Genomic DNA, 71,871 nt, shown 5'->3' with positions numbered 1-71,871 from the left:
CTCCCCTTGTTGCCGGTGCCAACTCCGCCTAAAAAAAAAAAGAATACCGGCCTCCGTCCTCCCCTTGTTGCCGGTGCCAACTCCGCCTGAAAAAAAGAATACCGGCCTCCGTCCTCCCCTTGTTGCCGGTGCCAACTCCGCCTAAAAAAAAAAAAAAGAATACCGGCCTCTGTCCTCCCCTTGTTGCCGGTGCCAACTCCGCCTGAAAAAAAGAATACCGGCCTCCGTCCTCCCCGTGTTGCCGGTGCCAACTCCGCCTGAAAAAAAGAATACCGGCCTCCGTCCTCCCCTTGTTGCCGGTGCCAACTCCGCCTGAAAAAAAGAATACCGGCCTCCGTCCTCCCCTTGTTGCCGGTGCCAACTCCGCCTAAAAAAAAAAGAATACCGGCCTCCGTCCTCCCCTTGTTGCCGGTGCCAACTCCGCCTAAAAAAAAGAATACCGGCCTCCGTCCTCCCCTTGTTGCCGGTGCCAACTCCGCCTGAAAAAAAGAATACCGGCCTCCGTCCTCCCCTTGTTGCCGGTGCCAACTCCGCCTGAAAAAAAGAATACCGGCCTCCGTCCTCCCCTTGTTGCCGGTGCCAACTCCGCCTAAAAAAAAAGAATACCGGCCTCCGTCCTCCCCTTGTTGCCGGTGCCAACTCCGCCTAAAAAAAAGAATACCGGCCTCCGTCCTCCCCTTGTTGCCGGTGCCAACTCCGCCTGAAAAAAAGAATACCGGCCTCCGTCCTCCCCTTGTTGCCGGTGCCAACTCCGCCTGAAAAAAAGAATACCGGCCTCCGTCCTCCCCTTGTTGCCGGTGCCAACTCCGCCTAAAAAAAAAAAGAATACCGGCCTCCGTCCTCCCCTTGTTGCCGGTGCCAACTCCGCCTGAAAAAAAGAATACCGGCCTCCGTCCTCCCCTTGTTGCCGGTGCCAACTCCGCCTGAAAAAAAGAATACCGGCCTCCGTCCTCCCCTTGTTGCCGGTGCCAACTCCGCCTGAAAAAAACAATACCGGCCTCCGTCCTCCCCTTGTTGCCGGTGCCAACTCCGCCTAAAAAAAAAGAATACCGGCCTCCGTCCTCCCCTTGTTGCCGGTGCCAACTCCGCCTAAAAAAAAAAAGAATACCGGCCTCCGTCCTCCCCTTGTTGCCGGTGCCAACTCCGCCTGAAAAAAAGAATACCGGCCTCCGTCCTCCCCTTGTTGCCGGTGCCAACTCCGCCTAAAAAAAAAGAATACCGGCCTCCGTCCTCCCCTTGTTGCCGGTGCCAACTCCGCCTAAAAAAAAAAAAGAATACCGGCCTCCGTCCTCCCCTTGTTGCCGGTGCCAACTCCGCCTGAAAAAAAGAATACCGGCCTCCGTCCTCCCCTTGTTGCCGGTGCCAACTCCGCCTGAAAAAAAGAATACCGGCCTCCGTCCTCCCCTTGTTGCCGGTGCCAACTCCGCCTAAAAAAAAAAAAAAAATACCGGCCTCCGTCCTCCCCTTGTTGCCGGTGCCAACTCCGCCTAAAAAAAAAGAATACCGGCCTCCGTCCTCCCCTTGTTGCCGGTGCCAACTCCGCCTGAAAAAAAGAATACCGGCCTCCGTCCTCCCCTTGTTGCCGGTGCCAACTCCGCCTGAAAAAAAGAATACCGGCCTCCGTCCTCCCCTTGTTGCCGGTGCCAACTCCTCCTAAAAAAAAAAAAAGAATACCGGCCTCCGTCCTCCCCTTGTTGCCGGTGCCAACTCCGCCTGAAAAAAAGAATACCGGCCTCCGTCCTCCCCTTGTTGCCGGTGCCAACTCCGCCTGAAAAAAAGAATACCGGCCTCCGTCCTCCCCTTGTTGCCGGTGCCAACTCCGCCTAAAAAAAGAATACCGGCCTCCGTCCTCCCCTTGTTGCCGGTGCCAACTCCGCCTGAAAAAAAGAATACCGGCCTCCGTCCTCCCCTTGTTGCCGGTGCCAACTCCGCCTAAAAAAAAAAAGAATACCGGCCTCCGTCCTCCCCTTGTTGCCGGTGCCAACTCCGCCAAAAAAAAAAAAGAATACCGGCCTCCGTCCTCCCCTTGTTGCCGGTGCCAACTCCGCCTGAAAATAGGAATACCGGCCTCCGTCCTCCCCTTGTTGCCGGTGCCAACTCCGCCTGAAAAAAAGAATACCGGCCTCCGTCCTCCCCTTGTTGCCGGTGCCAACTCCGCCTGAAAAAAAGAATACCGGCCTCCGTCCTCCCCTTGTTGCCGGTGCCAACTCCGCCTAAAAAAAAAAAGAATACCGGCCTCCGTCCTCCCCTTGTTGCCGGTGCCAACTCCGCCTGAAAAAAAGAATACCGGCCTCCGTCCCCCCCTTGTTGCCGGTGCCAACTCCGCCTAAAAAAAAAAAGAATACCGGCCTCCGTCCTCCCCTTGTTGCCGGTGCCAACTCCGCCTAAAAAAAAAAAGAATACCGGCCTCCGTCCTCCCCTTGTTGCCGGTGCCAACTCCGCCTGAAAATAGGAATACCGGCCTCCGTCCTCCCCTTGTTGCCGGTGCCAACTCCGCCTGAAAAAAAGAATACCGGCCTCCGTCATCCCCTTGTTGCCGGTGCCAACTCCGCCTGAAAAAAAGAATACCGGCCTCCGTCCTCCCCTTGTTGCCGGTGCCAACTCCGCCTAAAAAAAAAGAATACCGGCCTCCGTCCTCCCCTTGTTGCCGGTGCCAACTCCGCCTGAAAAAAAGAATACCGGCCTCCGTCCTCCCCTTGTTGCCGGTGCCAACTCCGCCTGAAAAAAAGAATACCGGCCTCCGTCCTCCCCTTGTTGCCGGTGCCAACTCCGCCTGAAAAAAAGAATACCGGCCTCCGTCCTCCCCTTGTTGCCGGTGCCAACTCCGCCTGAAAAAAAGAATACCGGCCTCCGTCCTCCCCTTGTTGCCGGTGCCAACTCCGCCTAAAAAAAAAAAAAGAATACCGGCCTCCGTCCTCCCCTTGTTGCCGGTGCCAACTCCGCCTAAAAAAAAAGAATACCGGCCTCCGTCCTCCCCTTGTTGCCGGTGCCAACTCCGCCTGAAAAAAAGAATACCGGCCTCCGTCCTCCCCTTGTTGCCGGTGCCAACTCCGCCTGAAAAAAAGAATACCGGCCTCCGTCCTCCCCTTGTTGCCGGTGCCAACTCCGCCTGAAAAAAAGAATACCGGCCTCCGTCCTCCCCTTGTTGCCGGTGCCAACTCCGCCTAAAAAAAAAAAAGAATACCGGCCTCCGTCCTCCCCTTGTTGCCGGTGCCAACTCCGCCTGAAAAAAAGAATACCGGCCTCCGTCCTCCCCTTGTTGCCGGTGCCAACTCCGCCTAAAAAAAAAAAAGAATACCGGCCTCCGTCCTCCCCTTGTTGCCGGTGCCAACTCCGCCTAAAAAAAAAAAAAATACCGGCCTCCGTCCTCCCCTTGTTGCCGGTGCCAACTCCGCCTGAAAAAAAGAATACCGGCCTCCGTCCTCCCCTTGTTGCCGGTGCCAACTCCGCCTGAAAAAAAGAATACCGGCCTCCGTCCTCCCCTTGTTGCCGGTGCCAACTCCGCCTGAAAAAAAGAATACCGGCCTCCGTCCTCCCCTTGTTGCCGGTGCCAACTCCGCCTAAAAAAAAAGAATACCGGCCTCCGTCCTCCCCTTGTTGCCGGTGCCAACTCCGCCTGAAAAAAAGAATACTGGCCTCCGTCCTCCCCTTGTTGCCGGTGCCAACTCCGCCTGAAAAAAAGAATACCGGCCTCCGTCCTCCCCTTGTTGCCGGTGCCAACTCCGCCTGAAAAAAAGAATACCGGCCTCCGTCCTCCCCTTGTTGCCGGTGCCAACTCCGCCTGAAAAAAAGAATACCGGCCTCCGTCCTCCCCTTGTTGCCGGTGCCAACTCCGCCTGAAAAAAAGAATACCGGCCTCCGTCCTCCCCTTGTTGCCGGTGCCAACTACGCCTAAAAAAAAAAAAAAGAATACCGGCCTCCGTCCTCCCCTTGTTGCCGGTGCCAACTCCGCCTAAAAAAAAAAGAATACCGGCCTCCGTCCTCCCCTTGTTGCCGGTGCCAACTCCGCCTGAAAAAAAGAATACCGGCCTCCGTCCTCCCCTTGTTGCCGGTGCCAACTCCGCCTGAAAAAAAGAATACCGGCCTCCGTCCTCCCCTTGTTGCCGGTGCCAACTCCGCCTAAAAAAAAAAAGAATACCGGCCTCCGTCCTCCCCTTGTTGCCGGTGCCAACTCCGCCTAAAAAAAAAAGAATACCGGCCTCCGTCCTCCCCTTGTTGCCGGTGCCAACTCCGCCTGAAAAAAAGAATACCGGCCTCCGTCCTCCCCTTGTTGCCGGTGCCAACTCCGCCTGAAAAAAAGAATACCGGCCTCCGTCCTCCCCTTGTTGCCGGTGCCAACTCCGCCTAAAAAAAAGAATACCGGCCTCCGTCCTCCCCTTGTTGCCGGTGCCAACTCCGCCTGAAAAAAAGAATACCGGCCTCCGTCCTCCCCTTGTTGCCGGTGCCAACTCCGCCTAAAAAAAAAAAAGAATACCAGCCTCCGTCCTCCCCTTGTTGCCGGTGCCAACTCCGCCTAAAAAAAAAAAGAATACCGGCCTCCGTCCTCCCCTTGTTGCCGGTGCACACTCCGCCTGAAAAAAAGAATACCGGCCTCCGTCCTCCCCTTGTTGCCGGTGCCAACTCCGCCTGAAAAAAAGAATACCGGCCTCCGTCCTCCCCTTGTTGCCAGTGCCAACTCCGCCTGAAAAAAAGAATACCGGCCTCCGTCCTCCCCTTGTTGCCGGTGCCAACTCCGCCTGAAAAAAAGAATACCGGCCTCCGTCCTCCCCTTGTTGCCGGTGCCAACTCCGCCTAAAAAAAAAAAAAAAGAATACCGGCCTCCGTCCTCCCCTTGTTGCCGGTGCCAACTCCGCCTGAAAAAAAGAATACCGGCCTCCGTCCTCCCCTTGTTGCCGGTGCCAACTCCGCCTGAAAAAAAAAGAATACCGGCCTCCGTCCTCCCCTTGTTGCCGGTGCCAACTCCGCCTGAAAAAAAGAATACCGGCCTCCGTCCTCCCCGTGTTGCCGGTGCCAACTCCGCCTGAAAAAAAGAATACCGGCCTCCGTCCTCCCCTTGTTGCCGGTGCCAACTCCGCCTGAAAAAAGAATACCGGCCTCCGTCCTCCCCTTGTTGCCGGTGCCAACTCCGCCTAAAAAAAAAAAAAAAGAATACCGGCCTCCGTCCTCCCCTTGTTGCCGGTGCCAACTCCGCCTAAAAAAAAGAATACCGGCCTCCGTCCTCCCCTTGTTGCCGGTGCCAACTCCGCCTGAAAAAAAGAATACCGGCCTCCGTCCTCCCCTTGTTGCCGGTGCCAACTCCGCCTGAAAAAAAGAATACCGGCCTCCGTCCTCCCCTTGTTGCCGGTGCCAACTCCGCCTAAAAAAAAAAAAGAATACCGGCCTCCGTCCTCCCCTTGTTGCCGGTGCCAACTCCGCCTAAAAAAAAAAAGAATACCGGCCTCCGTCCTCCCCTTGTTGCCGGTGCCAACTCCGCCTGAAAAAAAGAATACCGGCCTCCGTCCTCCCCTTGTTGCCGGTGCCAACTCCGCCTGAAAAAAAGAATACCGGCCTCCGTCCTCCCCTTGTTGCCGGTGCCAACTCCGCCTGAAAAAAAGAATACCGGCCTCTGTCCTCCCCTTGTTGCCGGTGCCAACTCCACCTAAAAAAAAAAGAATACCGGCCTCCGTCCTCCCCTTGTTGCCGGTGCCAACTCCGCCTGAAAAAAAGAATACCGGCCTCCGTCCTCCCCTTGTTGCCGGTGCCAACTCCGCCTAAAAAAAAAAGAATACCGGCCTCCGTCCTCCCCTTGTTGCCGGTGCCAACTCCGCCTGAAAAAAAGAATACCGGCCTCCGTCCTCCCCTTGTTGCCGGTGCCAACTCCGCCTGAAAAAAAGAATACCGGCCTCCGTCCTCCCCTTGTTGCCGGTGCCAACTCCGCCTAAAAAAAAAAAAAAAGAATACCGGCCTCCGTCCTCCCCTTGTTGCCGGTGCCAACTCCGCCTAAAAAAAAAAGAATACCGGCCTCCGTCCTCCCCTTGTTGCCGGTGCCAACTCCGCCTAAAAAAAAAAGAATACCGGCCTCCGTCCTCCCCTTGTTGCCGGTGCAACCTCCGCCTGAAAAAAATTATACTGGCCTCCGTCCTCCCCTTGTTGCCGGTGCCAACTCCGCCTGAAAAAAAAGAATACCGGCCTCCGTCCTCCCCTTGTTGCCGGTGCCAACTCCGCCTGAAAAAAGAATACCGGCCTCCGTCCTCCCCTTGTTGCCGGTGCCAACTCCGCCTAAAAAAATACCGGCCTCCGTCCTCCCCTTGTTGCCGGTGCCAACTCCGCCTAAAAAAAAGAATACCGGCCTCCGTCCTCCCCTTGTTGCCGGTGCCAACTCTGCCTAAAAAAAAAAAGAATAACGGCCTCCGTCCTCCCCTTGTTGCCAGTGCCAACTCCGCCTGAAAAAAAGAATACCAGCCTCCGTCCTCCCCTTGTTGCCGGTGCCAACTCCGCCTGAAAAAAGAATACCGGCCTCCGTCCTCCCCTTCTTGCCGGTGCCAACTCCGCCTAAAAAAATACCGGCCTCCGTCCTCCCCTTGTTGCCGGTGCCAACTCCGCCTAAAATAAAGAATACCGGCCTCCGTCCTCCCCTGTCACACGGGGGGTTGCAAGTCTGCATGTCACACGGGGGGTTGCAAGTCTGCATGTCACACCGGGGGGTTGCAAGTCTGCATGTCACACTGGGGGGTTGCAAGTCTGCATGTCACATGTGGGGGGGTTGCAAGTCTGCATGTGACACGGGGTTGCAAGTCTACATGTCACATAGTGAAGGGTTGCAAGTCTGCATGTCACACAGGGAAGGGTTGCCAGTCTGCATGTCACAAAGGGGAGGGGGGCCAGTCTGCATGTCACACGGGGGGGGCAAGTCTGCATGTCACATATGGGTGGGGTGCAAGTCTGGATGTCACAGGGGGGGCAAGTCTGGATGTCACAGGGGGGGGCAAGTCTGGATGTCACAGGGGGGGGCAAGTCTGGATGTCACAGGGGGGGCAAGTCTGGATGTCACAGGGGGGGCAAGTCTGGATGTCACATATGGGTGGGGTGCAAGTCTGCTAATACTGACAGAAATCTATACAGATAGTGAGGTTCAGATATACAGATAAAAGCTGAATTAAATCCAGTGATCATTTACCAATTCAATATATGTCAATTACAAGAGACCCAATTCTTTCAATAAGTGAATATACATTTACACACAACAATGCATTCATAAACCTCTAAGTATTAAAAACTTTTCCATAATTCTTCAAAATACAAATAAACATATAATAATATCACTGTCTCCTGTCTTTGCCTTGAGGAACACCTCCTATTCTAAAAGAATATCTTCAGTGTGCTATGGTTTCTCTCCACTAGGGGCACTGCAATGATCCGTGGCGCTCCTCCCACTGCCCAGACTGTGCAGACTGAAGTTTCCTCAGCGTAACACGCTTCATTACCTCTAGCTGTGCGGTCAGCCAATCAGGTGCGAGCCCAAAGGTAGCCAAAGTATTGTTGGGCTCGCACCTGATTGGCTGACCGCAGACTATTGGTGACTGCTGGTCACTGTATGTACGCCGCCCACCTCTCCAGCTGAAGTGTGTATGTTAGCGTAGCAGGGTGCGATCGCTCAAACCCGACTAGTCCCCTAAACACACCAATCTAGGGATGAGCTTCGAGTTTGAGTCGAACTCATGTTCTACTCGAACATTGCCTGTTCGCCTGTTCAGCGAACAGTGAACAATTTGGGCTGTTCGCAGCAAATTCGAAAAGCCGGAACACCCTATACAAGTCTATGGGAGAAATCTAAAGTGCTCATTTTAAAGGGTAATATGCAGATTACTGTCCTAAAAAGTGTTTGGGGATCCGGGTCCTGCCCCAGGGGACATGGATCAATGCAAAAAAAAGTTTTAAAAACGGACGTTTTTTCAGGAGCAGTGATTTTAATAATGATTAAAGTGAAACAATAAAAGTGTAATATTCCTTTAAATTTCATAGCTGGGGGGTATCTATAGTATGCCTGTGAAAGGGCGCATGTTTCTGGTGCTTAGAACTGTCGCTGCACAAAGTGTCATTTGTGCAGGAAAAAAAGTCCTTTAAAATCACTTGCGGCTAAATTGTCGGGTCCGTAATACAGAGAACACTCAATGAGTGTTCTCTGTATTAGCCGACAATTCATTCATTCATTGATTAAAAAAAAAAAAAAAAAAAAAGCGTGGGGGTTCCCGTAAATTCAATTACCAGGCCCTTCAGGTCTGACATGGATATTAAGGGGAACCCCGTGTCAAATTTAAAAAAAAATTGACGTGGGGGTCCCCCTAAAAATCCATATCAGACCCTTTATCCGAGCACGCAACCTGGCAGGCCGCAGGAAAAGAGGGGGGGACGAGAGAGCGGCCCCCCCTCCCTCCTGAACCGTACCAGGCCACATACCCTCAACATTGGGATTACGCTTTGGGGGTCTGTGACCCCTCAAAGCACCTTGTCCCCATGTTGATAAGGACAAGGGCCTCATCCTCACAACCCTGGCCGTTGGTTGTGAGGGTCTGCGGGCGGGGGGCTTATCAGAATCTGGAAGCCCCCTTTAACAAGGGGACCCCCAGATCCCGGCCCCCCCCCTGTTTGAAATGGTAAGGGGGTACAAAAGTACCCCTACCATTTCACAAAGAAAGTGTCAAAATGGTTAAATAAGACAAACACACTTTTGAAAAATTCCTTTATTAAAAATGAAAAAAATAAAAAATAAAAAAGATTCCAGCGGTGCTAATCCACTCTTGCTATCCAGCGACGGATCTCCGGGGTCCAGCGATGGATGATCATATCCAGCGACGGGGGAATCTCTCAGTCCAGCGCTGTCCATACATCCTTCTTCTGTCTCCTCTCCGGAGACACTGCAGAGAGCACAGCGCTGACGTTTCTTATATTGGGAGGGCGGGGCCACCCGTCACCTGACCCCGCCCCTCTGACACTGGAGAGGGATGCCAGGGGTTCCCCAGTGACGTGTGGGTGACCCCGCCCCCTCTGATGTAACGGAAACCTTCGTTACATCAGAGGGGGCGGGGTCACCCACACGTCACTGGGGAACCCCTGGCTTCCCTCTGCAGCGCCAGAGGGGCGGGTCAGGTGACGGGTGGCCCCGCCCTCCCAATATAAGAAACGTCAGCGCTGTGCTCTCTGCAGTGTCTCCGGAGAGGAGACAGAAGAAGGATGTATGGACAGCGCTGGACTGAGAGATCCCCGGTCGCTGGATATGATCATCCATCGCTGGACCCCGGAGATCCGTCGCTGGATAGCAAGAGTGGATTAGCACCGCTGGAATCTTTTTTTTTTTTTTTCATTTTTAATAAAGGAATTTTTCAAAAGTGTGTTTGTCTTATTTAACCATTTTGACACTTTCTTTGTGAAATGGTAGGGGTACTTTTGTACCCCCTTACCATTTCAAACAGGGGGGGGCCGGGATCTGGGGGTCCCCTTGTTAAAGGGGGCTTCCAGATTCTGATAAGCCCCCCGCCCGCAGACCCTCACAACCAACGGCCAGGGTTGTGAGGATGAGGCCCTTGTCCTTATCAACATGGGGACAAGGTGCTTTGAGGGGTCACAGACCCCCAAAGCATCCTCCCAATGTTGAGGGTATGTGGCCTGGTACGGTTCAGGAGGGAGGGGGGGCGCTCTCTCGTCCCCCCCTCTTTTCCTGCGGCCTGCCAGGTTGCGTGCTCGGATAAAGGGTCTGATATGGATTTTTAGGGGGACCCCCACGTCAATTCTTTTTTAAAATTTGATGCGGGGTTCCCCTTAATATCCATATCAGACCTGAAGGGTCTGGTATGGATATTTGGGGGGACCCCCACGTCAATTCTTTTTTAAAATTTGACACGGGGTTCCCCTTAATATCCATGTCAGACCTGAAGGGCCTGGTAATTGAATTTAGGGGAACCCCCACGCTTTTTTTTTTTTTTTTTTTAATCAATGAATGAATGAATTGTCGGCTAATACAGAGAACACTCATTGAGTGTTCTCTGTATTACGGAGACCCGACAATTTAGCCGCAAGTGATTTTAAAAGACTTTTTTTCCTGCACAAATGATACTTTGTGCAGGGACAGTTCTAAGCACCAGAAACATGCGCCCCTTCACAGGCATACTATAGATACCCCCCAGCTACGAAATTTAAAGGAATATTACACTTTTATTGTTTCACTTTAATCATTATTAAAATCACTGCTCCTGAAAAAACGGCCGTTTTTAAAACTTTTTTTGCATTGATCCATGTCCCCTGGGGCAGGACTCGGGTCCCCAAACACTTTTTAGGACAGTAACTTGCATATTACCCTTTAAAATGAGCACTTTAGATTGTGAACGTTCGAGTCCCATAGACTTTAATAGGGTTCTAAAGTTCACACGAAGTTTAGGTCTGTTCGCAGGTTCTGGTGCGAACCGAACAGGGGGGTGTTCGGCTCATCCCTAGACCAATCGTGATTTAATATCTATCGGGTAGGCGGAGCAGGCACGCCTCTAGCTGGAACCGGCCCCGTCCGTGTAATCCTATCTCCTACCTTTTGCTGTAGAGAATTGAAGAGCATTGTAATTATCACCTGATAATAGGATGATATGGGGTGTTGGGTGTCCTATCCCTTACTAAAGATGTCCGATGTCACCTATTGAGTTGTTATACACATGCCTTTGTGCTCACAACGTTACATTTCACAGAGCGGAGACACAGAACCGCTCTTGTTGGCGGCTCTCCGCTGAATGATCGCTCTCTGTGCACAGCGCGCTTATAACGGCTTTTTTTATAACAGCTTTTTTTTTTTTAACGGCTCTTGTTTATCACATAACTGCTCGAAGCTCCGCCCTCTGTGACGTCATCGCCTTCCAGTTCGATGCCCCGCCCCTCGCTGGTCTCGCCACCAATCCTATCCTTCACTTTTGTGTAGCCAATAGCCAGCCGCCAAAAAAAAGTGTGTGCGCCTATTACGATGAGTATGGTGTAGTAGTAACATCGGTATTCCATGAAATGTGGTATCCTCTGCTACTAATGCGCATGTGTCAATTTCAGAGAAACCGAGCGCAGAGATGTTAGGGGGGGCAAGTTTGCATGTCACATGTGGGTGGGGTTCAAATCTAGATGTCACATGTGGATGGGGTGCAAGTCTGTATGTCGCAGGGGATGGGGCAAGTATGGATGTCACATGGGGTCGGGCAAGACACGGTGTGGGGCAAGTCTGGATGTCACAAAGGGGTCACATGTGGGGGGGGTGCAAGTCTGGATGTCACATGGGGTGGGCAAGTCTGGATGTCACACGGGGTGGGCAAGTCTTGATATCACATATGGGTGGGGTGCAAGTCTGGATGTTACAGGGGGGCAAGTCTGGTGGATATCACACAGGGTGGGTCAAATCTGGATGTCACATGTGGGGGGGGTGGGGGTTGCAAGTCTGCATGTCACATGTGGGGGGGTTGCAAGTCTGGATATCACACGGGGTGGGGCAAGTCTGCATGTCACATGTGGGGGGGTTGCAAGTCTGGATGTCACATGTGGGGGGGTTGCAAGTCTGCATGTCACATGTGGGGGGTTGCAAGTCTGCATGTCACATGTGGGGGGTTGCAAGTCTGCATGTCACATGTGGGGGGGTTGCAAGTCTGCATGTCACATGTGGGGGGGTTGCAGGTCTGCATGTCACATGTGGGGGGGTTGCAAGTCTGCATGTCACATGTGGGGGGGTTGCAAGTCTGCATGTCACATGTGGGGGGGTTGCAAGTCTGGATGTCACACGGGGTGGGGCAAGTCTGCATGTCACATGTGGGGGGGTTGCAAGTCTGGATGTCACATGTGGGGGGGTTGCAAGTCTGCATGTCACATGTGGGGGGTTGCAAGTCTGCATGTCACATGTGGGGGGGTTGCAGGTCTGCATGTCACATGTGGGGGGGTTGCAAGTCTGCATGTCACATGTGGGGGGGTTGCAAGTCTGCATGTCACATGTGGGGGGGTTGCAAGTCTGCATGTCACATGTGGGGGGGTTGCAAGTCTGGATGTCACACGGGGTGGGGCAAGTCTGCATGTCACATGTGGGGGGGTTGCAAGTCTGCATGTCACATGTGGGGGGGTTGCAAGTCTGCATGTCACATGTGGGGGGGTTGCAAGTCTGCATGTCACATGTGGGGGGGTTGCAAGTCTGCATGTCACATGTGGGGGGGTTGCAAGTCTGCATGTCACATGTGGGGGGGTTGCAAGTCTGCATGTCACACGGGGGGTTGCAAGTCTGCATGTCACACGGGGGGGTTGCAAGTCTGCATGTCACACGGGGGGGTTGCAAGTCTGCATGTCACATGTGGGGGGGTTGCAAGTCTGCATGTCACACGGGGGGTTGCAAGTCTGCATGTCACACGGGGGGTTGCAAGTCTGCATGTCACACGGGGGGTTGCAAGTCTGCATGTCACACGGGGGGGTTGCAAGTCTGCATGTCACACGGGGGGTTGCAAGTCTGCATGTCACACGGGGGGTTGCAAGTCTGCATGTCACATGTGGGGGGGTTGCAAGTCTGCATGTCACATGTGGGGGGGTTGCAAGTCTGCATGCATGTGGGGGGGTTGCAAGTCTGCATGTCACACAGTGAAGGGTTGCAAGTCTGCATGTCACACAGGGAAGGGTTGCAAGTCTGCATGTCACAAAGGGGAGGGGGTCCAGTCTGGATGTCACATATGGGTGGGGTGCAAGTCTGGATGTTACAGGAGGGGCAAGTCTGTAAGTCACATGTGGGGGGGTGCAAGTCTGGATGTTAGGGGGGCAAGTCTGCATGTCACATGTGGGTGGGGTTCAAATCTAGATGTCACATGTGGGTGGGGTGCAAGTCTGTATGTCGCAGGGGATGGGGCAAGTATGGATGTCACAGGGGGGGTGCAAGTCTGGATGTCACACGGGGTGGGCAAGTCTGGATGTCACACGGGGTGGGCAAGTCTGGATGTCACACGGGGTGGGCAAGTCTGGATGTCACACGGGGTGGGCAAGTCTGGATGTCACATATGGGTGGGGTGCAAGTCTGGATGTTACAGGGGGGCAAGTCTGGTGGATATAACACAGGGTGGGTCAAGTCTGGATGTCACATGTGGGGGGGGGGCGGGGGGTTGCAAGTCTGCATGTCACATGTGGGGGGGTTGCAAGTCTGGATGTCACACGGGGGGGTTGCAAGTCTGGATGTCACACGGGGGGGTTGCAAGTCTGGATGTCACACGGGGGGGTTGCAAGTCTGGATGTCACACGGGGGGTTGCAAGTCTGGATGTCACATGTGGGGGGGGGTTGCAATTCTGCATGTCACACAGTGTAGGGTTGCAAGTCTGCATGTCACACAGGGAAGGGTTGCAAGTCTGCATGTCACAAAGGGGAGGGGGTCCAGTCTGGATGTCACATATGGGTGGGGTGCAAGTCTGGATGTTACAGGAGGGGCAAGTCTGTAAGTCACATGTGGGGGGGGTGCAAGTCTGGATGTTAGGGGGGGGCAAGTCTGCATGTCACATGTGGGTGGGGTTCAAATCTAGATGTCACATGTGGGTGGGGTGCAAGTTTGTATGTCGCAGGGGATGGGGCAAGTATGGATGTCACAGGGGGTGGGGCAAGTATGGATGTCACAGGGGGTGGGGCAAGTATGGATGTCACAGGGGGTTGGGGAAGACACGGTGTGGGGCAAGACTGGATGTCACACGGGGTGGGCAAGTCTTGATATCACATATGGGTGGGGTGCAAGTCTGGATGTTACAAGGGGGCAAGTCTGGTGGATATCACACAGGGTGGGTCAAGTCTGGATGTCACATGTGGGGGGGCGGGGGGTTGCAAGTCTGCATGTCACACGGGGGGGTTGCAAGTCTGCATGTCACACGGGGGGGTTGCAAGTCTGCATGTCACACGGGGGGTTGCAAGTCTGCATGTCACAAGGGGGGGTTGCAAGTCTGCATGTCACACCGGGGGGTTGCAAGTCTGCATGCATGTGGGGGGGTTGCAAGTCTGCATGTCACACAGTGAAGGGTTGCAAGTCTGCATGTCACACAGGGAAGGGTTGCAAGTCTGCATGTCACAAAGGGGAGGGGGGCCAGTCTGGATGTCACACGGGGGGGGGGGGGGCAAGTCTGCATGTCACATATGGGTGGGGTGCAAGTCTGGATGTCACAGGGGGGGCAAGTCTGGATGTCACGGAGGGGGCAAGTCTGGATGTCACGGGGGGGGGGCAAGTCTGGATGTCACGGGGGGGGGGCAAGTCTGGATGTCACGGGGGGGGGGCAAGTCTGGATGTCACGGGGGGGGGGGGCAAGTCTGGATGTCACGGGGGGGCAAGTCTGGATATCACGGGGGGGGCAAGTCTGGATGTCACGGGGGGGCAAGTCTGGATGTCACGGGGGGGCAAGTCTGGATGTCACGGGGGGGCAAGTCTGGATGTCACGGGGGGGCAAGTCTGGATGTCACGGGGGGCAAGTCTGGATGTCACGGGGGGGGGGGGGGCAAGTCTGGATGTCACAGGGGGGGCAAGTCTGCATGTCACATATGGGTGGGGTGCAAGTCTGCTAATACTGACAGAAATCTATACAGATAGTGAGGTTCAGATATACAGATAAAAGCTGAATTAAATCCAGTGATCATTTACCAATTCAATATATGTCAATTGCAAGAGACCCAATTCTTTCAATAAGTGAATATATATTTACACACAACAATGCATTCATAAACCTCTAAGTATTAAAAACTTTTCCATAATTCTTCAAAATACAAATAAACATATAATAATATCAGTCTCTTGTCTTTGCCTTGAGGAACACCTCCTATTCTAAAAGAATATCTTCAGTGTGCTATGGTTTCTCTCCACTAGGGGCACTGCAATGATCCGTGGCGCTCCTCCCACTGCCCATTTGCAGAGTGCAGACTGAAGTTTCCTCAGCGTAACACGCTTCATTACCTCTAGCTGTGCGGTCAGCCAATCAGGTGACAGCCCAAAGGTAGCCAAAGTATTGTTGGGCTCGCACCTGATTGGCTGACCGCAGACTATTGGTGACTGCTGGTCACTGTATGTACGCCGCCCACCTCTCCAGCTGAAGTGTGTATGTTAGCGTACCAGAGTGCGATCGCTCAAACCCGACTAGTCCCCTAAACACACCAATCGTGATTTAATATCTATCAGGTAGGCGGAGCAGGCACGCCTCTAGCTGGAACCGACCCCGTCCGTGTAATCCTATCTCCTACCTTTTGCTGTAGAGAATTGAAGAGCATTGTAATTGTCACCTGATAATAGGATGATGTTGGGTGTCCTATCCCTTACTAAAGATGTCCGCTGTCACCTATTGAGTTGTTATACACATGCCTTTGTGCTCACAACGTTACATTTCAGAGAGCGGAGACACACAACCGCTCTTGTTGGCAGCTCTCTGCTGAATGATCGCTCTCTGTGCACAGCGCGCTTATAAAGGCTTTTTTTTATAACGGCTTTTTTTTTAACGGCTCTTGTTTATCACATAACTGCTCGAAGCTCCGCCCTCCGTGACGTCATCGCCTTCTTGTTCGATGCCCCGCCCCTCGCTGGTCTCGCCACCAATCCTATCCTTCACTTTTGTGTAGCCAATAGCCAGCCGCCAAAAAAAAAGTGTGTGCGCCTATTACGATGAGTATGGTGTAGTAGTAACATCGGTATTCCATGAAATGTGGTATCCTCTGCTACTACTGCGCATGTGCCGATTTCAGAGAAACCGAGCGCAGAGCTACTGCCTATGAACACAGCTGAGTTATATTAACTCCTCACAGGCCGCGCATCATGAAGACGCATGACAGAGCGGGGGACACAGGCTAGTTCCATGTCACACGGGGGGGGGGGGGCAAGTCTGCATTTCACATGTGGGTGGGGTGCAAGTCTGTAAGTCACATGTGGGGGGGGTGCAAGTCTGGATGTTAGGGGGGGAGCAAGTTTGCATGTCACACGTGGGTGGGGTTCAAATCTAGATGTCACATGTGGATGGGGTGCAAGTCTTTATGTCACAGGGGATGGGGCAAGTATGGATGTCACATGGGGTCGGGCAAGACACGGTGTGGGGCAAGTCTGGATGTCACAAAGGGGTCACATGTGGGGGGGGGGGGTGCAAGTCTGGATGTCACACGGGGTGGGCAAGTCTGGATGTCACACGGGGTGGGCAAGTCTTGATATCACATATGGGTGGGGTGCAAGTCTGGATGTTACAGGGGGGCAAGTCTGGTGGATATCACACAGGGTGGGTCAAGTCTGGATGTCACATGTGGGGGGGGGGGCGGGGGTTGCAAGTCTGCATGTCACATGTGGGGGGGTTGCAAGTCTGCATGTCACACGGGGGGTTGCAAGTCTGCATGTCACACGGGGGGGTTGCAAGTCTGCATGTCACATGTGGGGGGGGTTGCAAGTCTGCATGCATGTGGGGGGTTGCAAGTCTGCATGTCACACAGTGAAGGGTTGCAAGTCTGCATGTCACAAAGGAGAGGGGGTCCAGTCTGGATGTCACACGGGGTGGGCAAGTCTTGATATCACATATGGGTGGGGTGCAAGTCTGGATGTTACAGGGGGGCAAGTCTGGTGGATATCACACAGGGTGGGTCAAGTCTGGATGTCACATGTGGGGGGGGGGCGGGGGTTGCAAGTCTGCATGTCACATGTGGGGGGGTTGCAAGTCTGGATGTCACACGGGGTGGGGCAAGTCTGGATGTCACACGGGGGGGTTGCAAGTCTGCATGTCACACGGGGGGGTTGCAAGTCTGCATGTCACACGGGGGGGTTGCAAGTCTGCATGTCACATGTGGGGGGGTTGCAAGTCTGCATGTCACACGGGGGGTTGCAAGTCTGCATGTCACACGGGGGGGTTGCAAGTCTGCATGTCACATGTGGGGGGGGTTGCAAGTCTGCATGCATGTGGGGGTTGCAAGTCTGCATGTCACACAGTGAAGGGTTGCAAGTCTGCATGTCACAAAGGAGAGGGGGTCCAGTCTGGATGTCACACGGGGTGGGCAAGTCTTGATATCACATATGGGTGGGGTGCAAGTCTGGATGTTACAGGGGGGCAAGTCTGGTGGATATCACACAGGGTGGGTCAAGTCTGGATGTCACATGTGGGGGGGGGGCGGGGGTTGCAAGTCTGCATGTCACATGTGGGGGGGTTGCAAGTCTGGATGTCACACGGGGTGGGGCAAGTCTGGATGTCACACGGGGGGGTTGCAAGTCTGCATGTCACACGGGGGGGTTGCAAGTCTGCATGTCACACGGGGGGGTTGCAAGTCTGCATGTCACACGGGGGGGTTTGCAAGTCTGCATGTCACACGGGGGGGTTTGCAAGTCTGCATGTCACACGGGGGGGTTGCAAGTCTGCATGTCACACGGGGGGGTTGCAAGTCTGCATGTCACACGGGGGGGTTGCAAGTCTGCATGTCACATATGGTTGGGGTGCAAGTCTGGATGTTACAGGAGGGGCAAGTCTGTAAGTCACATGTGGGGGGGTGCAAGTCTGGATGTTAGGGGGGGCAAGTCTGCATGTCACATGTGGGTGGGGTTCAAATCTAGATGTCACATGTGGGTGGGGTGCAAGTTTGTATGTCGCAGGGGATGGGGCAAGTATGGATGTCACAGGGGGTGGGGCAAGTATGGATGTCACATGGGGTCGGGCAAGACACGGTGTGGGGCAAGACTGGATGTCACAAAGGGGTGACATGTGGGGGGGTGCAAGTCTGGATGTCACACGGGGGGGTTGCAAGTCTGCATGTCACACGGGTGGGTTGCAAGTCTGCATGTCACACGGGTGGGTTGCAAGTCTGCATGTCACACGGGGGGTTGCATATCTGCATGTCACACGGGGGGGTTGCAAGTCTGCATGTCATGTGGGGGGGTTGCAAGTCTGCATGCATGTGGGGGGGTTGCAAGTCTGCATGTCACAAAGGGGAGGGGGTCCAGTCTGGATGTCACACGGGGTGGGCAAGTCTTGATATCACATATGGGTGGGGTGCAAGTCTGGATGTTACAGGGGGGCAAGTCTGGTGGATATCACACAGGGTGGGTCAAGTCTGGATGTCACATGTGGGGGGGGGGGGGCGGGGGTTGCAAGTCTGCATGTCACGTGGGGGGGGGGGTTGCAAGTCTGCATGTCACGTGGGGGGGGGGGTTGCAAGTCTGCATGTCACGTGGGGGGGGGGTTGCAAGTCTGCATGTCACATGGGGGGGTTGCAAGTCTGCATGTCAAGTGGGGGGAGGGGTTGCAAGTCTGCATGTCACATGTGGGGGGGGTTGCAAGTCTGCATGTCACATGTGGGGGGGTGTTGCATGTCACATGTGGGGGGGGTTGCAAGTCTGCATGTCACATGTGGGGGGGGGGGTTGCAAGTCTGCATGTCCCACGGGGGGGGTGCAAGTCTGCATGTCCCACGGGGGGGCCACAGGCTACACTGGCTGGGTGTCATGGGAGCCACAGGCTGCATGGCACAGGTGGCACATAGTGGTTGGCACAGGCACCCTGCATTATAAGGGGTCATACCTATTTTCATCGCCTGCATTACTAGAGTGGGATACCTATTTTCACAGCCTGCACTATGAGGGGAGGGGGATACCTATTTTCAAGGCCTGCATTATTGGAGGGGGGAGGGGATACCTATTTTCACAGCCTGTGTTACTAGAGGGGATACCTATTTTCATGGCTGCATTATTAGAAGAGGGTATACACAATTTCACAGTCTGCATTATTACTATTGTGGGAGGTCACAATTTTAACCCACTAATTGCCATAGAGGTGGAAAAGCAAGCTTCTAGCAAGCCGTTATCATTGTCTTTATTTTGGGGGGTTGCGTGTATTAGTGGCGGGGGGGTCAGTCTGGTCTTTCAGTTGGACGGGGTTCAATCTGAGGTGTCAGTATTTTGTTTTGGAAGTTGTCAGTCTGGGGGGTGTAGCCAGCGGTGGGGGGGGATTCCTAATTATTTTTTGGTTTGGTTTCCTCACTTCTTGGTGTACTTATAATATTAATAAATAAAACTGAATTAATAAATTAAACTATTTAAAAAAAAAAAAATTCTTTGTCTTATTTGTTTATCTCTGTGATCATTTCCCTTTCATTGTTGTGTACAGTACTAAATGGACCCTTATTCAGCGTACATCAATGTACAAAATAGAATATTGCCTCAATTAGTTACGTCTTTGTATTAGGATATTGGAAAGAGGCTGCTCTGAACTTGCCCCATGGCACTGTAAAAGTTGAGGACTATCTTGATACCCAAGGCAAGAATAAAATGTCAATTTATTAAGAAAGTAAACATAATTAAAAACATTTTGTACAGCAGTACATAAACAGTTATTGTAAAATTGATATAAATGGTTCACAAAGAATAGGTAAACCTCACAGGTATTGTGAGTAAATGAGATGTATGTCCTGACTTAGTCCTCTGTATCCTTTGTGGCTTTGGCCGGTTCTTCAGGAGGCGTCAACCATAAACATCTACAAAAGTAAATACAATCTCATAGTTCCATGGTCAAAAATGTGTTTGAACGTTAGAAAAACAGATTTTATGCAATAACCTTAATAGTGTTAGAGATTTATATAGTCATGCATGACTTACAAATAAAGGCCCAATGGAGCATCAGATAACACAAAAGAGAGGCACCCAATACAGGCAAATACCCCCACACTGGACACTTGATGGTGCAGTAACTAAAATAAATAAAAAAATACAATGTTCTAGCAGTGGGTATAACTGGTGGTCTGTGGCCAAGAACAAACATCAAGAAACAACAAAAGAGGAAAAGGAGGTGGAAGGCAAAAAATGGAAGAAGAGGGGGGAGGGGAATACAGAGCGGGAGGGAAGGTGAAAAAGGGAAAATAAATGAAGAAAAAATGGGGGGTGGACGTGGGGAGGAAAGGAAAATGGGGCGGGGGGGAAGGAGGGAGGAAAAAAGAAAGGGGGGGAGGAGAGAAGAAGAGATTAACATAAAAGAAACACAAAGGTAAATATATAAATACACATTTACAAGAAAAAGACATACATCTGTCCACTCAGATAACCAAACCCCCCCCCCCCCCCCCTAATTAATTACATTCGTGAGCGTGGAACACCCGGGGCATCAGAGGCAAAGAACCAGTAGCAATGGTGTCCAAGAACACAGGGTAAGCTTGATTACATATGGAGATAATGTTCAAGGGTCAGTAACAACCAGTGACAGATCCCCTGCAACCAGAGGATGAAAAAGTTGTGCATTGAGAATATATACATATATGGACCGAATATATGAATACAATTCCTGTGTCCCACGTGGTTGGGCAAATTCTACCCCAATGCAGGTCCCCCTGAAAATTAAAGTGGTTGTATAGTCCTTTTTGGGACTTTTACCTACAGGAAAGCCTATAATAAAACTTACCTGTAGGTAAAAAAAAATATCTCCTAAACCTGTACGGTTTAGGAGATATTCCCCTCGCAATGCGCCGCTGACTGCAGCGCCGCATGCGCACAGGGGATTCCCGGCTGAAAGCCTGACAGACGCTGCCGGGAAGAAATCTCCCACGCGCATGCGCGGGAGTGACGATATCGCGGCTCCGGCCACTCACAGCGCCGGAGCCGCGATACCCGGAAGAAACGCCGAGGGAACATGTCAGCTCCCTCGGCGTGGATTCTAAGGTAAGTATTTCATAATGAGCTAGTATGCCTTTTCCTTTGCAGGTAGGAAAAAAAAAACTCAGCGGGTATACAACCGCTTTAAGCATTGGCCCCAAAAAAATGTGTGTGGCCCCTGAGGGTCCTCCAGTTTCCCTGTACCAAGTTTGGTGCCCCTGGGCAACGCTGTTTGGCTACCAAGGGGGCCCTAAATTTAGTGTAGCTTGGCTATGTTAATCTATGGCGCAGTTGGGAACTTTGAGGGGCCACAGCTTGGACCCCAAACGTGTCCAGGGGCTCGAGCTCTTGCCACTCAAAGTTTCCAACTGTTACTGTGCCATAGATTAACATAGTGGGCCAAGGTAGCCCGAATTTAGGGCCCTGTGGTAGCCGAACCATGGTGCCCAGGGGCCACACCCATTTTATGGGGACCTGTACGTGGGTAGAATTTGCCTGACCACTGCGGGACACAGGCATTGAGGAGCCCCATACTGTTAAATGTCCAGAGATTCATGCAGTACTCAGCACACACTCCCAAGTGGCCCCTGAAAAGGTTGACCAGAACAATTCAGGCTAGTGACCCCAAAATTTTAGGGGTGGTAAAGGAAGACCTCCCCTGATGTGCCAAATTTGGACCCCTGGAAAGGTTCAGGGCCCAAGCTGTGCCCACTCCAAGCTTCCCATACTGCACCAAGCTGACCAAAAACTCAGAAGGGCTAGGAGCACCAAACTTGTTACAGGGATACTAGAGGCCCCCAGAGATAAACCTCCCTTATCTCTGTGCCAAATTTGGGGCACTGGACATTTGGGTAAAGTATTGCATGATCGAGGAATTGCCAATTAAGGCTGGGTTCACACTAGTGCAGATTGAATGAGGGTTTCTCAGCATCCAATTCACATGTCAGGAGATTGTGACCAGCTCTTTATGTGGGTCTTTTGTTCAGTTTCAGCCCAAAATTCACGCTGAAATTTGCACCTGAAAATGGTGAACGGGACTCATTGGACCCCTGCTGTGTGCAGCGTGAACCCAGCCTAAGACGACTTTCACACTGAGGCGCTAAAAATAGCACCTGCAAAGCTCCTTGAAAGAGCCTCTTCTTTCACTCCAAGGCCTGAAAGCCTGAGGGCTTTCACACTGGAGCGGTGTACTGGCAGAACGGTAAAAAAAAAAAAAAAAGTCCTGCTAGCCGCATCTTTGAGGCGCTGTAGGAGCAGTGTATAAACTGCTCCTACAGCACCCCTGGCCATTGAAATCAATGGGCAGGGCCTCCGAACCGCTGACAAAGTGCTTTTTTAGCTGCTGGCGGGGGTTAAAAGCGCCCCGCTAGTGGCCGAATAGCCCTGCAAAAACAACGCTAAAGTGGCACTTTACCGCCGACGCCCCCAGTGTAAAAAGTAGCACAGTGCTGGATAGCAAACAATATTATGGTCATAAAAGGGGTAAAACCTTCCGAAGGTCAAAAACAACAAACTGAAAGACAAAAAGTTAAGGAAATAAGCAACAAGACAAGGAGTATGAGCAAAAAAAAGGCACTGACCATTTTATTGATGTTAAAAGCATATTATTTTTAAACTTTTAAAAACAGTGAATTTTATTTAAAAAATGTGGCATAAAAATAAAAGTAAATAAATACCCGACAAGCTCACACAGCAAGACTCAAACTATACAACAATAGTCCATTTAAGTATTTAACCACAATTACCAAAAAAAAAAAGTGGGCACCAATATCCCTAACAAAGAATAACTATAAGTGCTCATGCACACGGACGTTTTAAAAAACTGGCTGCAAAGCTAGCTCCGACGCCTGGAAAAAATCGGCGTTAAAAAAACGCGATTTTTACCGCGTTTTGCATTGGCGTTTTTGCGCATTTTTTAGCGTTAAGTAGCATTTTTAAAGAAACACATCTCTTGGCTATAGCACTCAGAAAACAAAGAAAATATGTTGCGCGTTTTCCCGCGATTCGCGTTTTTACAGCTCTAGCTCCACGCCAGGGAACGCACTGGTCCTGGGTTTTTTTTACAGCTTAAAAACGCCTATGCCATTTGCAGCTCAAAAACGCCTAGGTGGGCATGAAGCCATAGACTAACGTGGACAGGCCTTTTTAAGCTGCAAAAAACGCTCAAAAAAGCGGCTGTAAAAACGTCCGTGTGCATGAGGCCTTATTAGGAAAGGAAGGGTGGACCAGGTCAGCTTGATTGTAGAAACCATTTATGCTGACGGACGATACAAGATAGGAAAAATGAAAAGGTGAGCTGCATAAAGAATTGGTATATACGTTTCCACTCCATAAGTACACGGCCAATTACAGGCGGATGAGAAAATTGCAGATCTGCATGGTGACAGTCAAAACAGATGGGGGAAGCTGAAAAAGAAAAACATTGAACAGTCAGAAACTGACACATTTACAAATACATGGTAACATACCTCTAACTTTGGTTAACTAAAAAAATGGGTGGGCCAGGGATTTAAAATTTCCATTTAGAACTGGCTGGGCTCACATGTCCCCCTTTATATGTCCTGTGTGGTATAAATAAAGAATTATTAAGAACTGGCTGGGCTCACATGGAGAATGCAGCGGCTCACAGCAGGAGTCCGGTGCGTCTCCATTCATCGTTTCAGGTCCAATTCAGACCTGAACAAATCAAAAGATGCACAGGACTCCTGTGCGAGTCACACTGGAGCCGCTGCAAAGATATGTGAACTGGCTCCATAGAGAGTCGGTCACAATCTCCTGCTATGCCCATTGGATGCAGTGGAAACCCTCATCCAATTCGCAATAGTGTGAATCCGGTCACAAAGTTTGTAAAGAATAGTTCAATTGAAATATAATAAGTACACTGAGGAGTGAGGAAACCTACCTACTCCAAACCACAAAAAAATAGGAATGACCCTAACTGCTGGCTACAAAGACAGATAGATCACCACCCCCTAGACACCCCCCATAACAAACTACTGACACCTCAGACTGACCCCCGTCCAACTGAAACACCAGACTGAGCCCCTGCCACTAATACACATTACCCCCAACTAATGACAATAATAACTGCTGAAGGTTTCTTTTTTTCTCCCTCTATGGCAGTTGGGGGGTTAAGTTTGGGTCCTCCCACAATAGTACTAATGCAGGTTGTGAAATTCTGTATTAGGGATGAGCTCAGGCGTGTTCGGATGGAACATGTGCTGAGCCCACCAGAAAGTCGGTGCAGCGCTGCACTAATCACAGGCAGTGAGACATTTCCCGATCTCTGCAGCTGCACATCGGGCAATGTCTCACTGCCTGTGATTAGCGCAGCGCTGCGCCGACTTCCTGGCGGGCTCAGCACGTGTTCAATGCGAACACGCCTGAGCTCATCCCTATTCTGTATCCCCTCTTATAATATCGCAGGCCATGAAAATAGGCATCCCTCTTGTTGTAATGAAAGTGTTGAAAATAAGTATCCCCTTCTAGTACTGCGGGCCCTGGAAAAAGGTATCGCCTCTAGTAACGTGGGCCGTGACAAAAGGTATCGCCTCTAGTAACGCGGGCCGTGACAAAAAGGTATCGCCTCTAGTAACGCGGGCCGTGACAAAAAGGTATCGCCTCTAGTAACGCGGGCCGTGACAAAAGGTATCGCCTCTAGTAACGCGGGCTGTGACAAAAAGGTATCGCCTCTAGTAACGCGGGCCGTGACAAAAGGTATCGCCTCTAGTAACGCGGGCCGTGACAAAAGGTATCGCCTCTAGTAACGCGGGCCGTGACAAAAGGTATCGCCTCTAGTAACGCGGGCCGCGACAAAAGGTATCGCCTCTAGTAACGCGGGCCGCGACAAAAGGTATCGCCTCTAGTAACGCGGGCCGCGACAAAAGGTATCGCCTCTAGTAACGCGGGCCGCGACAAAAGGTATCGCCTCTAGTAACGCGGGCCGCGACAAAAGGTATCGCCTCTAGTAACGCGGGCCGTGACAAAAGGTATCGCCTCTAGTAACGCGGGCCGTGACAAAAGGTATCGCCTCTAGTAACGCGGGCCGTGACAAAAGGTATCGCCTCTAGTAACGCGGGCCGTGACAAAAGGTATCGCCTCTAGTAACGCGGGCCCTGAAAGAAGGTATCGCCTCTAGTACTGCGGGCCGTGACAAAAGGTATCCCCTCTAGTAATGCGGGCCGTTAAAATAGGTATCCCCTCTAGTAATGCGGGCCGTGAAAATAGGTATCCCCTCTAGTAATGCGGGCCGTGAAAATAGGTATCCCCTCTAGTAATGCGGGCCGTGAAAATAGGTATCCCCTCTAGTAATGCAGGCCGTGAAAATAGGTATCCCCTCTAGTAATGCGGGCGATGAAGCTATCCCCTCTAGTAATACAAGCCATGAAAACAGTTATCCCATCTAGTAAAGCAGGCCGTGAAAATAGGTATCACCCCTTATAATGCAGGGCGCCTGTGACATCCAGGCAGCCTGTGCCAACCATCGTGTGCCTCCTGTGCCATGCAGCCTCCCCCCATGACACCCAGCCAGTGTAGCCTGTGGACCTCCATGACATCCAGACTTGCCCACCCCCCGTACCAGTCTGTGTCCCCCGTTGTCATACAGATGGAGTCAGGTGTCTCGCTGTGTCTTCATGGTGCACGCCCTGTGAGGAATTAATATAACTCAGCTGTGTTTGTCTGCAGTAGCTCTGCGCTCGGTTTCTCTTGTCTGAAATCGGCACATGCGCAGTAGTAGCAGAGGATACCACTTTTCATGGGATACCGATATTACCGGCCCGCCCCCTACTTAGTACACCTCTGCATCCTTCATACTACTGAACAGCACAGGCCTGGTACACAGTGTAACTTTCTGAGCAGAGAGCGGGCGGAGCCAATCGTGTGATGCACAGCTGCGCTTTACGGCCCCCAGCGCCGCACGTCACCGGAAGTGAGTGTGCAGGTTGCTGAGGACGTTTCCGGTGGTGGCAGGCCGGTGTTTCTTTCACATTTTCTGGGAAGCAGGTTTGGACTCTGTCGGCAAGCATGAGGGACGTGACCACATTTCTACAGCAGCAGCAAAGCCAGAGCTCGTCACCCGAGGTGGCCGGAGTGTGGCATCGACTGGAGCAACTCTACAACAAGAAGTGAGACAGGACACCGCAATACATTGTGTATCATAGACACTGCCATACATAGACTGCATAATACATAGACACTCCCATATACATACTGCACATAAAATACACATTGATATACACTGCCACACAATACATACACTAAACATTCATATACTGCCCATATATATATATATATATACACACACACACACACACACTGCACACGCATAGAAACTACCACACATTGCACATACTGATACACACACACACACACACACACGCTACATTGCCAAAAGTATTGTGACACCTGCCTTTACCCTCACATGAACTTTATTGGCATCTTAGTCCTGTAGGGCTCAATATTGAGTTGGCCCACCCTTTGCAGCTATAACAACTTCAACTCTTCTTGGAAGGCTGTCCACAAGGTTTAAGAGTGTGTCTATTGGAGTGTTTTTTTTATCATTCTTGCAGAAACGCATGTGTGAGGTCAGACACTGATGTGGACAAGAAGGCTTGTCTCGCAGTCTGCGCTCTAATTCATCCCAAAGGTGTTCTATTGGGTTGAGGTCAGAACTCTGTCCAGGCCAGTCAAGTTCCTCCACCCCAAACTCGCTCATCCATGTATTTATTGACCTTGCTTTGTTATTGGTGTGCAGTCATGTTGGAAGGGACCATCCACAAAGTTGAGAGCAGGAAATTGTCCAAAATGTCTTGGTAGGCTGACTCCTTAAGGGTTCCCTTCACTGGAACTAAGGGGCCAAGCCCAACCCCTGATAAACAACCCCACGCCATAATCCCCCCTTCTACCAAATAATTTGGACCACTGCACAAAGCAAGGTCCATAAAGTCATGGATGAGCGAGTTTGGGGTGGAGAACACCTTTGGAACATGAAGACTGCAAGCCAGGCCTTCTCGTCCACATCAGTGCCTGACCTCACAAATGCGCTTCTGGAAGAATGGTCAAACCTTCCCATAGACACACTCCTAAACCTTGTGGACAGACTTCCCAGAAGAGTTGAAGCTGTTATCGCTGCAAGGGGTGGGCCAACTCAATATTCAACCCTACGGACTAAAACTGGGGTGCCGTTAAATTTCACGTGCGTGTAAAGACGGGCACCCCAATACTTGTGGCAATATAGTATGTATAATATTTTATATAATATTCTCTCTATATCCACATATCGATTGATATGCACCGTCCCTATACTATTGCCATATAAACCCCATTTTCAGTGGGAGGAATGGTGTCAGTTGGGGAAGTGCTATACCTTGCCATGATGCTGGAATAATGCCCCTACACCGGTGTCAGTGGGAGGATTAGTGACACCGGTGTTAGGGGCTGTAGATTGCAGACCGCCGCTCTAAAGCATTTGTTTTAATTTTTCTTGCTTTTTTGCCTTTATTTTTAACCTGGTAGTCCTCCTTTAATTTCGCTATTGTATCTATGGAGGTAAACATAGTTATTGCAAACTCTGGACTTCAAACATGTCTACCTTTTGTTCATCAAGATTGCACCATTGTTGGGGTCGTTGGGAGAAATGGTGTTCCGAGGGCTGGATAAAATTGGGCAGTGGTTTGGAGTAGAGGAATGAGCGCTACTTGCCTTCTGGTCCCCTGAAGCAGCTCCCGTGCATTGATCACAGCTTCCCAGTTATACTTGCAAAAGATGAGACCTTTTGCACTGCTGGTGCTGCCACGACAGTGCTTCAGTTTCTTTTTCTGTCTAGAGCTGCCACAACGAGTCGATGTAATCGATTACGTCGACTACAAAAATACGTCGACTTGCGTGCAGGGCGTTGATGCGTCACACTGCTCCGTATCTCACGCTCTCCTCCGCGCTGCTGTCCCCCTCTCTTCTCGCCCTTCCTGCATCTGTCCCCTTCTCTTCTCCCCCTCTGTGCATCTGTCCCCCTCTGTGCTTCCGTGCCGCCGCCCCCCTCTCTTCTCCCACCACTAACTCTGTCCATTCACATAACTCATGGGTTTTCAAACTATGGCCCTCCAGTTGTTCAGGAACTACAATTCCCATCATGCCTAGTCATGTCTGTGAATGTCAGAGTTTTACAATGCCTCATGGGATGTGTAGTTTCGCAACAGCTGGAGGGCCGTAGTTTGAGGATCCCTGACATAACTGAAACATTGTAGCTGCCTGTGATTATGATGTCTCAGTTAATGAATGGATAGAAGCCGATGTCTTCTCTCCATTCATTATCAGTGCAGGAGAGGCTGCAGAGAAAGGGACTGGGGAATCTCTGTCCCCTGTCCCTTTACCTGTTTAGTTGCAGCTCTCTTCCTGTCCTTTGGGAATTAAATTGACAGAATATTGCATGTAGTTCCAGTTCTGATTTGTGACAGCAGCAAACATATTTTATTTTCAGGTTATGGCATCAACTGACTCTGCAACTGCTGGACTTTGTGCAAGATCCTGAGTGCGTTAAAGGAGATGGACTTATCAAGGTAAGGATGTTATCTTGTACAAGACCGGTTAATCTTGGAGTAAAGCAAGCAATACACAGATTTTCTGATTTTTCCACTTTCGCCCCAAACAGCATGGATGGAGAAATCTCCACTGCTGGATATTGTATGCAAGCAGCCACAGCAGCGGACTGTGTCTGAGTACCTGAACGTTCACTATAACAGGGTGCAGTCAATGTTCAGCTGAGAATTTTTCACCCTACTCCTTCAGTTTTTACATTTGACTTTTGTGGTGCCAACCTGCAGCTCAAATTTATCTGATTCAGCAAGAACCGGCTGGAATTTGTGCTGTGTGTCTATCCTTAACATCGGTATTTTGCAAATTTAATCCCTGTTATGAGAAAACAAAATTGGCAATAGCTCTGTACTGTGGCAAATGAGTGACACTTAACCTTGGGTGTAGAAACAAAGGGCATTTATTTAATTAGGGATGAAGGTAAAAATTATGGCATACAGCAGTTATGGAACGGCCAACCAGTGAGATGTGAGTACCTGGAGGCTGAAGGCCACATGGATAACAGGGCAGCTCCTGTGTGTGGAGGCCAAATGTGCTTGGGGGCAAGGTGAAAAAGATGACCGCAATCAGAAGGTCCCAGACTGAGTTGGTAATGTAGCCCAGACCATCGGGGGGGGGGGGGGGAGAAATATATCAGCCAGTGTGGGTGACAGGTTGAAAACACAAGAATGGATGAACAGTGCCCTGGGGCGCCATGAAGTGATGGTCTGCTGGGATCTGCGTTTGTCGATCGAATATTATGTCATGGGCTTGGCCGGAATAGATATTACCAGAGTTGTCATGGAAGCTAGACTGGCCGTGAGTTATAAACTGGCTTGTTGGGCAGCCCCGTTTCCTACACTGAAAGATGCCAACCCAGTTGTCAAAATAACTTCTAATGTCTGCCGTTCTATCGTACTTTGTCTTTTTTAGGTATGCTAGGGGCGATCCGATTTCTGTGGGTCCGTGCTCTAAAAACAACCTCTGGAACTGGCGGTAGGTGGGGGCACAATGTGGGGTCAGAACAAAGGATGGACCAATGTCTTTTGGTAATGTTAGTGATGGCCTTTAAAATTGTTGTTAAAACCTTTGATAAATCTAGCGTTTGGTCCAGAGGGAACAATTGTGGTCTTAGTGTTTGGATGCCCTGTTTGACAAGATTGGGAAGACTCCTGGAGAAGTGTGTCGGACTAGCCCATGCCAATGCATGTTCTTTGAGCATTTGTGATCAATGGGGTTTTAAATGGTTACATTTGTGGAGGATGGAGCATCATGGATGACATAGGTGCCCGGTCTCTTTATTACCGGAAGAAGGGGCTATGCCCCAAAGCATGTAGTCACTGTTGTCTGCATCCCGTTCCCCCTTGCCTATCAGGCTTCAGCACTCCTGGGCTGGCTCCCATGCCTGACTTTGTCTATGGTTGTTTGGATCTTTTCGGCTGTCTCCCATCAGCCCGTGATGTTTTTTCCAGACGACGAATGCAGATCCCAGCAGACTGTCACTTTCTGGTGCCCCCGGCTACTGTTCATCCATCCTGGTATCTCTGGCCTGTCGCTCACAGGCTGAGATATTGCTGCTTCCCCCGAAGGTCTGGGTTACATTACCACCTCAGCCTGGGACCTTCTGATTGTGGTCATCTTTTTCACCTTACCCCCAGCGTGGTTTTCTGCCTCCACATACTGGAATCCCCTGTCGTCCATGTTGATTCAGCCTCCAGGTACTCACATTTAATGTTGTGGTTCTCTATGTCCACTGGTTGGCTGTTCCCCAACTGCTGTATGCCTCAATTTTTACCTTCATCCCCAGTGGAATAAATGCTTTTTGTTTCTATACCCAAGGTCGAGTGTCACTCATTTGCCACGGTACAGCGCTATTCTAAATTTTGGGTTCTCATGTGTCTCATTGGTCTTTTAGTTTGGGACAGCTGTGGCCCCAGTTTGGCAGCCCTTATCCACTTGGGCAGTTGCCCATGCCCTGGGTCATTGTTTGTTTACATCCCTCTAATGCCTGTTCAGATCTAAAATTTGTTTTTATAACCAGCTGCAATGTATATAATTCTATTCTATTGTCTTTCCACAGCTTTATGAAAACTTTATCAGTGATTTTGAGCACAGGTAAGAGCACATCCTTTTTCTAGGCATCGTCCTACAATCTTGCTGCTGCTTATCTCACCTGCACAGTAGTCTCTTTGATGTAAAAGCATCTGCTGGAAAAGCTAGCTAAGCTCAGGCTAAGTTACATAGGAGAATTTCAGTTTTATAGAAACTTGAGCCATTTTAAGAATGCTTCTTTTGCTATAAATATCAGTTCTATTAAGTGAAGGCGTTCGTGTTTTAGTTTGGCCATTATTACAGTTTAAAACACTCATTATGCACCTACCTACTTGGAGAATAGAGCAGTTAGTACACAACTTACAGCCAATGTATGAATACCATGTACAAATTTCTTTTCTCAGTGGCCATTTTGAGGTACACCTGTCTGGTATAATGTTGGACCCCCTTTAACCTTCAAATGGCTTACATTTTTGTAGCATAAATTCAAGAAGGTGCTACAAATTATCTTTATGGATTTTAGTCAATGCTCAAGTGATAATGTAACACATGTTCTACCTTGTCACACAATATTCATGCTGTGTAAGCCAAAATGTGTATACTTGCATATTTTCAGCCCCCTCCAGTCCAGTCATGTTATCCCCTGTGTTAGTCAGTAGGGGCTACAGGGGAGGGGGAGAGAGCACTCAACTGCTGGGAACTCTAGGAATGGTGAAGTCATCCGTAGACTTCAATGTCCCAACTGTTGTCAGCGCTCCCTCCTTTCCTGCAGCCCCCACTGACTGACACAAATCACATGACTGGAGTAGGCTGAAGACCGGTAAATATACTCTTTAACATGGGTTAGTCGGCATAGGTAGCAGGATGGGGAGGGGGCATTTTTAGGGCTAGTTAGTGTTGGGCAGGAATGCTGCTTTTAACCCCTTGCTTACCATATAACATAGATATACGGCGGCAAGGTGGCTCTGCTTTGCAAGATCACGTACCTAATTGGTGATGTGGCACTTCCAGGTAGTGAACTGGACACTGTTGTGGCTTTCCACAGCAGATGCGGATCAGTGGGTGCCGGCCAATAGATTACCACCAGCACCTGCCCATCATCTGGAGCACACAAGTAATGGATTTAATTTCCCCGCAAAGCAGGGATTGAAATCGAAAACTTTCCCTAGTAAAAGCACCACACACTGTTCACATAAATACTGGCTAGGCACACATTTAACCCTTTGATCACCCTAGATGTTTAACCCTTTCCAAGCCAGTGTCATTATAAAGTGACTGCATATTTTTAGCACTGATCACTGTATTGGTGTCACTGGTTCCCAAAAAGTGTGAGAATTGTCACAGCAATATCACAGTTCTGCTATAAGTCGCTGATCACCACCATTACTAGTAAAAAATATATTTTAAAAATCCCATAGTTTCTAAACACTAAGTTTTGCATAAACCAATCAATCAATGTACACTTATTAAAAAAAAAAAAACGAATATGTTTTATAGCAGAAAGTAAGTTATTTTTCAAAATTGTTGGTACCTTTATATATATATATATATATATATATATATATATATATATATATATATTGTGCAAAAAAATTGTAGAGGTGATCAAATACTACAAAAAAAAGCTGTATATGTGGGGAAGTAAGGACAAAAATTTAATTTGGGTACAGTGTCGTACAACTGCGCAATTGTCAGTTAAAGTAACGCAGTGCTGTATCCCAAAAAAGACCTGGTCATGAAGGGGGGGGTAAATCTTCCAGAGGTCAAGTGGTTAAAGAGATATTAACCCCTTGAGATCCGCGCTATAGTCAAATGACGGCTACAGCGCGGATCTCCTTTTCCGGGACTACGTCTATTGACGTCGTCCCGTGCACGAGCGGCCTGCGCGCCCCGCTCTGTGATCAGCGAGTCTACGAGACTCGCCTGATTACCGATCCGTGCAAGGGGTCGATCCCGACCCCTTATCACGTGATCAGCTGTCAGCCAATGACAACTGATCATGTGATATAACGGAGCCGGTAATCGGCTATTATTCCTCCTCGCGCTGATAGCGCGAGGAGAAAAAAAAAGCCGATCACGGCCAGCCCTGCTAGTGCCCACCTGCCCCCTGCCAGTGCCCACCTGCCCCCTGCAAGTGCCACATTAAAAAAAGTAAGTGCCCACCAGTGCAGCCTATCGGTGCCGCCTCATCAGCGCACTTCAATGAAGGAGAAAAATGACCCGTTTGCAAAATTTTATAACAAACTATTAAACATGATTTTTTTTTTTACATTTTTTTTGTTTGTTTAGCAAAAAATAAAACTCCGAGCTGTAATTAAATACCACCAAAAGAAAGCTCTATTTGTGGGGAAAAAAATGATAAAAATTTCATTTGGGTACAGTGTTGTATGCCTGCGCAATTGTCATTCAAAGTGCATCAGCGCTGAAAATTGGTCTGGGACTGAGGGGGGTTTAAGTGCCCAGTAAGCAAGTGGTTAAAGGCTGGGTTATTTTTTGACTTTAGTAAAGGGACAAAACAATTATTTACCTGCTGTATGCAACGATATTGCACAGAGTGACCCCTACCTCCACTTCTCTGGTTTATAAAGGTTTATAATGCATCACGTTTCATTGACTGATGACCAATCCTATACTTCAATCTATACATCAATGCACTTCGCACAATATTAAGCCTGTTGGTGTTTATTTAAATCAGTTATGTTTAAAAGTATAATTTTGCATCATTCACATTAAGCTCTAAATCCTTATACATTTTCCAAGACCCACCACCTTCCTATTTTCATGTAATCGTTTATGTTCTCATTCATGTGGGGTTTTTTTTTTTCTTTTTTTTTTCTTTTCAGAATTAACCCATTGTCTCTGGTTGAAATAGTTCTTCATGTAGTGAGACAAATGACAGGTGAGAAGTTTTACACTAATATTGTAAATAACCTGGGTAAGAGTGTTTTTAACCACTGGCTGGAAGACCAGGATTTTAACACCTTCCCACCCACCCTGGCATGTTTTTAAAAGACCACTGGGGGGAAGGAGAGATTAGCTAATTGCCTGATCACTGTGATAGGCTCTCGCAGTGGTCACGTGATTGAGAGTTGGTCCCTGCCAGATGGCGGTCAATAGTGGTGACCAAGAGCTGTGCTCTCAGTACAGACACATTGGCCACCCAGCGACTGATATGTGCGGCATGTGAGTGGTAAAGCCCACCCTATTGCCATTGCATGTATGCCTTAGGCAGTCGTAAAGGGATTAAGAGCCAAAAATGAGCTCAGGCGTGTTCGCAAACGGCACGTGCAGAACCATGCCAGGAAGTTGGCACTGCGGAGCGCTAATCACAAGCAGTGAGACATTATCCTGATGCACGGCTGCAGAGATTGGGAAATGTCTCACTGCTTGTGATTAGCTCAGCGCATTGCCGACTTCCTGGTCGGACTCTGCACGTGCTGTTTGCGAACACGCCTGAGATCATCCTTATTAAGCATGTTGCCGAATGCTATAGCTTTAAAGCAGTCACCCAGTCACTTCCACAACATGCCAAAAAACACGTTCAGTGTCTGTCTACTCATTGTAGTCTCATTTTGTATATTTTACCAAAAATTGGAAATTTGTTTTTCACTGAAAAAACGTGCACTAATATCAAGTGACATTAAAAATTGAGTCAGGCCTAAAATGTGCATGTTAACGTGTGCAAAAAAAAAAGCCTTTGGTAGTAAAACAATTAGGGACTTGTCAGGTGTATGACATTTTATAGACAATCATAACTATATAAACTTTTTTATTTTTTATCCCTAGATCCCACAGTAGCACTTAGCTTTCTAGAAAAGACTCGAGAGAAGGTAAGCAGCTTTTTGCAGTTTGTTTACTAAATATTTACTAAATGATAGGGGTGCAACGGATCAAAAAACTCACAGATCGGATTGTTCCTCGGATCAGAGTCACGGATCGGATCATTTTTCGGATCAGCAAATAATAATTTATTTTGAAAAAACCTGTGAAAATTCCACCACCATATAGTCCCCACTGTAATATTGGCTGGGCACGGCTGGGCACTGCAGAGTGTTGCTGGGCACTGCAGGGTATGGAGGGATGGCTGCTTCCATCTCAGGATCCCTCCCCTCCACTGTACAGGTTAGTACAGAGGGAAGAGAGGAACTGGCGTCATGACATGACACCGGTTTGTTTACAAGTGATCGCTCCGTCGGAGCGTTCAGTGTAAACAGCCTGGGTGTAGAAAGATGGCCACCGCTTCGGAGCTAGGCCAAAGCCGCGGCCTTTCCTAAGGCCGAGACCGCGGATCGCGGCATGTGCCGATCCGAGCGGGCGACCCGTTCGGATCACGGATCGGTGACGATCCGTTGCACCCCTACTAAATGATGCCTAAGTGGAAGTGCAGGCTAATCCTGTCTAACTGAAATCTGCTCCCACCCCAGTTCTGAAGTTGGATACACACTATGCAAGTTTTGTTTGATTTCCTTAAGATTTTACCTTCAACTAAATGTAGTGCAAGGGCCTGCCTGATTGCATACAAATTGGTCCAGTCATATGATCAGCTCCCGGGAGAGGAGAGCAATGCAAATGGCTGCAATGTCTGGGTGGTGATAACACCCATAGGCTACGTGGGGTTTTTTTTTTTTTTTTGTCCCTCCTCCCTTCTGAAGCCTCCGCTGGGAGCTGATTACATGATGGGACCAGAGTGCCATTAGAATAGGTAAATGTAGACCTCTTTCCTCTACAGGCTAGTTAGTATAGGACCTAGAATGGGGGTGTGAGCAGGTTTTAAGATTAGATTGGATTAGCCCAGACTTCCACTTTAATAATGCAGTATTGTTCTGCATGATCTAGTTGAGTAAATACAGTCGAGCTGTAGGGGCAGCGATAAGGCTATATGCATTTTGCTTCAGGTAAATTGATAAAATACAAAGTTTTAAATGCGTGCATGTGGTCTGTTTTACATGTCGCAAGAATCTGTAATTCTGTTCAACCAGTCTTGTAAACCACAAAACTATGCCTCACTGGACAGCTAAGCAGCTTACCCTCACAGCTCTTTGATTCATAGGCTTCTGTCTAGACCGTGTTTCTCAATTTCAATCCTCAATGCGCACCAACAGGTCATGTTTTCAGGCTCTCCATTATTTTGCACAGGTGATTTGATCAGTTTAACTGCCTTAGTAATTATCACAGCCATTTGATCTGAGGGAAAAATATGACCTGTTGGTGTGCCTTGAAGACTGGAGTTGAGAAACGCTGGTCTAGACAATGGGATTCATTTAATAAAACTGAATGAGTGAAGAGACTCTGGTGCTGCTGTGTATTGAAGCCAATGAGCTTCTAACTTCAGCTTGCTTAATTAAGCTTTGACAAAAAAAACAACCTGGAAGCTGATTGGTTTCTATGCAGAGCTGCACCATATTTTTCACTCTTTTATTTATTTTATTTATTTTTTTATTTTTTGGTTTTTACTAAAAAAAATCCACCCCAAATGCATTGGCATCCTCACAGTGATGGCTCCGTTTTACAAAAGGGCAGAAGGGTATCAAGGAAAGCTGTAATGCTGAACCCACAAATATTAAGTCCTCTTACTGACTGTATTTTGTGTCATAAATATGAGTACCAACGCTTTTGACATGTAAAACGGCTTACATGTGTGTGTAACTGTGGGCAAAATCAAAAGTGGCATATGTGATGCAATCTGTAACATTAACACTGAGGTTGAGTTCCCTCTGTACATAGTGTTTTTTTTTTTTTTTATTTTTTTTTTTTTTTTTTTTTTTCTCTTCCGGTAATAGAATGACAGTGCTGTTACGGCTGAAATTAAAGGCAAAAAATAAAACCATATGCAGTACAGGCAGATTTCTCCTTAATTTATCCCTTTGGAACCTGTTGCCACTGACATAAAGCAGCCGGAGTATTTACACATACCTTACATTCATATACACCTGTAGAGCCGTCCAAACACTACCACAACCACCAGAAAGCCATCATTTATGGTTGACATTAAACTGATGTCCTGTAAAGGCTTTTAACCACTTTCAGACCGGACCATTTTGCTGGTAAATGACCAGAGGTCTTTTTACACTTTGGCACTGCGCTGCTTTAACTGGTAATTGCGCGGTCATGCAATGTTGTACCCAAACAAAATTTGCGTCCTTTTCTTCCCACAAATAGAGCTTTCTTTTGATGGTATTTGATTGCCTCTGCGATTTTTATTTTTTGCGATATAAACGTAAAAAGACCGCAAATTTTGAAAAAAAATGATATTTTCTACTTTTTGTTATTAGAAAAATCCAATAAACTCAATTTTAGTCATACATTTAGGCCAAAATGTATTCAGCCACATGTCTTTGGTAAAAAAAAAGTCAATAATTGTATATTTATTGGTTTGCGCAAAAGTTGTCACATCTACAAACTAAGGTACGTTTTCTGGAATTTACGCAGCTTTTAGTTTACGACTGCCTATCTCATTTCTTGAGGTGCTAAAATGGCAGGGCAGTACAAAACCCCCCCAAATGACCCCATTTTGGAAAGTAGACCCCCTAAGGAAATTGATAAGAGGCATGTTGAGCCCATTGAATATTTTTTTTTTTTGCCTCAAGCGATTGAATAATGACAAAAAAAAAATTTTTTTTTTTTTTTTACACAAAGTTGTCACTAAATGATATATTGCTCACACATGCTATGGGCGTATGTGAAATGACACCCCAAAATAAATTCTGCTGCTTCTCCTGAGTACGGGGATACCACATATGTGGGACTTTTTGGGAGCCTAGCCGCGTACGGGGCCCCGAAAACCAAGCACCGCCTTCAGGCTTTCTAAGGGCGTAAATTTTTGAGTTCACTTCCCACTACCTATTACAGTTTTGAAGGCCATAAAATGCCAAGATGGCACAAAACCCCCACAAATGACCCCATTTTAGAAAGTAGACACCCCAAGCTATTTGCTGAGAGGCATGTTGAGTTCATGGAATATTTTATATTTTGCCACAAGTTGCGGGAAAATTACAAACTTTTTTTTTTTTTTTTTTTTTTTTTTTTTTTTTTTTTCCACAAAGTTGTCACTAAATGATATATTGCTCACGCATGCCATGGGCATATGTGAAATGACACCCCAAAATAAATTCTGCTGCTTCTCCTGAGTACGAGGATACCACATATGTGGGACTTTTTGGGAGCCTAGCCGCGTACGGGGCCCCGAAAACCAAGCACCGCCTTCAGGCTTTCTAAGGGCGTTACAGTTTTGAAGGCCATAAAATGCCAAGATGGCACAAACCCCCCCAAATGACCCCATTTTGGAAAGTAGACACCCCTAAATTTAGGGGTACACTAGTGAGACTAGGTAATAAATGGCGGGTGCCCTGAAACTATAAAAAAATAACTAACCAACCAGCGTCACCTGTAACAGTTATATGGTGATCACTGGTGAAAGGGTTAACTAGGGGGCAATCAGGGGGCTTTATGCGGTAGTATATGGGGGTCCCTGGCGCTATAAAAAGCTGCGGCGAACCTAAATACCTACCTGCCTAACTAGCGTCACCTGTGACACTAATACAGCGATCAGAAAAACGATCGCTTATTAGGCTGGGTTCACACTGGAGCGATGCGGGAACGCCACGAATGCGCGGCGGGTTCCCGCATCGCATGCCTCCCGGCGGCAGTTCACACTGCCCTATGCGAACTGCTGGGAGTGTCAGTGAAATGTTACTGACACCCCCAGATCAGTTCGCATATCGCAGTGCGATCTGCAAACTCGGATCGCATGGTGTGAACACCCATGCGATTCGATTCTGCTGCGGGCCAAAAAAAGGGTCCCGTGCGAATTTGTGGCGGGTGCGGCGAATGGCTGAACTCGAATCGCACAGAGATCGGATGTGATTTGCACTGCAGTGCGGTGCGAATCACATCCGTTCTCAAACCGCTGCAATGTGAACCCAGCCTTAGTGACACTGGCGACGGGGGGTGATCACGGGGTTAAACCTTTATTGGGGGGGTTAGGGGGGTACCTTAGAACTAAAGGGGGCTAACCCTAACTGCCCTAACAGTTATTAGTCACAAATGACACCCGCCGGGTGATCAGGGGGTTAAACCTTTATTAGGTAATAAATGGCGGGTGCCCTGAAACTATAAAAAAATAACTAACCAACCAGCGTCACCTGTAACAGTTATATGGTGATCACAGGTGAAAGGGTTAACTAGGGGGCAATCAGGGGGCTTTATGCGGTAGTATATGGGGGTCCCTGGCGCTATAAAAAGCTGCGGCGAACCTAAATACCTACCTGCCTAACTAGCGTCACCTGTGACACTAATACGGCGATCAGAAAAATGATCGCTTATTAGGCTGGGTTCACACTGGAGCGATGCGGAAACGCCGCGAATCCGCGGCGGGTTCCCGCATCGCATGCCTCCCGGCGGCAGTTCACACTGCCCTATGCGAACTGCTGGGAGTGTCAGTGAAATGTTACTGACACCCCCAGATCAGTTCGCATATCGCAGTGCGATCTGCAAACTCGGATCGCATGGTGTGAACACCCATGCGATCCGATTCTGCTGCGGGCCAAAAAAAGGGTCCCGTGCGAATTTGCGGCGGGTGCGGCGAATGGCTGAACTCGAATCGCACAGAGATCGTATGTGATTTGCACTGCAGTGCGGTGCGAATCACATTCGTTCTCATAAACCGCTGCAATGTGAACCCAGCCTTAGTGACACTGGCGACGGGGGGTGATCACGGGGTTAAACCTTTATTGGGGGGGTTAGGGGGGTACATTAGAACTAAAGGGGGCTAACTCTAACTGCCCTAACAGTTATTACAGTCACAAATGACACCAATGCAAAAAAAAAAAAATGACATTGGTGTCACTGTGACTGGGGGGCAGGGGTAATTGGGGGGGTGATCGGGGGGTAAAGGGGGGGTGTGAGTGTGCCTGGCATGTTCTACTGTGTGTGTAGAGTGTTGGTGCAACTCACCGATCCGCTCTCCTCCGTGTCGGAACGAAAAATACCGACACGGAGGAGAGAATACATCACTTCCTCTCCTGTGTTTACATTACAGGAGAGGAAGTGATGTCACGGGGGATTTCCATTCGTCGAGAGCGATCGCGAGGGGGTGGCCATGAATGAATGGCCGCCCCCTCATCCCGGATCGCTCTCGAAGGAATGCCGACCGCCGCAGGCACCGGGGGGGGGGGGCCCGATCGGGCCCCCCACCCGCGGGCAGGCAGGGACTTATATATACGCCCATATGCCTGCCCGTGCCATTCTGCCGACGTATATCGTCGTGCGGCGGTCGGCAAGTGGTTAAAGCCTTGCCTATGCCTTTTGGGTACAAAATTTTGTCAGTTTGTCAGGTTTGACATTTTTGGGAAAAATATAAATCTATTGTATTTATGTGCAGTAAAATGTAACTTTTAACCACTTGAGGTATGCGCTATAGCCGAATGAAGGCCACAGAGCGGACCTGAATTTCCGGGAGGCCATCATAGGACGTCCTCCCTTTTGCATGCGTCCCGTGATCACTAAGTCACTTAGACTTGGGTGATCACCGATCCGAGTAAGGGGCCTGTCCCGGCCCCTTACTACGTTATCAGCTGTCAGCCAATGACAGCTGATCATGTGTATAAACAAAAGCTCGGTAATCTGCTTTTCTTTTCCTTTTTTATTTTTTTTTATTTTTATTTTTTAAGCCGATCACTGGCTTATGCTCAAGAGACATTGGTCCTGAAGAGGAAGGAGGCACATCTGCCTCCAAGTGCCACCTATCAATGCCCACCAGTGGTGCCTCATCAGTGCCACCTAGCAGTGCTGCCTTTCGGTTTAACCCATCGGTGCCCACCAGTGCCGCCCCATCGGTGCAGCCTCATCGGCATACATCAGTGAAGGAGAAAAATAACCTGTTAGCTATCATTTTTTTTAAATAAAATTTAGCTATCTATCTATCAATTTATTTATTTAGGGATGCACCAAATGGGTTTTTTGTGGTGCCGAAACCGATAATGAAAAATGCACTAGGCCGAAAACCAAAACCGCACCGATACTGAAAATTACTGTTTTTAAAAAATATATTTTTATACAGAAGGTGGTGAGAGACTGGCGACATGATAAAAGATAAACTAAATAACAACAATACTGCGCAATAGTCGATAGGAGAAATTTTTTTAAAAATAAGCTAAAGGCTGCTGACACGCTAAAATTGGGAACTTTTTAGCTGGGAAAAATGTCAAAAAATAAAGTGTAAGCGCCCAACTTATATATGTGTGACTCTTAAAGTGATACAAACGTGTATGTGTACACCTGTGTAACAAAATATATGTGGAGTAACCCCAAAAAGAAAAATGGGGATAATACTGTGTTGAAACAATTAATAAGAAAAAAGTAGTAACCTGTGAATGTGTACATAAAACTAATTAAGGACTGTATGAATACTTGTCCCGGTGAAAAGGGAAGCAAGGCAGTCAATATAAACACATACAAATATGACTAATAACAGTGATAAAGTCCATAATAAAACATGAAAAATATAAAGTCCATGAAAATGTGCAGGATATCAATCTCAACGTGTAATGATATCAACCAGGATTCTGTGGTGTTGTGACCAAGAAAAGTAATTCACCCTGTGACGATCCCACCACCTTGTAGGGTACAGGCTTACCGGATCTGTATGACCCTAGCAGACATACGCCTCAGGGGTCAATCAGAGCTTGTAATCTCGGCCAAAGTAGTCCCAAAACTGGATGTTCCAATCGTGCCACATACGGTTCGCACAAACGACTAGATGTAATCACCGTTTTTCATATACATGTAAAACTCCGGCAATGACTCAGGCATGGAAGATGAAGAGACAAGGCCAACATGGCATAATAACGTTTTTTTTAAAAAATTCCTTTAATAAAAAAATTGCTCAAACTCACATTTCCAGGATGATCAATAAAGCATATCAGAGGAAAAATTTGGCAGTAGCGGAGTCCTCCCGACGCTTTTTGACCTACAGGTCACCCCAGATGATGACCTGTAGGTCGAAACGCGTCGGGAGGACTCCGCTACTGCCAAATTTTTCCTCTGATATGCTTTATTGATCATCCTGGAAATGTGAGTTTGAGCAATTTTTTTATTAAAGGAATTTTTAAAAAAAACGATATTATGCCATGTTGGCCTTGTCTCTTCATCTTCCATGCCTGAGTCATTGCCGGAGTTTTACATGTATATGAAAAACGGTGATTACATCTAGTCGTTTGTGCGAACCGTATGTGGCACGATTGGAACATCCAGTTTTGGGACTACTTTGGCCGAGATTACAAGCTCTGATTGACCCCTGAGGCGTATGTCTGCTAGGGTCATACAGATCCGGTAAGCCTGTACCCTACAAGGTGGTGGGATCGTCACAGGGTGAATTACTTTTCTTGGTCACAACACCACAGAATCCTGGTTGATATCATTACACGTTGAGATTGATATCCTGCACATTTTCATGGACTTTATATTTTTCATGTTTTATTATGGACTTTATCACTGTTATTAGTCATATTTGTATGTGTTTTATATTGACTGCCTTGCTTCCCTTTTCACCGGGACAAGTATTCATACAGTCCTTAATTAGTTTTATGTACACATTCACAGGTTACTACTTTTTTCTTATTAATTGTTTCAACACAGTATTATCCCCATTTTTTCTTTTTGGGGTTACTCCACATATATTTTGTTACACAGGTGTACACATACACGTTTGTATCACTTTAAGAGTCACACATATATAAGTTGGGCGCTTACACTTTATTTTTTGACATGATAAAAGATGTGTGTTGCCCCCTGTGCAGCCAGTGATGCAGCGAAGAGAGAGAGGAGAGCCGCCTCTGCCGTCTGGTTCAATAGAGCGCCGGGGACATCACGGCTTTAATTTCAATAGCTGTGTGTTCACCCGTTGCGCACCATCACATACAGCCCCTCCCCCTTGTCCGGGGAACTGTGATAGACAGATCACTCGTTCCAATCTGGACGGGTGATCTGTCTATCAAAGTTCCCTGGTCAAGGGGGAGGGGCTGTATGTGACGGCGCGTAACGGGGGAACACACAGCTATTGAAATTAAAGCTGTGATGTTCCCGGCGCTCTATTGAACCAGACGGAGGCGGCTCTCCTGCGCTCTCCTGCGCTATACACCGCCCATGATGGGCGGGGGCAGCCCCATTTTCGGCTCAATTATCGGCCATTTTTTTCCTTTCGGCAAAGGGGCATTTTCGCCAGATATTTCGGTGCATCCCTAAAATATATATATTATATTATATTATATTATATTATATTATATTATATTATAATTTTATTCAGTCTTTTTTAAAATATTAACAAAAAATAAAAACCACAGAGGTGATCGAATACCACCAAAAAAAGCTCCATTTGTGGGGGGGGGAAAAAAATGATAAAAATTTCATTTGGGTACAGTGTTGTATGACATGCGCAATTCAAAGTACGACAGCACTGAAAATTGGTCTGGACAGGAGGGGGGTTTAAGTGCCCTGTAAGCAAGTGGTTAATATACTTTATATATATATATATATATATATATATATATATATATATATATATATATATATATATATATATATATATATATATATATATATATATATATATATTTATTTAATATTTTTTTTTTTTTTTTCTGAATTTGTGTTTGAACCATTGTGCTAATATCGTGTGACATAAAAAATTGGAACTACCCCCATTTTATTTTCCTGAGTCCCTGCTTTTAGAAAATGGATAATGGGGTTTTAACTAATAGAACTACCAAACCTAGAATATGCATGTTAACATGTATTTAAAATAAATAAAAAAAAAAAAAAAAAAAAAAAAAAGCATGTACAGAATATCTGAAATTCACTCAATCCTTAAGACCTGTTGTATTCTTAAAAAAAATAAAAAAAATAAAAAAAAACACCTAGGGGAATATACTAAGACTGGAGCAGCTGTGTATGGCAACCAATTAGCATCTAGCTTTATTTTTTCAATCTTAAAGCAGAGTTTCACCCTAGGAACTTCCACTCATCGGAAACCCCCCCCCCCCCTCAGGTGCCACAGTTGGGGTGCAGATACCTGTCTAAGACAGGTATTTGCACCCACTTCCGGGCATAGACTCCCGTGGGAGTCTATGCCTCTTCTTGTCCCGACACGCTATCTGCTGGGACACACATTGGTCTCAGAGACAGTGCGGACCATTCACATTGCACTGCGCGGCTCGCACATGCACAGTAGGGAACCGGAAAGTGAAGCCGCAACACTTCACTTCCTGATTCCCTCACCGAGAATGTCGCCGGCAGCAGCTGAGAGCCGAGCAGTTGCTTGACCTCGAGTGCTGACATCACTGGACTCCAGGAAAGGTAAGTGTTAATTTATTGAAAGTCAGCAGCTGTAGTATTTGTAGCTGCTGGCTTTTAATATTTTTTTTTCGGGGGGGACTCCCTCTTTAACTGAACAATTATTCTGCGTTCCAAGATGAGAACTGGGACTTCAAAAAGACAAACAAATTATTATTATTATTATTATTATTATAATACAGGATTTATATAGCGCCAACCGTTTATGCAGCACTTTACAATATAAAAGGGAGCGAAAACCGTTATAATACAAGAGGATTAAGAGGGCCCTGCTCAGAACAGCGTACAATCTAATAGGGTGAGGCAGGTGGTACAAAAGGTTGTAACTGTGGGGAATGGGCTGATGGAAGTGGTAAAAGATTAGTTGGAGACGTGATGGGTTTCCCTGAAGAGTTGAGTTTTCAGGGATCCCCTGAAGGTAGGGGATAGCCGGACAGGTTGAGGTAGCGAGTTCCAGAGGATGGTAGAGGCTCTGGAGAAATCCTGGAGATGAGAAAGCTTGAGAGCAGGAGGCTTTGAGAAGAGCAGAGAGGATGGTTTGTCTGATATTTGGAGACAAGATTGGTGAGGTAGCTTGGGGCGGAGTTGTGAATGGCTTTGGCTTTGTATTTTGAATTTAATTCGCTGGATTGGAGGAGAGGGTTGGCAGACACTGGTTGGTAAGGTGGATAATTTTGGCAGCAGCATTCATGATAGACTGAAGAGGGGATAGCCTATGGAGAGGCAGGCCAATGAGAAGGGAGTTGCAATAGTCAAGGTGAGAGATAACAAGAGAGTGAATGAGGAGCTTGGTGGTTTCATTTGTTAAAAAGGGGCAAATTTTAGAGATGTTACGGAGGTGAATTCTATAAACTTTTGACAACGATTCGACTTGAGGCTGAAATGACAAGTCAGAGTCTAGGCACTGTCTCTTGAGATTTCTAATGTCAGGTTGCCAGGGTTGTAACGGCTGGGGCCTGATTCTGCGTGTGATGTTGAGCGTGAACTGTTGTAGACAGAGGTGGCCAGGGGAGAGATTGTCATATAAGTGGTCAGTAGCAGAATATAAAAGAGAAGGGTTGAAGTGGCGAAGATTCCTACAAGTAATTGTTTGCTGCTTGGAGGGATGGGTGGTTGGAGGCAAGGATACAGTGAAACTGATGACGTTGTGATCAGAGAGAGGAAAGGGAGTGTTGGTGAGTTTACCAGGATTGCAGAGATGGTAGAATAAAAGGTCAAGGGTATAACCATTGGAGTGAGTGGAAGTATGTGTCCATTGGGTTAGGTCAAAAGATGAGGTTAAGTTGAGCTGTAACGAAAAACATAAGGGTAAAGGTGCGCTATGGACTCGTGCATGGCGGCGGTGAATTCAAATAGACTGAGATTCATATTGGATTATTTCAAATGCCGGTTTTATCCTACATTGTGTGAGTAGCTTTTTAATAATTAATTAAATAAAATTCATATACTAGATCACACTATGTTTGCCTCATCTTACTTTCTATGAGGAAATCCCTGGATACCTAAACCGGACCAGATAAGCATAGTGACACAGGGGCTCACACTGTGAAGGAGCATTAACCCCATAAGGGGATGGGGAGCTGGTGAGTGCGGATTATTGTCTTTTACATCACAATCGCACCGGTTGCTATCCAGGAATCCTGAAGCACACTGTCACTTTGGTTCAAGAAGAACTTTTGTTTAAGAAGAACTTTTTATTGGATTTTTATTGGAGTTTCATTGTTCGTGGTTTTCTGGCGCTGGACTCATTAATTTTTAGTTTTTTAAATTCTTTTTCTGCATGCCTCCACTTAGCGATTTTATAATCGCATAAAGAGTGTAATTATATTTCAAATAGCAAGCAGCACCTTTTGGCTTTCCAGCATTTTTTATGAGCACAACGCACTTTATAATGAGCACTTTATAATGAATGCTTTGCACTAAACACTTCTTTATATCATTTTTTTAGGGGCATTGTGCACTTTATCAAAAAAATATTGTGCACTAGGCACATAATAATTTCAATATTTTTGCGTATATTGTTAGTGACTTATATTTGCAGTTTATTGGTTATTAGATTATATTTCACATTTTTCACGTAAGACTTTAACACGTATATATCTTCATGTCATACAAATTTCACACATAATTGGGTACATATATAATATATTGATTAGTGAATATTTGCAATTAGTACAACTAGCAGCAGGTGTGCGCCGGGACTACCACCTTTGACACACACGTTGAGCTGTAACATTGACAAGAATGTTGAAGTCATCAAGAATGAAAGTGGATATTTCAGTCATCAAGAAAGCGCAAAACCGGTCCAGGAGGCGATTAAATTTCTGCAATCCTCAGAGAAATGGGAGAAAGCAGACGAATACAGTGCATCTGGAAAGAAGAGAGGGATAGGAAAGGCTTGGAATGTGCTTTGTGGAGAAAGAAGAAATCCAACGCCACCCACTTTCTGTCAGTTGGGTCTGGGGGAGTGAGTCCAATGGAGGCCACCATGGGAGAGGGCAGCAGGAGAAGACGAGTCAAAATTTGAAGCCAGGTTTCGGTTATGACGAGAGTGTTAAAGCCATGAAAGATGAAGAGGTCAAGTACAGATGTTGGCTTGTTACAGATGGAGCGGGCGTCCAAAAGGGTGCATGAGATTGGTGGGCTGCTTTGAGGAAGCGGAGGATAGAAATTAAACTGAGTGGATTGCGGTGGTTGTCAGGGCAGGAGGGGTATTAAATATGTGGCTTGGAGTTGGAAAATGGTGGGCCAGGATTAGGAGAAATGTCACCTGAGACTAGGAGGGAGGTTGAGGAAGGCAAGATGGGAGTGGGATGTGCATGTGTCTAGTGGCCCTGGTGTTTATGTCAGCATGTGGGTAATGCAAATGCAGGAGCTGATGGGTGCAGTAGTAGGGAGAGGCTAGGAGTGAGGGTGATATGTGCACACTGCAAGGTAGAGAGGAGGGGTAGAGTAAGGATAATTTGAGGATAAAAGACACTGATGTGAGAAGGAGCAGGTTACTGGATAGAGGTGGGAATCTGACATCATATATATAAAAAAAATGTCAAATGCTGGTTTGCTTGTCTTTCAGAGTGGAGCAGAGTTCTTGATTGTATCTTCATCTAGCTTTAGTTATCCTGCTTTTGTTAAACTACGTCAGTGAAACTGCGCATCACTCGTGACAGAGCCACTCAGGAAAGAGCCATGGTGTCTGATTTAAAGCCTAAAGTGGTTGTAAAGGCTGGACATTTTTTTTTACCTAATGCATTCCCTGCATTAACCCTTTCACTGCCAGGACCATATGGATGTACAGAAGTGCCCTCAGGTGGCCAGGTCAGTACGGTGTACGGACCTCATTTCTCCCTCCTATCACTGAAGTGACCATAAGCTTATACCAGAATTGTTCAGCAGACTCTGACCGTTTCTATAACTGTGATTAGCGGATTACAACCCGCTGATCAAAGTTATTAACCCCTAATGTGACCGTACCCCTCCCCCACCCACGATGCAGTCTTCCTGTCCCCTGCCTCTCCACCCCTGCCCGCACCTTTTCATCTAAAACTGCCCCCCCCTCTCCTCTCTTATCCCCTTCACCCCGCAGCCACCATCATTAGCCGGCATCACTCCTCTTCCATGCCTGCCGGCTTCAGGTGCTGCATGTGGCTTTGGGGGGGGGGGGGTCCAGATGTGTCGTTCTCCCCCCCCCCCCCCCGCCAGTCAGATTGCCCCCCAATCCATTGCTGCTCTGAGCGGCATCTCTCCTTCCCCCTCCTTATCTATTGCTGCTCCTTTGCCTGCATCTTCTCCCAGCAGAGATCTCCGTAATCTGTGCTGGGAGATCGGCAGGTGGAGTTGAAGTTGGGGCTTTAGTAAACGTGCAGATGAGTCTTTTTTTCAGGTGCTATTTTTAGTGCTAAAGAGCCTGAAAAACACCTCCAGTGTGAAAGGGGTCAAACATAGTAAACCCCCCACCCCCCTCCCAAGTCTGCCCACACTCACCCCTCCATGGATACCTCAGCTTCTCCTCCTAGCCAACCCGATCTGTCCTGATTTGGCCAGGAAGCAAAACTGGAAGACGGTAGCAAATATTAAGTCGCTATTGTCGCAACTCACAAGTGGGTGGGTTTGGGGTGCAATGCTATGCACCCATGCCCAACCTTTTTCAAGCCAAGTGGCTTGGGGGGGGGGGGGACTCATTAAAATGTGTGAGTCTGGCGTTTTGCAGGGGAGCAGCGCCCCTAATGGACTGGCCGTGCTTGGTAAGACCTCTGTCACATGGAGCGGACTCTGAAAAAGCAGACCCGCCTGCTCAGCGGGGGGTGGGGGTTGGAGGAGGATCTGCTGATCCCCGCTGAGCAGATGGATGACAAGTCAGTGTCCGCTCTTCTGATGCAGAGCAGACACAGCTTGCTAGTCTCTATGGGACGGTCAGATGGAAATGGACAGCCTTTGATGTGCCTAGCTGTGCAACCAGACTGGGGCTCTGTTCCTCTCCTTGGAGGACCATCACTTGGTTTCTACAGCCACTGTAATCTCATTTAAACTGTGAACTGTTCACTGCAGATCTTACAGTTGCTGGACTCCTATTTCTTAGATTCACTTCAAACTTTTTAAATCTGCCGGAAAAAAAAATACCAAGCCTTTTGAAACGTAAGTTCAAATGCAGGACAGTAACTCTTTATGATGAGACCTTAATGCAAATGTATTAGGTGTTATTTTTGCCCATCCAAGGTTGTGTGACTATGCCTTCTGATAGCCCCCTGCTCCTCCCCTACAAGATATGCTGACCCACTTGTGCTTCTTCACCACCCCTTTGCTCTGTTGGAGGCCTCCCTTAGTTGCTGTAATGGAGGAGGGCTTCTGGATATGAAGGGGCATGTGGCATCCCCCATGTTTAAATGCTCGGGTCTGAGCTTCAAATCGCCAGGTCCTAACACTGTCAAGTGAAGGTAACATTGTCAAGTGGGTGTAACCGATAAAATTGCATCTTTAATCTTTAGCTCAATGTGCACAACTTCTTATGTTTGTACCTCCCTATTTTATTCAACTTTTCAAATATGTACAAATAACTTTTTTTTTTTTTTTTTTTTCTTTACCTCTAGGTGAAAAGTAGTGATGAGGCAGTGATACTGTGTAGAACTGCCATTGGAGCTCTGAAATTGAACATTGGAGATTTGCAAGCTACCAAGGTTTGTGACAGTTATTCTCTTTTACTGGATGTTTAAAGTAAAATAAAATGTTATTTAATTTACACCCTGCCATCTGTCCACTTCCTCAGTGCAAGGGTGACATTATTGGGCCTATTTCCAGGATCCTGGGAACACTAAGGGTCCTTTTACATGGGGCGGATCAGTGCTGATCCGCCCCGTGGATATCCGCTTGCTCAGCGGGGATCGCCGGAGCAATCTCCGCTGAGCAGGAAGATGACAGGGCTGTCTCTGCACACAGCGCGGGAGATTGGGTGACGACAGACCGCACGGACATCCACTATATGACATAGCTTCCGATGTATCTTTCTTTCAATGATATTATGGTCAAGCCTCATTTTATGTATCATAAAGTTGTCATGAAAAAAAAACCTTAAAGTGGAGGTTCACACAAAAGTTGAACCTCCACTTTTCGGAAACCCCCCCCCCCCCCCCCCGGTGTCACATTTGGCATCTTTCAGGGGGGTGCAGATACCTGTCTAAGACAGGTATTTGCAGTTTTGTACCCACTTCCCGGCATAGAGTTCCACGCGAGTCTACACCACTTCCCGTCCCACCGTGCTGTTTGCTTGGACACACACTGGTTCCAGAGACAGCAGGGACCATTCGGATTGAGTAGCGCGACTCGTGCATGAGCAGTAGGGAACCGGGAAGTGAAACCGCAAGGCTTAATTTCTTGATTCCCTTACCGAAGATGGCCGCGGCAGCATCCGTGGGATGGCTCGGCCTCGGATGCTGACATCGTGGACGCCCTGGACAGGTAAGTGTCCTTATTTTAAAAGTTAGCAGATGCAGTTTCTTCCTTTCTTCTCTTTGAGAGCTGGACCCTAGGAACCAGGATGCTTTTTGGTCTTCCTACATTTCCTAAAGTTGTCCTGAGGGGTGCTATACAAGGCCCAAATGAGCGGAACCCCTTTTAAAAGGGCCCCAGTCTTTGAGCGTGTTTAAACGCAGCCCGCTGTGATGGGTGAAAATTGGATCTGTCTGTTAAATCAGCAGTATCCTGCAGCGAGGACAAGGTAAGGGAAGAACCTTTGCTTTTTCCTTCAATATGCCTTTATAAATGTCTCCTCTATAAGGAGTAACTTACACTACCTATGATATGTCTTAGTGCAGCTCTGTCTCAGAACATGTGTGGTCCCAGTGGCAGAGGGGGGATTCTTACAATAGATCTTGTGGGATTTGGTAAAAACAGCAGTTGCTAATACAAAGATGTGTATAAACTTCTATATGGGCGGTGGCTGGTTGGCGCAGCTGCTTTAGCTGCATGGTTTAATTACAACCCAGCACTTCCACCTAGTAACATTGGGAAACACCCTATGCTTCTGTGGTTTTAAAAAAACTATAAATCTGCTGACGGAACCCCCCCCTCCCCTTCCCCTCCCCCTTGTAGAGGTGTATAGTACATTCGCCTTACTTTGTGTTGGCCATTCGAGAGGCAGTCTGTCACACTAAAGGCCCATACACACCATCAGACTTTTTGACAACAAACATGCAAATTAGCTGTTTTGGAGCAACATCCGACCGTGTGTACACTCCATCGGACAAACTTTTTTTGGTTCTCTTTGGACTTTTGTTGGCTGTGCAAACGGACAAACTTTCTGCCAACAAAAGTCAGATGGAGCAAAGTCTGATCGTGTGTACAGAAAACCATAGGACTTTTGTACAAGGTACAAACACGCATGCTCAGAACCAATGCAAAAGATCAAACAATACAGAAGTTGACCAAAGGTGGCGGTAAAGAGCAGAAAAACCACATGATTTGGTGAAAGTTGGTTGAAAAAGTCCTGCTGTGTGTATGCAATACAAGTTCAGGGCCGACGCCCTTTGTACAAAAATCCAAGGGAAAGTTTGTACAAAGTTCTATCGTGTGTATGAGGCTTTAGCCGGTTCCCGACCAGCGCACGACGATGTACGTCGACAGAATGGCATGGGCAGGCATATTGGCGTACAGGTACGTCCAAGCTGCAATGCCGCCCTGCCATCGGGAGCGCGCCGCCGGCGGCGCGCTCCCGCGCTGGTTGGGACCCCCGTGATCGTCTCACGGGACGGCTGAATGGAGGAAATGCCGTGTAAAACAGCATTTCTCCATTCTGCCTAGCAACTAGTGACGCTGATCTCTGCTCCATGTGATTGGAGCAGAGATCAGTGTTCGCTAAATGAAAGCCCAACCCCCCCACAGTTAGTAACACACCCCTAGGAACACTTAACCCCTACACTGCCACCCACTGGTTAACCCCTTCACTGCCAGTGTCATTTACACAGGAATCACTGCATTTATATAGCAGTGATTACTGTATAAATGACAATGGTCCCAAAAATGTCCGATGGGTCCCCCACAATGTCGCAGTCACAATAAAAATCGCTGATCGCCGCCATTACTAGTAAAAAAATAAATAAAAAAATTAATAAAAATGCTATAAAACTATCCCTATTTTGTAAACGTTATAACTTTTGCGCAAACAATCAATAATCGCTTATTGCGTTTTTTTTTGTTTTTTTTGTTTTTTACCAAAAATATGTAAAATAATACGTATCGGCCTAAACTGAGGGAAAAAAATGTTTTTTTTATATATTTTTGGGGGATGTTTATTATAACAAAAAGTAAAAAATAATGCGTTTTTTTTTTTTTTTTTTTCAAATTTGTCGCTCTATTTTGGTTTATAGCGCAAAAAATAAAAACCGCAGGGGTGATCAAATACCACCAAAAGAAAGATCTATTTGTGGGGAAAAAAAGGACATCAATTTTGTTTGGGAGCCACGTTGCACGACCGCGCAATTGTCAGTTAAAGCGACGCAGTGCCGAATCGTAAAAAGTGGTCTGGTCTTTGACCAGCAAAATGGTCCGGTCTGTAAGTGGTTAGAGACACCAGAGCGCTGGGCACGTAAGGGTGTAAAAGGCATTTCAAGACAGAACTGTTATTTTGTGTGTAGATGAAACAAATGTACCTCTGCTTGTGCTTTGCACTATGTCTTCCAGACCTACCGTAAAGGTACCTAAGGTGTCACCCCCCCCAGGTGCTGAGAATCCCAGTTATGCCTCCATACTGTTTTACTCTTCAGGGAGATCACACATGGCAAGCCAGGGTGAGTCATTGGAAGCTAGCGGTGGTGCAACTGCTTCACACACTTCAGCCCCTGTAGAGGTGACTGAAGATGCATTTTCCTCTGCCTTACAAGGCTTAGAAGTTAGATTAGTGGCTTTAATCGCATCCTTCATCCAGTTAATAGGAAGCGTCTTAGACCCCCCCCCCTCCCCCACCTTAGACTCTTTACAGTCAGTGGAGGGTCCAAGAGAATTATGGGGACAGGATGGGGTATTGCCCTCAGATCGGGAGGAAAGACATGCAATTATTTCTCTGCGGAGGAAACAATACCTTACAGTTCCCAAGGATCCCTACTTCACAATCTGAAGTACAGAGGCTTGCAAAGATGGTTCGCTCTACTTGCATGCTACCCCTAACAGAGTTAGCTGAAGGGCCGGTCTCTTCCTTTGGTTCTTTGAAGCCTTTACAGCCTTTGCATGCGTTTCCTGTCCACGCTTTACTAAAAAAAGCTTATTTATACCGAATGGGATCATCCGGATAAGCATTTTTTCCCTTCCAAAGAGACTCAAAGCTCTATCCTATGGAAGAAAAATTCACTAAAACATGGAAAGTTCCAGCAGTTGATGCTGAGATTTCAATGTGAACCAATGTTTACCCAGTGGACAATGCGCTTATGCTTTAAGATCCAACAGATAAGAAGTTGGAAGGTCTGTTAAAATCCTTTTTTTTTTTTTCTTAGCAGGTACTGTTGCTCAGCCTGCAATTGCAGCTATAGGCATCTGTCAGTCCTTAAAGGACCAGTTCACAGATGCTCTCAGATGAGCTCCCTGCACAACAAGCACAGGAACTGGCCGAGCTACCTAAAGCATTATGCTTTGCTGTAGACGCTATGAAGGATTCAATTCACCAGGCATCACGCCTTGCGTTTTGTACTTGTACATATGCAAAGGACCCTTTGGTTAGAGGGTTGGTCAGCTGAGACGCCTTGTAAGAACCTTCTAACTAGTTTCTTCTTTAAGGGAGAACGATTATTTGACAATTGTTTGGATAAATACATTCAAACAATTTCCAGTGGAAATGGTACTTTTTTGCCAGTCAAAAGAAAATATAAGCGTCTTTCATTTAAACTGTTCGGCCTCTGCCATTAGACCAGGCATAAAGGAAGACCTGGGGCTACAAGTCTGCAAACCAGAATACAAGACCTCCTTATGAAGAGGCATCTCCCCTCACCAAGGTGGGGGAAAGATTTCTGATGTACTCAGAAGTCTGGCAAAGGGAGATTCAGGACAAATGGACTCTCTCCACAGTGTCTCTAGGATACAAGCTAGAGCTTTGAGAGTTTCCACCATCTTGTTTTCTGAGATCAAACGTTCCCAAGGATCCAGGGAAAAGGCAATCCCTGTTGCAAGCATTAGAACGATTATTGGCTCAAGGGGTGATCAGACAAATTCCCAAACAAGAGCAAGGTTTGAGGTTTTACTCTAACCTAATTACAGTGCCAAAGCCAAATGGGGATATCGGACCAAGTCTAGATCTATGTAATCTGAATCAGTTCCTGAAAATCCGCTCCATTTGCATGGAGTCAATCAAGTCAGTCGTTTCCATCCTGCAAGGAGACAAACTTCTAGCGTCCATCGACATCAGAGATGCATAGCTGCTTGTCCATATATTTCCTCTTCACCAGAGGTTTCTGCGGTTCTAAGTAGAACAGAAGCATTTTCAGTTAATAGCCTTGCCCTTCGGGCTTGCTACAGCATCTCGGGTATTCCCTAAGGTATTAGCCCCACCTCTAGTCGGGTTAAGGGCACAGGGCATAACTGTCTTGACTTACTTAGACGATCTATTGTTAATAGACCAGTCAGTGGCTTGCTTGAAGCAAGGTGTAGCCATCACAAGCAGTTACCTGGAAGGTTTGGGTTGGATTCTCAACCTAAAGAAATCCTCCTTAAAGCCACTAAGAAGGCTGGAGTATCTGGGCCTGATCATAGACACAGCCCAGAAAAGGGGAGTTCTTGCCTCCTGCAAGGATCACCTCCATACAGGAGCTGGAGAGGATGATCAGGTCGAAGAGAAGTCCTTCAATTCGCCTTTGCATGAGGTTGTTGGGGAAGATGGTAGCTTCATTCGAAGCAGTTCCCTAATGCTCAATTCCATTTGAGACTGAAAGCAGTATTCTGTCTGCTTGGAACAAAATGATTCAAGCTTGTCCCCACGAGTGTCCCAAAGCCTCAGTTGGTGGTTACTATCTTGGAACCTGCTGAAGGGAAAGTCCTTCAGATCATATATCTGGAAGGTAGTAACGACAGATGCAAGCCTTTCAGGCTGGGAAGTAGGAGCCTTGCCCATCGACATCCTAGAGATTCCGGCAATGTATCTTGCTCTAGAAACCTGGACCTCTAGGTTAAAGAATTGTCCTGCCAGGATCGAGTCTGACAATGCCACAGCTGTGGCATATATCAATCACACGGGGTCACCAAGAGTCTCTCAGCTCTGAGAGAGGTGAACCAGATTCTAACTTGGACAGAAGAAAATGTCCCATGCCTATCGGCAGTTTTCATAGAGAAATGGCAGATGGACTATCTAAGCCGCCGGCAGTTATTCCCAGGAGAATGGTCTCTTCACCCCAAGGTGTTTCAGGCTGTTTGCCAAAGATGGGGGACTCTGGACGTAGACCTTCTAGCATCCAGATTCAACACTAAGCTAGTCAACTTTGCATCCAGGACAGGGGACCCACTCGCATACAGAACAGATGAGTTGACTAACCCGTGGGATCAGGTTTTATTGATCTATGCTCTTTTCCCCGATTCAGTTGCTACCTCAAGTTCTTTGCAGGATCAAGCTGGAAAGAAAATTGGTAATACTGGTAGCACCAGCATGGCCCAGGAGGTCATGGTACACAGATCGTAAGGATGGCAGTGGAGGGTCCAGGGCTCTTCCCACTAAGGCCAGACCTGCTATCTCAGGGGCCGATATTCCATCCTACTTAACAAACGCTAAATTTAATGGCTTGGCTATTGAGACCCACATTCTGTATAAACGTGGGCTTTCCAAGTCAGTTATCTCTACTTTGATTAATGCTAGGAAGCCAGCTTCTAGAGCTATATATTATAGAGCCTGGAAAGCTTATGTTTCCTGGTGTGAGTCCAAGGGATGGTACCCTCGGAGATATATCATAGGTAGAATTCTTACCTTTCTACAATTAAGCGTAGAGATGAAGTTGGCCCTGAGTACTATTAAGGGCCAAGTCTAAGCCTTATCAATTTTTATTTCAAAGACTGCTTGCTATGCATTCTTTAGTCCAGGGTTTCATGCAAGGAGTGCTGCGGATTAATCCGTCAGTTAAATCACTCTTAAGCCCTTGGGACTTAAATTTAGTTTTGTCAGTGTTACAAAAACAGCCATTCGAACCGTTGCAGCATGTTCCCTTAGTCCATCTGACTATGAAGCTGATATTTTCGTTTGCTATATCCTCAGCAAGGAGGATTTCAGAATTGGCTGCTCTTTCTTGTAAGGAGTCCTATTTGATTATGCATAAGGATAGAGTGGTGTTACGCCCTCATCCAGGTTTTTGCCAAAAGTGGTTTCAGGCTTTGATCTGAATGAAGATATTGTTCTGCCAGGGTTTTTCCAAGACCTTGTTCCAGGGAAGAAAGGGGACTACATTGTCTTGATGTAGTGAGAGCAGTGAAAATGTATTTAAGATTTAATGATGTACTCCAAGAAAATAATTTTACAGGTAAGCTGTTTTAAAAATCCTATTTGTAGCTGCTGACTTAAAAAAACATTTGCGGTACTTCCGCTTTAACTGTATTAATAAACATAACTTACAATGGTTCTTTTGCTTGTGGGGCTCATAAGCCTGTTGATCATATGGTATACCTAAGAAGAGGTTCTGCTTTTAAATAATACTTCTATGATAAGGTGTGGGATTGGCCAAATTCTGTAGTCTTGATATGTCAACTTATTTTATTTTAGGAAACCATTGAAGGTGTAGAGGAGATGCTTGGAGGACTTGCTGGTGTAACGTCTGTGCACAGTCGGTTTTATGACCTGTCTAGCAAATATTACCAGACCATTGGAAATCATGCTTCCTATTACAAAGATGCTCTGAGATTTCTAGGCTGCACAGACCTCAAAGACCTACCAAGTAAGTTCCCACCTTTTGTGTTTCATGTATAATATTTTACCCTTACAAAAAATAAATGTACCTGATAGAAAACAAATGCGGAAATTTTCTGTTTGCTGGCAATGTATTTTCTATAAGGCCCCAATAACTCCTTTCCAGTATGGTAATCATTTGGTGTGTGTGTGTGTGTGTTAAAGTGGTTGTAAACCCTTACAAACCACTTTGACCTACAGGTAAGCCTAGATTAAGGCTTACTTGTAGGTCCAAGAAATATCTCGTAAACCTACACAGTTTAGGAGATATTTAGTAAAAGACAGTGACAGCTGTCTACAGCACATGCACCGTAGACAGCGGCGCGCACGATCACCGTTAGCAGCATGCCGCTGCTAACGGCGATATGCCGTTAGTGGCGGCTCCCATGCGCAGAAGTGACGTCATCGCTGCTCTGGAGCTGTGAGTGGCCGGAGCAGCAATACCCGAAAGATGGATGCTCCAGACTACAGGGGACAGCAGTGACATCGCTGGCTCCTGTGTCAGGTAATTGACCCATAATGGGCTACTATGCGATGCATAGTAGCCAATTATGCTTTACTTTTGCAGGGAGACAAAGAGGAAGTAAAACCATTAGGGTTTACTTCCTCTTTAACACAGTGCAAGTAGTGTTGCTGTTCAGCAATGCAGGTTTTTATTTTGAGTAGCACCCCCTTCACACTAAGGCAATGCAGTTCCAATGCATAAATGTTTCAGTAGACTACAAGGCATAGTAAAGCTTTACTGCCTGCTGTGGTGCACTGCATTGAGAAAAATGATGCATGCCCCTTTTTGGTGCATTACCCCAACTTGCAAAAAGAGAAAACCCACATTAACAGAGCTCACCAAGATGGCAGGTTCTAAATGTGCCCCAAGTTCAAGGGAAGCGTACAAATAGAATTTTACCTTGTTCTCGGCTAGTTTGGGACACTCTGTATTAGTATAATAAATAGGCTAATTACTGTCTAGCACTGACACCAGCACAACATGAATACTTGGCTAGCTGGACGTTATTTGGAGAGATTGTGTTTCCATTGGTCTAAGAAGAGAGATTTTGTTGTGTAGAAGTATCCCCCTACTTGTCCTCCCAGAACAAAATATCAATAGTTTGAGGTGCACACACAGCATACAATTAATTCAGGGCCACTGTATTTATAAGAATGGGAGGGAGAATGTCGTGGAAGCTTAGGTCTGCTCAGCCTTGCAGACTTTGTGGTATTAACCAGAACTTTTTCATTTCTGCATTGTAAATGAGGTCTCCTGCCCTGCCAAAGAGGGCTATGCCGTTGCTGTGTGTTTAGCAGTTTGCTTGTAACACAGCTTTAAAGTGGATGTAAACCCACTCTCATCAAATCTAAACTACTGCCATAGTGGTGATCTATAAGGATATACATACCTCCTGCATGTATCCTTATCTGTCAAATATCCCCCCTTTAGCTGTTTGAAACCCCAAAAAAGTCCAGATTCTGTAGCTGGGTCTGTTTGGCGCTCAGTGGGCAGAGTCATGTCAACAGACTCCCCGCCCACCTCTATACTCCCATTAGCCAGAGCGTGCAGGAGAGGCACAGCGCGTTCTGAGTAAAAGCAGAGAGCGCTCACGGCCCCCTGTCACTACTTCAGTGTCCAGTGATAATAGGGGGATGATCGGTGCGCTTGGAAATCCGTAAGCACCGATACACACACACACACCCCCCCCCTGCAAGGCTTTCCATTTTTGATTTCACTCCCTCCCGCGCCTTTCACCTGAAAAGCCATGGGGCTGGGAAGAGATCGGTTTTTACAGCTTTCCCATCGCACCGATCATCCCTCAGTGTCGTCCTCCGTGTGCCCAAAACATCACACTGTGTCTTCCTCCTCCGCCCCCCGTCCCTCTCCACCGTGTGTCCACAACACCCCCCCCCCCCCCCCCCTGCTGTGGCTTCCCTCTCCTCTCCTGTGCGCTGTGGTGGGGGGGGGTGTGCGGGGGATCTGTCAGGATGGAGAGTGGAGAAAGGGGCCAGTAAGTCCCTTCTTTTCTGAATGAGACACAGAGCATTCGTTACCAATCGCTCCTGTGTCCGGTGATAACTGAGCAGAGTAACCTGTGTGTATGAATGGAGAGGCTGATATGCCCCACTGACACCGACCACTGTCACCGACCACCCCCTTTCCCAAAAGCACTGTGAAAAAAATATATTTAAAAAATAAAACCCCACCCTCCCATCATTGTTAGAATAGTACTAAAATAAATTGTAAAAAAATGTAAATTGTAAAAAATTATAAAAATAAAAAAAATCCACTGGTCCCAAAAAACCTTTTGGGGGAAAAAAAATTAGCCTGACACTGTCCACTATCCTGACACCATCCTGCATGTACTATCCACCACTGTACACTCCACATCCCTGTGATTTGCAACGCATTGCTGTTCAGATCACATGCGATGCGATTTCAGCCATACAAACTGTGTGGATGAAATCGCACAGGAGCCTTTTTTTTGGTCCCCACCAGAATCGCATGGGTGTTCACACCTATGCGATCCGATTCATGTCCTAACTGTCAGTGCAATATGCAAGCTGAAATGGGGGTGTCGTAGGGCGGCTGCTTCCCACATTGCATCCGACTCGCATGGCAGTTCATACTGCCATATGCGAAACTGCTGGGGAGTGTCATACAATGTTAACGTCACCCCCATTTCTGCTCGCATATTGCACTGTGAACTGACAGGACATGAATCGGATCTCATAGGTGTGAACACCCATGCAATTCAGGTGCAGACCAAAAAAATTGTCCTCTGCAACTTTGGTCGGAATGCGGTGCGATATCATCCATACTATATATGTTGCACGAACATCGCATGTGATTTGCAGTGCGGTGGGAATCGCATGGGATCTTGCACAGCGCACTGGTGTGAACTGGCCCTAAGCTCATTCAGCCTTACTGGGTGTAATTATAAAAAGTGAGAAAGCCACCCCTCCCCCACATAACAAATCCTGGTGATGGAAAGGAATGTTGCAACTGTGATCAGGTGAACAGTCACACACTCACACACTCACACACTTACACTCTCTGCACTATAACAATCATCAGATCACTGGATGTTCTACTCTGCCCAGCTCTGACTACATACAGCTCCCCTAAATCACTTGTCTGTCTCTAATATTCTTTTCGCTGTTCACTGCAGCATACAGGAGGATCACATCCCATGGTGAGAAACAGCCAATCCTGGGAGAGCTGGAGGGGAGGGGGGTGTGAATTGTGAACTTTTTACACAGGATGTGCCTGTCTCCGGCTAGTGCATGAGATATGTAAAATAACCTGTCACTCACAGCAAGGGGGAGGTTTTGACAAAGTTTTCAAGACTTTGTCAAGATTTCTGTAATTGAACAATAAGACGATTGCTCAGAGCTGGATTAAATCTGTGTGGCAAGACTGGGCTCAAATGATAGGAAATCTTATTCTCTACATTATGACATCAAATTTTTTTTTTTTTTTCTGGGTTTACATCCACTTTAATATACTGTATATGTATTGAACTGCAGGTCAATTCATGTGCATTTTTTTATACTTCAGTTAGGTAACATTTACAGGTCTTGTCCCTTCCCCAGCATGGACTTTGAAAGGAGAAGCAGCACAATAATGAACCTTTCTCTCTGTCACTCTGCTCCCTCTATCAGCATGCTTCTAGACCTGCCTCTGAGTCAGATTTGCTTTATAGGGTATAGCAAATGGCCGATAAGAGGTCAGATTCATGTACTTATACTGCTTGCATTTAAGAATACATTCAACAATGTATTAGTGAATACGGAGCTACGTTAAATTGTGTCTTTTCTGCTTAGAGGTCAGCTTTAAGATTTGTTTGAAACTGAGTGCTACTACTGTAAAGGTGAGGATTTTCTCAGACTACAGGTTGATTTTGCAGCAGGATCACTTACGCCCCTGGCAAAAAAGTATGGAATCGCAACTCTTGGAAATTGATCATTCAATCGTTTTGTTTTTTATTTATTTTACACAAATCAGACAGGCCTCAAAACTATTTTAATTTAAGGCCCCTTTTATACATGCGGTCTGCTTTGTTTTTCATACATCCGTTGACAGATGAAAAACGGACATCAATGCATCTCTATGGAAAAATGGATGTAAATTGATGATCATCCATTTACATCAGCTTCCATCAACATCTATTTTTTGGAACGGAACAAAGCCCTATTTTTCTTCCATTAAAAACGCAGATTGGACAAACAGATGTTACGCCGGGGTCACGCTGGTACGATACGACGGTCGTACCACTTTGAATCCGACTTTGCCCTGCAACTTAAAGTCCGACATGCATCCGACTTCAATGAACAGGGATCCGACTTTGATCCCTGATAATACCAGGCATTGTGTCTGGTATGAATCTTTAGGGGGAACTCCACGCAAAATAAAAAAAACCCAGCATGGGGTCCCCCTCAAATGGCATACCATGCCCTTTGGTCTGGTATGTATTTGAAGGAGAACCACCACATCGAAAAATGCATAGGTGGTCCCCCCTAGATTAGTATATACCCTTATCCAAGCACACACCCTGGCAGGTCAGGAAAAGGGGTGGGGGACTGGCAAGCGTTTTGTCGTACCAGTGTGAGCCCGGCTTAAACAAACGGTCCGTTGTGTCCATGAAAAATGGCTCCGGCGCTTGAGCAGTTAAATACTCTAGCTGGAGAATGTTAAAAACAAATGGAAAAAAGGGGGTTTGTTAATTGAAAAAAAAAAAAAATGTGACTGAACTGATGGAATAAACGGTCTGCATGTGTGAAAGGGGCCTTGCATTCGAACCTTCTGGCTTTAACCACTTAACAACCACCCATAGCCGATTAACGGCTTCAGAGCGGTTGTTTAACTCTGAGAGGCCATTAATTAACGGCCTCCCAGAATTCTGCTCTTGCGCACCCCCTGGGGCGTGCACATGAGAGCATCCGTGACCCCCGGGTCCACTGGACCCGGCGCATCACGGATCACGGTAAACTGCCGCTCATCGCGGCCCTTTACCACGTGATCGCTCCGTCAAATGACGGAGTGATCACTTGTAAACCGGCGTCCTGTTATGATGCCGGTTCCTCCCTCCCCTCTCTGTACCGATCGGTGTCAGCAGCGCTGTGGGCTGCATCTGCAGTGCCCACATCGCTGCTCACTGAATTTAACCCCCCAATACCCTGCCATAAATTGCCATACCCAGCCATACTCGGAGATACCCTGCAATACCCAGCCATAGACGCGCAACCCCCCCCCCCACCGCCCTCCGGTGCTTCTACCAACTCGCCAATACGATCAAAGCCTGAATCTTTATTTTTTTTTTAAATGTACATTTTTATTTTAGGCTTCCCAGCCTAGAGGTGAGACCCCATATCTCACTGTAAAGAGGACCTGTCATCCCATATTCCTATTACAAGGGATGCTTACATTCCTTGTAATAGGAATAAAAGTGATCAAAAATGTATTTTTGGGGAAAAAAATGTCAAACTAAAATAAAGTAAAATGAACAATAAAAAAAAAAAAAAAATTTAAAGCGCCCCTGTCCCCATGTGCTCGCATGCAGAAGCGAACGCATACGTAAGTCCCGCCCACATATGAAAATTGTGTTCAAACCACACATGTGAGGTATCTCCGTGAACGTTAGAGCGAGAGCAATAATTCTAGCCCTAGACCTCCTCTGTAACTCAAAACATGTAACCAGTAAAACAATTTAAAGCGTCGCCTATGGGGATTTTTAAGTAGCAACGTTTGGCGCCATTCCACAGGCGTGTGCAATTTTGAAGAGTGACATGTTTGGTATCTATTTACTCAGCATAACTTCTTTTTTCACATTATGCAAAAATTGGGCTAACTTTACTGTTTTTTTTTGGTTGTTTTTTTTTTTTTTTTTTAGCACAAAACTTTTTTTCCCCAAAAAAAACGCGTTCGAAAAATTGCTGCGCAAATACCGTGCGAGATAAAAATTTGCAACGACCACCATTGTATTCTCTAGGGTCTTTGCTAAAAAAAAATATATAATGTTTTTTGTTTTGGGGTTCTATGTAATTTTCTAGCAAATAAATGATGATTTTTACATGTAGGAGAGAAATGGCAGAATTGTCCTGGGTGCTCCAGAACGCCTGATGGTGCTCCCTGCATGTTGGGCCTCTGTATGTGGCTACGCTGTGTAAAAGTCTCACACATGTGGTATTGCCGTACTCGAGAGTAATAGCAGAATGTGTTTTGGGGTGTAATTTGTGGTATGCATATGCTGTGTGTGAGAAATAAACTGATAATATGACAATTTTGTGAGAGGAAAAAAAGGGAAAAAAAATCTTGATTTTGCAAAGAATTGTGGGGAAAAATGACAACTTCAAAACTCATCATGCCTCTTACTAAATACCTTGGAATGTCTTCTTTCCAAAAAGGGGTCATTTGGGGGGTATTTGTACTTTTACGGCATGTTAGGGTCTCAAGAATTGAAATAGGCCGTCAGTACATCAGGTGTGATCAATTTTCAGATATTGGCACCATAGCTTGTGGACTCTAACTTTCACAAAGACCAAATAATATCCACCAATTTGTACTTATTTTTACCAAATATATGTAGTGGTATAAATTTTGGCAAAAATTTATGAAGAAAAATTACTAATCTGCTAAATTTTATAACAGAAATGAAGAAAAATTCATTTTTTTTACAGAAAAAATAAAAAAACGAGAGGTCATTAAATACCACCAAAAGAAAGCTCCATTTGTGTGAAAAAAGGACAAAAATTTCACATAGGTCCGGTGTTGCATGACTGAGTAATTGTCATTCAAAATGTGAGAGCACCAAAAGCTGAAAATTGGTCTGGTTATTAAGGGTGTTAAGAAACACTTAAAAAAAAAAAAAAAAATAGAAAAAGAAAACTGTACTCAGTTGCATCACTCAATTATGTGTAAAATATTATGCAATCACCATGTACTTTGCAGTTCTCAAACAAGCTTCTGCTTCAGATTACATCCTGGAAAATGTCATCATCACCAAACATCCTTTCAATTGATGGAATAGCAAAAGTGTCCAAAATCTCAATATAAGCATGTGCATTTAGTGAAGATTTAATGACTGTCATCTCCCCCGTACCTTTGCGTGACATGCAATCCCATATAATCAATGATTGTGGAAATTTGCATGTTTTCTTCAGGCTGTTGTCTTTGTACATTTTCATTGGAACGGCACCAAACAAAAGTTCCAGCATCATCACCCTGCCCAATGCAGATCTGTAATTCATCGCTGAATATCACTGTCGTCCAGTCCATGATTGCTTTTCTTTAGCCCACTGTAACCTTGGCTTTAAGTGTTTTTTAAAGCCAGAAGGTTGGAATGTTAAACGAAAATAGTTTTGAGGCATGTCTGTAATTCATATATATATGTTTTTTTTTTTTTTTGAGACAAACAATTGAACACTTTCCAAGAGTGGTGATTCCATAATTTTTGACAGGTGCTGCAGTTGCTACTTCATTGTCTGAGTCTGATGTAACTTGTTGCTGTATTTTGTTTGCAGTACCAGAACAGCAAGATAGAGCCTTTACACTTGGCCTAGCTGGATTACTTGGTGATTGGGTCTATAACTTTGGAGAACTGGTAAGTACCTTCTGATGTTATGTTAATTAGTACGTTTTAATGTAATAATGTGTGTAGTGCGTCCTAAACAGTTTCCTAGTAGCAGGACAGATGACTTTATTAACTGTTCCAATAAATTCACACATTAAGACACTTTGGTCTCTTGCTTCAGTTGATGCATCCAGTATTGGAGTCGCTGCGTACTTCTGATAGAAAGTGGCTGATAGACACACTCTATGCCTTCAACAGCGGTAATGTGGAGACATTCCGAGCCTTGAAAACAGCATGGGGACAGCAGGTGAGAATCGACATTGTAGAAAAAAAAAATCGTGTTTTTTTGCTTCACTATGTATGTCTTACCGTAATATTTTTTTTTTCCTGTTAGCCTGACCTTGCTGCCAATGAAACACTTTTGCTTAAGAAGATTCAGCTCCTATGTTTAATGGAGGTGAGATGTTTGTTAAATATTACTTTTGATGTGTTGTAGGAACAGTGTGTATGGTTTGGTTTGTGTTTTACAGTGGGGACGGAAAGTATTCAGACCCGCTTACATTTTTCACTCTTTGTTATAGAACAGCCATTTGCTAAATCATTTAAGTTAATTTTTTCCTCATTAATGTACACACAGCACCCCATATTGACAGAAAAACACAGAATTGTTGACATTTTTGCAGATTTATTAAAGAAAAACTGAAATATCACATGGTCCTAAGTATTCAGACCCTTTGCTGTGACAATCATATATTTAACTCGGGTGCTGTCCATTTCTTCTGATCATCATCCTTGAGATGGTTCTACACCTTCATTTGAGTCCAGCTGTGTTTGATTATACTGATTGGACTTGATTAGGAAAGCCACAAACCTGTCTATATAAGACCTTACAGCTCATAGTGCATGTCAGAGCAAATGAGAATCGTGAGGTCAAAGGAACTGTCTGAAGAGCTCAGAGACAGAATTGTGCTAAGGCACAGATCTGGCCAAGGTTACAAAAATACTTCTGCTGCACTTAAGGTTCCTAAGAGCACAGTGGCCTCCATAATGCTTTAAATGGAAGACGTTTGGGACGACCAGAACCCTTCCTAGAGCTACCGTCTGGCCAAACTGAGCAATTGAGGGGGAAGAGCCTTGGTGAGAGAGGTAAACAAGACCCCAAAGATCACTGTGGCTGAGCTCCAGAGATGCAGTCGGGATGTTGTAGAAAGTCAACCATCACTGCAGCCCTCCACCAGTCAGGGCTTTATGGCACAGTGGCCCGACGAAAGCCTCTCCTCAGTGCAAGACACATGAAAGCCGGCATGGAGTTTGCTTAAAAAAAAAAAAAAAAAACACCTGAAGCACTCCAAGATGGTGAGAATTAATATTCTCTGGTCTGATGAGACCAAGATAGAACGTTTTGGCCTTAATTCTATGTGTGGTATGTGTGGAGAAAACCAGGCACTGCTCATCACCTGTCCAATACAGTCACAGTGAAGCATGGTGTTGGCAGCATCATGCTGTGGGGTTGTTTTTCAGCTGCAGGGACAGGATGACTGGTTGCTATTGAGGGAAAGATGAATGCGGCAAGTACAAGGAGATCCTGGACAAAAACCTTCTCCAGGACCGCAGACTGGGCCGAAGGTTTACCTTCCAACAAGACAATGACCCTAAGCACACAGCTAAAATAACGAAGGAGTGGCTTCACAACAACTCTGTGACTGTTCTTGAATGGCACAGCCAGAGCCCTTACTTAAACCAAATTGAGCATCTCTGGAGAGACCTAAAAATTGCTGTCCACCAATGTTTACCATCCAACCTGACAGAGCTGGAGAGGATCTGCAAGGAGGAATGGCAGAGGATCCCCAAATGCAGGTGTGAAAAACTTGAAGCCACAGTGAGTTTATGAAGCTCTGCCTCATGATTGAGCTAGGGTGCAATAGCCCTGAAGGAATACACAACCTGCTGAACCTGTTAATATAACCATAGATTCATAAATCAGTCTGTCAAATGCAAAGCAGTGGTGGTCAATGATTGGAATAAGTGCCCTGATATACAAATGGGCTCAAAGGTCCTCTGATATCCAGCTAACTAGCACTGGTAACACAGGTAAGTAGATCAGCCATATGAATGAACAGTCCCCACTGCTGATGCCTGATATTAGCTGTCTAATCTAATCTAGTGTAGCTTTTTACGTCAAAGCTCCAGTGTGGTGATGCCAGGTGTACGCTCAGACCTCTGTTCCCCGATCCTCTGCACATTGATGAATATGTGAGCCACTCAGCCGTGTCCAGGCAAATACTGTACATCTCTTCTGCAGATAATGCCCTGCACTGAAGTGCACATAATAGGTGCTAATCAGCTGGTGCAGTCCAGTACAATTGGACACAGCTAGTCTCTCCAATTCAGATGGATAAACAAGTCAAGCTGCAGGCAAAAAGTCCAAACATGGGGTTAGAGTCCCTAAAGATCATAGTGGCTGAGCGTTTGAGAGGGGCTTGTCTCAGTGTCGGCATCTACATGTTTCTTTCCTGTATACCAGAACTTCATCAGGTTTGTGTTTATGTTGATGTTGCACTCTCTGGCATCTTTTGTTTCATCTCTAGATGACGTTTACACGACCTGCGAATCACCGCCAGCTAACCTTTGAAGAGATAGCAAAGAGTGCACAAGTCAACGTTAATGACGTGAGTTCAGACTGTTTTAATCTATGGTAGTCTATAATCTGCTGCTTTTATGGTAAAGTGATTTACACTAAAGAACATGTATAAATAAACACATTTGGAGATATACATGTACATGTGATTGGCTTCAAACGATGTCTGTGTGTAGTTTGTAAAATAATATATGTAAATGAAGGTGGCTATATTTGCTCTTCACACACTTCACTAGCTTCCTGCTCTGTTGTGCTGCACAGTGATTGTGCTTCACTGTTATCCCCTCAGTAAAAATGTGGGGTTCATCTCTGACCTGACTGGAAACTCTCAGTTAAAGGCCCTGTTCACACTTGCAAACGGGACTGTTAGCGATTTGGTAACGGGAGACCCAATGGGGGCTTCAAGCAATTTTCTGCAGGCAGAAGCCCCATTGAAAGCAACAGGATTCTGACACCTCCCTCTATTTGCAGCCATTCGCATGTAATCAGTCAAACGGCGCTTTAGCTGCGAATGATTGGCCCTGCACACAGTCTGCATCCAGGGCCAATCATTCAAAGGTAATTGATCTATGAGGAAATACATGCAAGCGAATAGTTGGGGAGCTGTAATCCTCTCATTGTTTTCAGTGGGACTCCCTCCTGCAACTAGTTGCCAGGAAGCCCCCTGGGTCTCCTGCATATAATCGCTCCATTCACAGGTCTAAACGGGTCCTTGCAGAGCTTGTATCAACAGGAAAAGATTATTATATTACTTGATATACAAATGACCGCTAGAGGGAGTATTTTCAAATCTGACATACCGTTATCAATATGGGGAACACAGCAGTCAAGTGAAAATAGCATAAAAAGTGTCTTTACAAAATCATTCTGTCTGGGTTTCATCCCTTTCCTACCTTACTACCTGTTTAAAAACTATAACTCCAGAAACAGAATACATATTGAAAGATTGAAGTGAAACAAAAGTCCTAATTCTGAAAACTAAATATTTCATGGGACCTTTCAAATTGTACTGAACTGAACACCATCCCTTTTTTTTGCTCCTTTTTAAAGGTAGAGCTGCTGGTTATGAAAGCACTGTCTGTTGGTTTGCTGCGGGGCAGCATCGATGAAGTAGACAAGCGAGTACACATCACATGGGTCCAGCCTCGGGTTCTTGATATCCAACAGGTAATGTGATAGTTTGTAAAAGTTCTACTTTCACAGTTTGCCAATGATCTACATTCACAATTAATTTTTTAGACTTCTTCTGGTAAATTACTTGTGGACTTTAGGAAAATGAAAAACTTGTATTTAAACTGTATTTGTGTACAAAGCCTGACTACTTTCACTGGCTGCTGTACGTACTAAATCTACATATTTACCATGAATATTTTCCTACAAATCTACATCTAACGCTGTTAAAATGCAGGTCAAAGGCTCTCAGGTTTTAAACCGTACCATCAGAGGTCGATTGCACACAATCAACTTCACCTAAAATGTTGGGGGATAGCTTAATGAATATGGTTATAGTTGGTAACGCTTGCAGCACTGGTAATTTGGTGGACTTGTTTTGCACAATTATTGTTCCCTTGTCAGCAGTAACAAGTCACTAATGACTAGTGTTTTTGTTAGGGGATGTGCATTCATCCCCTAAATCTTACTTATTCAGTTCTAATGACTTGTGTTTCCCTAAGCTTTTTTCCTGATATGCCCCGTTGTTTGTCTCCTAGATCAAGGGTATGAAAGACCGTCTAGAGTTTTGGTGCACAGATGTGAAGAGCATGGAGATGTTGGTAGAACACCAAGCACACGACATCCTGACTTAGAATCCTTCCTTCCAATTCAGGACCAGAGATTGCAACAGTCCTTTCTCTGCCACAGGAATCTGCTGTGTTGTCAGCACAATTTGAGAATTGGATTAGGACTCATTTGGAAGCAGTGCAGTCCAGTACTGATTATCTGAGGTGTCTGACAAGCTTCCTGACTTTATGTAGAGGATTCAGCCTCTGTTACGTTTTAGGGTTTGTGTCTGCATTGAGATGGCAAATAAATTTCTGTAAAACTCTTTACTGTTGTCATCACATAATATATCGGATCACATCATGCACTACAGTAACTTGCAAGATGAATATAAACGTATGCAGTTGTCATTTTATGCCACTAACATGTTTGTTCCTTTTTAACCACTTAAGCCCCAGACCATTTGGCTGCCTAAAGACCAGAGGACTTTTTACAATTTATCACTGCGCTGCTTTAACTGGTAATTGTGCGGTCATGCAATGCTGTACCCAAACTAAATTTGCGTCCCTTTGTTCACACAAATAGAGCTTTCTTTTGCTATGTTATTTGATTGCCTCTGTGATTTTTATTTTTTGCGATATAAAAACGGAAAAAGACCCAAAATTTTGAGAAAAATATTTTCTACTTTTTGTTTTAAGAAAAATCCAATAAACTCAATTTTAGTCATACATTTAGGCCAAAATGTATTAAGCCACATGTCTTTGGTAAAAAAAAAAAAAAATTGCATAAACCAATAAATATATGCTTATTGAAAAAGTTATATAGCATCTACAAACTAGGGTACATTTTCTGGAATTTACATAGCTTTTAGTTTGACCGCCTATCTAATTTCTGGAGGTGCTAAAATGCACCATCTTCCCCCCCCCCCCCCCCCAAAATATATTCTGCTGCTTCTCCTGAGTATGGTGATACCACATGTGTGTGTGACTTTTTGGGAGCCTAGCTACGTACGGGGCCCGAAATCCAATCACCGCTTTCAGGATTTCTAAAGGTGTAAATCTTTGATTTCACTCCTCACTACCTGTCACAGTTTTGAAGGCCATAAAATGCTAAGATAGCACAAAACCCCCTTCAAATAACCCCATTTTGGAAAGTAAACACCCCAAACAATTTTCTGAGGCATGGTGAGTATTTTTGCAGCTCTCATTTGTTTTTGAAAATGAAGAAAGAAAAAAATATTTTTTTACGTTTTAAAGACCTCTCAGCAAATATCTTGGTGTCCCCTTATAAAATGGGATCATTTGGGGGGTGGGGTTTGTGCCATCTGGTCATTCCATGGCCTCCAAAACCGTGATAGGCAGTGAGGAGTGAAATTAAAAATTTTACATCCTCAGCCTGAAAGCAGTGCTTGGTTTTCGGGGTCCTGTACGTGGCTAGGCTCCCAAAGTCTCACATGTGATATCACACTACTCAGGAGAAGCAACAGAATGTATTTTGGGGTGTAATTTCACATATGCCCATGGCATGTTTAAGCAATGTATCATTTAGTGACAACTTTGTGCAGAAAAAGTGTCTTTTTTTCCCCGCAACTTGTATCAAAATATTCCATGGACTCCACATGCCTCTCATCACATAGCTTGGGGCGTCTACTTTCCAAAATGGGGTAATTTGGGGGGGGGGGGGTTAAACTGTCTTGGCATTTTATGCACATTTAGAAGCTTATGTCACACATCAACCACTTGCAGACAAAGCAAGAAAATTACTTTTGAACCCCCAAACATTATATATTTTTTTAAAGCAAAGGCCCTACAGATTAAAATGGTGTGTTTCATGTATTTTTATTTTTTTTTCACACAGTATTTGCGTGGCGATTTTATTTTGTTTATTTTAATTTTTTTCAAATGCTTTTTTTTTTTTTTGTTGGAAAAAACACACTTTTTTAATGCACTAAAACACACTGTATTGGCCAAATGTACTACATGCTTTAAAATTGCGCACAGACATGTAGCCGAGACATACTACGTACATTTTTAAAAGCCTTTACAGGTTACCACTTTAGATTTACATAGGTCTACTGCTAAAATTGCTGCCCTCGATCTGACCTTCGAGGTGATACCTCATATGCATGGTTCAATTGCTGTTTACATATGATGCCAGACCAACGCTTGCGTTCGCCTTTGTGTGAGCACAGGGGGGGACGGTTGTTGTTTTTTTTTTTTTTTTTTTATTTAATAATTTTTATTGAATTTTCCACGACAAAAGTAACAAATATTCACTGCTCACAAAAGCCATCTCAATCAAGCCTGGCATAGAAAAGGAGCTATACACATCATTCAAGTTATTACACCCCTACCCTTTAACATACCAGTACATTGCTGGTTCTTGTTGGGCATATATTGTAATTTTTTTTTTTTTTTTTTTTTTTTCTTCATGCAGCCTGTGGGCTGAACAAAAAAAGATTGATCGGTGGGTATGTCCACCATTAGAATACCTCCCTTCATCCACCCACCTCTAATGATGGGCATACCTGCACCATTTTGTTTTTAAAGGTGGTGGTGAAATAACCTCCTACAGTGCTGGAGTCATGGCTTTATGCATCATGGGAGCAAACGCTGTTGCTGTCAAGATTAATTAAATCTGTGCTGCAGCTGAATGGCATACCTGAAAACAAAAATGGTTAACAATAAAACACAGTAAAGTATAAAAAAAAGACATACCTGAAAAGCAAACATGATAAAACATAATAACATTATAGAATACAGTAAAAAAGAGCAGAACGATAGAGAGAACAATAAAAAAAACTATTTTGTTATATATTTTTTACACTACTTTTTTTTTTTTTGTAACTAATGGTTGCAGGGCCCTGTGAAAGTGTGCCTAGTCTGTGCAGTGCTGTACCCTATGCTAATACACCACTAGTGTATGGTAGCTTTCAAAACATTCACCAATGCAAAGACCAGGAAGGACAATAATAGTGGGTGTCACGCCTATATGTGCGCTTGCTGCAGACACGATAGCTTCTTTGGGGGACTTGTTGGGTAAGGGGTACCCGGGAGGACATACGGAAAATGCCTCATATGCAGCTGGCTTACTGCATTTGGATCGGGAAGATGAGGTGGAGCACCGTCTGGAAACAGAAGGGCTCTGATGATCTCTTTCTGGAATATAAGGATGGATCCAGTCCGTCCTGAAGCTCTGTATAGCACATGAGCGTTCAGCAAAGTCAATTGAAATAAACACACTTTTTTTGTACCCGCGTCTGGCCTTACGGGCAACTAGGTACAGTGCCAACAACTGCTCGTTGAGGTCCACCCCTCCATATTTTGATTATATTAGTGGACACAGAGGGGTTTCTCCACAACACCAGTCGCCTTAGGAATTTGGACCATCGTGTCTACATGAAGGGAGGTAAGAACGAAAACATAATTTTCTCTTATATTCACCGACTGACACAGCTCCTCTCTGTAACTAAATGGGTTGTTTAGCCTTCCATTAGGAGAACTAGGCAAAATCGTTACACAATACACAGAAATTTCAGTTCCGCCCCAGGGGGCGGACCTTGTGCTAAGCAACCCTCCCCACTGCTCCCAGCAGACTCAGTTTTTATTTTGCCTAGTAAGGAGAATAACCTAAGAACCCTGCGGTCCATTCTTTTGATGCAGGTTTGATTTTTTTTGCGCTAGATGAATGATCCTGGGATCTTCTATCAACTGCCGGCTGGGTGACAGGCTGGTTAATGATATCCTTGTAGTCTCCCCAGTCCGGCCATCGAGTGTGTGCAGGCCGCAGCTGAGGCTCGGCAGGTCACGACATTCCTCCGCTCCAGAGGTGGTCGTGAGCTTCAATGCTCTGGGGTATACATATGACCGCGCTACTGCAGTCTGGATCACAGTATACCGGGCCAGCAGTTACCCTGTAACTGCGCTGGAGTAGGTCTGTGATGGAATGTCTCCCAGCTCTTCAGGACTGGTAAGTACGGCTCTCTCTGCTTCTGTGGGGCGAGCAGCTGGGCATT

General features: G+C 46.4%; 1 protein-coding gene and 1 long non-coding RNA gene across 2 annotated transcripts; one reads left to right on the top strand and one right to left on the bottom strand.

Moving 5' to 3' along the window:
* Positions 1-19,253: 19,253 nt before the first annotated feature.
* On the bottom strand, positions 19,254-25,410 carry LOC143936712 (uncharacterized). Its single transcript, XR_013263652.1, has 3 exons — positions 25,158-25,410; positions 19,592-22,984; positions 19,254-19,470 (listed from the first exon to the last, which is right to left on the bottom strand). It is a non-coding gene; the product is annotated as an uncharacterized LOC143936712 (long non-coding RNA).
* Positions 25,411-25,493: 83 nt separating this feature from the next.
* On the top strand, positions 25,494-68,183 carry PSMD13 (proteasome 26S subunit, non-ATPase 13). Its single transcript, XM_077460747.1, has 13 exons — positions 25,494-25,704; positions 28,056-28,134; positions 30,228-30,262; positions 33,043-33,098; positions 33,986-34,029; positions 48,631-48,717; positions 55,758-55,929; positions 63,450-63,529; positions 63,681-63,806; positions 63,894-63,956; positions 66,088-66,168; positions 67,188-67,304; positions 67,847-68,183. The coding sequence occupies exons 1-13, from the start codon at positions 25,604-25,606 to the stop codon at positions 67,940-67,942; spliced, it is 1,137 nt and encodes a 378-aa protein (XP_077316873.1). The 5' UTR covers positions 25,494-25,603; the 3' UTR covers positions 67,943-68,183.
* Positions 68,184-71,871: the final 3,688 nt, after the last annotated feature.

This window comes from Lithobates pipiens, unplaced genomic scaffold (genome assembly GCF_037356315.1).
Source record: "Lithobates pipiens isolate NorthernLeopardFrog02 unplaced genomic scaffold, aLitPip1_a1.2 Scaffold_10, whole genome shotgun sequence".
Taxonomy (NCBI): domain Eukaryota; kingdom Metazoa; phylum Chordata; class Amphibia; order Anura; family Ranidae; genus Lithobates; species Lithobates pipiens.
This window is presented reverse-complemented; position numbering and strand designations above follow the sequence as displayed.

Bases quoted from the DNA above. Each gene is read 5' to 3' on its own strand.
- PSMD13 (XM_077460747.1), top strand. From the start codon at position 25,604: ATGAGGGACGTGACCACATTTCTACAGCAGCAGCAAAGCCAGAGCTCG. The intron at 63,807-63,893 runs GTGAGAATCGAC...TTTTCCTGTTAG, and splicing joins AAACAGCATGGGGACAGCAG to CCTGACCTTGCTGCCAATGA. The intron at 67,305-67,846 runs GTAATGTGATAG...TTTGTCTCCTAG, and splicing joins GGGTTCTTGATATCCAACAG to ATCAAGGGTATGAAAGACCG.